General features: G+C 42.6%; 1 protein-coding gene across 1 annotated transcript; it reads right to left on the minus strand.

Annotated features, from left to right (window-relative positions):
- Positions 1-2,320: 2,320 nt before the first annotated feature.
- On the minus strand, positions 2,321-47,301 carry LPL (lipoprotein lipase). Its single transcript, XM_030194501.1, has 10 exons — positions 47,023-47,301; positions 36,000-36,175; positions 28,807-28,986; positions 25,580-25,691; positions 20,104-20,337; positions 17,619-17,861; positions 16,041-16,161; positions 15,147-15,329; positions 12,624-12,731; positions 2,321-4,048 (listed from the first exon to the last, which is right to left on the minus strand). Coding segments are annotated over exons 1-10 (1,440 nt in total). The 5' UTR covers positions 47,105-47,301; the 3' UTR covers positions 2,321-4,047.
- Between the last annotated feature and the right edge of the window lie 24,788 nt (positions 47,302-72,089).

The raw sequence follows: 72,089 nt of genomic DNA on the forward strand, positions 1-72,089 counted from the left end.
ACAAGGACTAGATTACTATAAGGTATAGATCAGTCAATTATATGCCGATTAGAAGTTTACTTAAAGTCCACTTCAACTAATATGAAAATAATTTTTTTATACAGTTGTATTCTTGTAATAATATTAATTGTCTTGTAATTGTTTCTTTTTAATTTGATATGGAAGCCGCATTGAACCTGAGCTCCTGAGCTTTCTTGGGAAAATGCGGGGCAGAAATGTCATAATAAATAAATAAATAAAATATTTATCAACTTGGCAATCAAATTCATTTAAATTTTATTAGAATTTCTATAAAAAATTAAGGCACAATTTTAATAGCTCAGTCTACTAAGTTATAACATAAAATCACCTGAATGAAAGTTTTGACCATAATTGCAGCAGGAAATTGACAATTTTATAATGCATAAGGCCTAAATGTACTTCCATAGCTTATAGGGGATAGACAAATGCCAGTCCTCATAAACACCAATCTGCTCAGATTTTCAGATACGAGATAGACTTCCATCCATTTGAAGCTGTATGCATGCAAATCTACTTCATTCATATTCAATTTGAATATTCTGAAAACCCAAACTGAGTGGTGTCCATGAGAACCCTGCCCTTCAACACCCATATATTCCTATAGGTGTCTCTAGCATTAGCGCATGGTAAAAACGTTAGCGTGCCACTTGCGCATATTAGTAAACAGGGCCCCTAATTTCCTACCCACAGATGGAAATATCAGTATCTCACTCAGACCCTCAGCTTTCAATCCAAATATCGATTTAAATATCAAGCAAATAATTTTAAAATTGATACATGTCCATATCAGCAACCAATGTTAGGCTTGAAAAACAGAATCCACACTTTCAATCCATCCAATACCACTAATTAGCTTAATGGCCGTATTCTGCATTCATTGTTGACTCTTCAACTGATAAGATGAAATCTGAGAGTAGAGTGAATTACAGTAATCCAACCATGACAGCAGGACTGCCTGAGCCACAATCCAAAAATCTTCTTTCACTAAGAAAGATCTTATGGCCCGTAACAGGCGAAGCCTGAAAAGAAAATCTTTTACTAAGAGTATTAATCTGTTTTTCAAATGATAACATATAATCTAAAATTGTGCCTAACACTCAGGAATGATCTTCAGATTTTAATATTTCCTCTGACAACAATGTAACTATTGTATTTGAAATTTTAGTTATATCACCAAACCACAGAATTTTTGTTTTCTGCTTATTCAACTTTAACAGATGATCCATCGCTCAATTATCTATCAAAGAAACATAATGTTTGATAGAATTTAAAGTACTACCAAAGTTTTCCTGGGCAGAACCTAAAAGAAATATATCATCTGCATAAGATAATATTAAAATTTCATCATTGGAAAAACAGTCACCCAAAGAACTCATCAAACATATAAATTGCGAGTGACCGTACTCACCCGCAAATGCGCAGTAGAGACTTTCCCTCTCTGTCCCGCCCCCGCGTCAATACATGATGATGGAGGCGGGACAGAGAGGGAAACTGCGCGAAGGGGAAGGAGGGAGGGAACCACCGAGGTCGCTACCGCTCCCCCCCCCCAACCGGAGTCACCGCCGCCACCCCCCCTCCACCCGGCCTGAGCCCTCTCTTCGCAATTCAACTTACAGCGCCGAAAACGCAGCAGGCAGATCAGCTGAGCTGCCATCGGCCTTCCTTCCCTGCCTCTGTCCCGCCCTCGCCGATGTTACATCACATGAGGGCGGGATACAGGCAGAGAAGGAAGGCTAACGGCAGCTCAGCTGATCTGCCTGCTGCAGTTTCGGCGCTGTAAGTTGAATCGCGAAGAGAGGGCCCGGGCCGGCGACTCCGGGGGGGGGGGGGGGAATGGTAGTGGCGACCTCGGGGGGAGGGGCGGCGGTGACCTGGCGAGGAGGGTAGCTGGAAATCTCGCCCGTTTTAACGGGCATAACGGCTAGTATACACAATAAACAAAGAAGGAGACAGTTGAGAACCCTGCGGAACTCCACACCCAGGGTTCCAACTAGGAGATCTTCCATCTCTTCCCTTAACACTCAAAAACTGTTCAAACCAGTTAAACACATTACCTGAAATACCCAGCTCTTTTAACTTACAAATAATAATTGCATGATCGACTGCATGTTTTTATGCACAAATAATATATCTTATTTTTGTGGTAAAAACAAGAAGTAATGTTTCTGTACTATGCTGTTTCCTGGACTAGTATTCCATTTGCAGGAACCTTCAACATAAAAATTTCATGTAATATATAGATAATAGATCATATGCTCACCTCATGTACCATAGTGGTAATGAAAACAAAAAACGTATGTTCATTTTTTAAAAATGACACATTTATTTGTTTCTTCTTCTAAGCAGATTGCCCCCAAAAGTCAAACACTTTTTTTTTTCAATCCACAAAAGAGCATTTACAATGTGTCTTACAAATTTTCCAGCTTATCCAAGTGCTTATCAAGTATTTGATTTTTTTATTTTTTGTGATTTGCACTGTCTGTAACATAGTCATACTCCTTTATCAATAAATACTGAACTTTGATGAAACCTAGCTTGTATCAGTCAGACCAACTACCACATTCTCCTCTTCGGATCGACTTTGGAGATCAGATAAAACGTAACGTGAGCCGGCCTCAGAGTCTGGAAAGCAGTAGACAGAAGCTAGGGTAGATATGACTCATCCTAAAATGTCACACAAGAGATCAACGATTGGGCTGGGGTTCTGAGTTCTACTTTCACCAGAACTTTTGTTCACAACCAGTGGCAGAAACACTGTCATTCAGCTTATCTGTTTCATGCTTCTTGTGCAACTTTCTATCAGTGCATTGTGTTCCACTCATGGATTTTTTTCTGAAGGACAAGGGAATACAGAAGGCACTTCTAGAACAGGGCACCTAGATTCAGGTGTTTAGAGAGCATCTATCAGGAGTCTAGTCTATAAAGAAACGTCGACTCCTACTTTCATTTATAGAATACTAGCGTAATGAGTATATATGAGCATATGTGGTTATGTGAAAGCACTTACGCTAGCCGTACAGCTGGTGTAAATGCTCACATCTAGATGCTGGAGAAACATATGTAACTTATAGTATTCTATAAGTTAAATACATAAGTGTGAGGCCCGCCCACACGCCACCCAGAGTCCACCCATGTATACGCCTACCTGTCAATACTACGCACTATGTAACAGAACAGAGCATAAGTAGATTTTCAGCATTTACGCATGCATGTACACACCTATGTACATATATGCCAGCATTCTAGCTATTTACACACTTATTCACCTTTTAAATGGTGGCGCCTTATTTATACCTCCATTTTGCTAAAATAAAATGGGTTACTGTAGGCGACCACAGCTGCTAATTTAACAGAATGCAGGCTAACCTCTTTTCCCATCATCTAACATTAAATGAAGATGAATAATGACTCACTGGAGTGTTCTCATCTACAGACATGTAGAGGGCGAAGTACTCTCTTCTCCATTTCAGATTCTCCTGACCTTGGGTGAAAATCCACATAAAGTAACACTGGAAGGGGCTATGTGTGTTTAATACTTTACTCTTCTATTGTGATGAGAAGAATGAACTGATTGTGTTCCGTAACCAGAGATCAACTGTGCTTCCTGCTGTCCAGACTCTTTAAGTCTTCCAGTTTTTTCCAAGTCAAAACAGAGATCCAAATGATGTCTTTAAAAATACCCTAGGAACTAGCTATACAGTATATAATCCCAAGAAGCTTTCTTTTGATGTATTGCATTTTTACCACAGCTGGTCAGATGTTATGCCATTTTCTTAAATACTGTCTTTGCTTGCAATGCTAGCATACTTTTAATTATGTAATAAAAAATGTCCCAGGTTCTGAAACTGTACAGCAAAATATCTCCTAGAATGACTAATGGAAAATGGTTATCTATTAGAGTACAGAAGAGTTTAATATCTTTTTTGAATAGATTCAGTTCTTAGGGAAAATGTTGTTGTTTGTTCCTCCTAGAAAATGTCTTCAGTTCTTCTCCAGATTAATTTCAAATGTTTGATTCTTCTGCAATCTGGAAAAAAAAAGTTTTAAAAAATTAAGAAAAAAAAATCACAACTCAGTGCAGCTCCATTTCATGAAAAATCAGCAAACCACATTTGTACTGCTCATGGGACCAGTCTTACCAGGGATGACAAGGGCAGTCGCACAGGGCCTCGCACTCCCAGGGGCCCCTTGACAACCTCAGCATCTCCCTCCTGCTCCCTGCTTCAGCTGTCATTGCCATCTCCTGTTCTCAATCTAAACGCCTTTGTCAGTTCTCTCCTACTCCCTTTCAGCTCCCTGCGGCAGTGGGGTACCAAGGGGGGGCGGTGGGGGTGGTCTGCCCCAGGTGCACACCGCTGGGGGGGTTGCCGTGCGCCGGTCAGCATCCTTCGTTTCCATGCTCCCTCTGCCCCAGAACAGGAAGTAACCTGTTCCGGGGCAGAGGGAGCATGGAAACGAAGGAAGCTGACTGGCGCGCGGCACCCCCCCCAGCAGCGTGCACCCGGGGGGGGGGGTTCTTTCGCCGGGGTGGGGGGTGTCCTTTCACCGGGGGGGGGGGGCGTGCTGCACCGGGGGGGGGGGGGCGCTGCACCCGGGGGGCGGGGCGCATCGGCGATCCGCCCCAGGTGTCAGCCCCCCTAGGAACGCCACTGCCCTGCGGCAGTGCCTTCTTCAACCCAGGCCTCCAGCAGCGGCAGTGAGGTTAAACACACTTCCTTTGGTGGCCCGTAAGCTTTTTCTCTGCTGCAATTTCCTGTCCCACATAGGCAGGACGCTGCAACAGAGGGAGAGCTTCCGAGGCTGTTGAAGGCAGTGTGCTTACCTCATTGATGCTGCCAGTGGCCCAGAAAATTGAAGGCGGCAGCGGTACTGCGAGCCAGATCTAAAGGAGTGGATAGGAGAGTTGAAGGTGCTTAGATTGAGACGGCCGCTGAAGCCCATGAGGTTGGTCTCCCTTTCCCTCTCCTCTGCGTACCCCTCATCCCCTTACCCAAACAAAGCAAGCAAATCTATGAGCTGTTCTTTATTGTTGGTAGCATTGTTATTGGACATCACTTATATTTTCAAAGATGCTGGCTTGTATAGCATATGGATGTGCACAGAGGAAGTATTGGTTTCATCTAATTAGTTCTAAATCGTAATCATTGTGTCATTTGGAGGGGCTGGTTTATAGGGACTCACTCTATTCTGATGTTTTCACCTTGTAAAGGACCACCAAAAGAGACATTATGAGTATCAGGTGCTTAACAATCAGACTTACTATTTATAAGTACAGTTTAGAAAAATCATTAATTAGGTTGAGACCTGGGAGCATTTAACATTTTTTTTCCTGTGCCTACATCAAAAGAAAAAGATGGCATATGTGAGCTTGCTCCTTTTGCTTTGTGGAATGCAGTGGTATATTATAAAAATGCACTTGCCTTTTTTTTTTAATACTACTATTTCACAGAGAAGATATTGAATAATGAGGGAAGGGTTTCCTTCGTGCAGAACTGTCCAGAGTCACTCTAAATGTGCGAACATAGTCCAGTTCAGCACACTATTAGCGGCCAAGTTCATACAACGTTGTGTTCAGTGAAAAATAAATCTGTTGGCTCAGGCTGCTTGCTATGTGAATATCCAATCACTGTTTCATTATTGCTACCAAATATTACATATTAAGGGCATTTGTCTTAATTCATTTATCCATGGTTTTGCTTTTTAAACCCAAAGGTTTCCTAATATAGCATTGAGCTTATTTGAATTAAGTTTTGCTTGATTTGTCTTTATTTGAAATAAAAAATGTTAAAACACACCTTGTCAACAAGGAACAAGGCTAGGTGAGGTGGGGGAAGAGGAGAGGATGGGGCTAGGTGGGGAAGGTGGTGGGGCTAGGTGGCGGCAGGGGCCCCACCGAACTGATCTGCATAGAGCCCCGCAACTGCTAAGACCAGCCAGTCTGCAAATACACATAGTTAAGAACATAAGAATAGCCATACTGGGTCAGACCAATGGTCTATCTAGCCCAGTATCCTGTTTCCAACAGCGGCCAATCAAGGTCACAAAAACCTGGCAGAAACCCAAATAGTAGCAACATTCCAGAACTTCAAAGAGTAACAAGATTCTGGAGTCATAACGAATAGCAAGATTCCATCAGAATCTCAAAGAGTAGCAAGATTCTGGAACCCCACAGAATAGCACCATTCCATGCTACCAGTCCCAAGGCAAGTAGTGGCTTCCCCATGTCCATCTCAATAACAGTGAAACCTGATTAATAGCAATAAAGTTCTTTTGGGGAGTACAGGAGGAGCCTAATGGGTATGGCAGTGGGCTGAGAGCCAGAGAAGCCTGAGTTCAGATCCCACTGTCACTCTTTGTGACCTTGGGCAAAACACTTAACCCTCTATTGCCTGAGGTACAAACAGGGGTTGATAGACGGTGGCCCTCAGCATTTTGCTGATCACCGGCAGCATTATTCCTGGATATTCAATGCCATGCCATGTCTGGGCTTCAGCACTGAATATGACACTTAGTAGGGGTAAACATGGGGGTGGGGCAGGACAGTGTTTTCCAAATCCCACATGCTACAGTGCCAATGATGGAGTTTGTCTGTGTCTCCTCACTGCCAATATGACTTACTTACTTTTCCCCCTCCCTCCTTCAAAGCAAGCAGGCAAACTACTCTCATGGTACTGCTCTATCATAGGAATTTAAGCCATAATACTCAAAAGCAAATATCTGGATAATGACAGAAGTTATACAGATATTTGCTCTAGACAACACTGTCCATGGATTTCCAGCAGCATTCCATGGGTAACGCAGCTGGAAATCCTTCCAGACCACTTTGGCACTATCCATGCAGGGCATTATTCTATCAAGAAAACAAAAACCACAAACAGGGAATGCAAAATCAATAAAATAAGAAAAATCTCATATGCAAGGAAAAGAGTAGAAAACACTTCAAAAATAAAGACAATTTATGAAGATAATGGTCACTCTCAGTTATCTAAGCCATGGCGCACCCCTCACCTAAGGCGTCTAAGGCAAACAAGGACTATGAGCCTACCATGTGGGGCTCTCATTTGATGCGAAGATACATGCCTGAGTGAACCAAAATCTTTGTGTGAGTGCAGTAAGTGCAAAACTAAATAATCACAGTGTGTATACATCCACTAATAATAATAAAGTCTGGTGTCCCCAATAGAACAAAAAGACTCTGTTATAAGGAATCTATGTCTATTACCAAGTCATCTGCTAAAGAATCACAATCTTTCAAAAGTGGTACCTAATTGAATGCCAAAAATTAGTTGAAAAAATAGCGGATAGCAAAGGCTGTCCAACTGCCAGCTCTACAAAGCTCCGTTTTGAAATCTTCATCAGGATCCCCGGTATTAAAGAGCTGGAGGCAAACTGAAACAGGACTCAAGCACCTTTCAAGATGGTGTTCCCCTGACTTGGTCGTCATCTTGAAAGGTGCTTGACTCTTGTTTCAGTTTTCTTATAATGGAGTCTTTTTGGTCTATTGGGGGAAACCAGACTTTATTGTTACTAGTGGACGTATACCAGTGCTTTTTTTGTGCCGGTACACGCCGGTACGGCGTACTGGCCCCTTTTTTTCCTAGGGCCAGCTCGCCGTTAGCTCCCCAGCTTTGCTTTCTGTTCCTGCCACTCGCGACGTGTTTAAATCTTTTTTTGTTTTTACCTGAAGCCGCAGCGCCGGCGTTAGTGAAAGGACCAGGCTCGCCTCCTCCAGCCTTCCCTTTGTTGCCTCTCAGTGTCCCACCTTCCTCTGACATAGTTTCCTGTTTCCGAGAGGGCGGGACACAGAGGTGTTAATCTGATCGTGAGCCCTTGTGCCCAGGCCGAGGCTTAGGAAGGACCTTGGCCAAGGCCTAGGGTAGGCCAAACAGGCACTATGCACAATACCATGGGCCTCAAAGCCCTGCACACTCAGGAAAATCAACAAGCACCACCAGAAAAGGCACTCAGGCAGGCTGCAAGGCCGATCGGGAACCCACTCGTACAGAGTCCAAGCGTACGGGCCGGGCCGCAAGGCCGAACTAGAACTGAATCATACACCTGTCTCAGTAGAATCATAACAAGAGGGAACGAAGGGAAGGCTGGAGGAGGCGAGCCTGGTCCTTTCACTAATGTTGGCACTGCGACTTAAGGTAAAAAATTTTTTTTAAAAGATTTAAACGCGTCGCAGGGTGGCAGGAACACAAAGCAGGGCTGTTGGGGAGATAAGGGTGGGCAGGTGGGGCTGGGGCGAGTTACTGGACATGGAGGGGAAGTTAGGGGGCAGAGGAGAATTGCTGGACATGGATGGGAGGGGAGGGCAGGAGAGGAGAAATCACTGGACATTGAGGGCAGGGATGAGAGGAGAATCGCTGGACATGGTTGGGAGGGGAGGATAGGGGCAAAGGAGAATCACTGGACACAGATGGGAGGGGAGGGCAGAGGAGAATCTGGACAAAGATGGGAAGGGAGGGCAGGGGAGAGAGCAGAATTGCTGGACATGGATGGATGGCGGGAAGGGTAAGAAAAATACTAGATATGGATGGAGGAGAGGGAAGACAAGAAGGAGATGCTCATGGATGGAGGGGAGAGAGGAGAAATCCTGGCCATGGATGGAGTGGAAGGAAGACAGGAAGGAGATGCACATGGATGGAGGGAAGAAAGGAAAAATGCTTGACATGGATGGAAAGAGGAAGGAGATGCATACTGACAAGATGAGGGAAGGGGAAAGAGGAGAAAAACTGCACATGGATGAATAAAATAGGCAAAAGCTGGATCCACTCTATACCTCCTCCAGTCAAGTCAGCAGAGGACCCAGCTTTTAACTATGGATGTAGGGCAAGAAATGAAGAAGAAAGGAGGAAAGTAAAGGAATAAATGGAAAGGAAGCCCTGGAAATGGAGTTAAGGGAACAGATAGAGAGCAACAGAATCAGAGACTGGGACCAACATGATCAGAAAAACAAAGTCATCAGACAAAGGTAGAAAAAAATTTTATTTTCATTTTAGTGTTTGGAAGATGCCCAATTTGGGAATTTATATCTGTTGTCTTATTTTGCACTGGGTATACTAGAGCTGTAACAGCTTATAGAAATTATTTATAATGAAAAAATCACAAGTTTTTTTTTTCTCCTATACCGGTATAGTATTTTCAATGATACAGCTTATATGCACCATGTCTGGTATAAGGGGTGTGGCTACTGTGGGTGTGGCTACCTTAGGGGTGGAGCCATAGATGGTGTATACACTTTGTGATTATTTAGTTTTGCACTTACTGCACTCACACAGAGATTTTGGTTCACTCAAGGATGTATCTGGGCATCAAATGAGAGCCCCACATGGTAGGCTCATAGTCCTTGTTTGCCTTAGAAGCCTTAGGTGAGGGGTGTGCCATGGCTTAGATAACTGAGAGTGACCATTATCTTCATAAATTGTCTTTATTTTTGAAGTAAGTCTTCTTAACACTTCAAAAATAAAGACAATTTATGTAGACAATGGTCACTCAGTTATTTTTCTTCTACTATTTTTCCTGTATATGGGAAATTATTCTATAGCATAGGCATAAATATTTACATCTACAAATACTCATCAAGAGCCCTTAGAGGGTCTAATAGTTGCTCTATAACAAATCTCACTGCCTTAGTACATTACAACCCAAAGGATTAAACCAATTCTTTTAATTTAAGATTCTGACATTTCAGATTTTTTTTTTTTTGCTACATTTGTACCCTGCACTTTCCCACTCATGGCAGGCTCAATGTGGCTTACATGGGGCAATAGAGGGTTAAGTGACTCGCCCAGAGTCACAAGGAGCTGCCTGTACCTGAAGTGGGAATTGAACTCAGTTCCCCAGGACCAAAGTCCACCACCCTAACCAATAGGCCACTCCTCCACTCCAGATTTTGCTAGCTTAAGTTGATTTGTATGTCATATACAGCTGAGGTTTGAATCAGTTTGTGCTCGTGCGTCTGACGTCTGACGCACGCACACAAACAGATTCCAGCTTGATCACGTCCCCTGGGGTTTCAGCGTAATGCGTCCAGTGACGTCAGCTGGGGCTTCGGAGCCCAAAGTTACGGACACAGACAGCCAGGCTCAGAACGTTGGAGGTGAGTATTATTATATAGGATATCTTTTGTGATGTATTGTGCTTGTGTAGTTTCTACCTGGATCTTACTAGAGGAGTGTGCCATTTTGGTGTAGCAACTTCATGCTTCTGACCTGCAATGACAATTTTTGACTTCTATATTACAATAAATCTGCAGACTTTTCCGTGCGCAGGGCTCAGATGCTCAGAACCTGTTTCCATCAGTCTCCTCAGTGTGCTTAATGGAAACTTGAGCTTGGACTTTCAATGTGGCTGGCTCAGAGCTATGAAATTCATTACTGGATGAATTGAGAAAGGAAACTAAAGCCACCTTTTTCAGTCAACTGTTCAGAAATAAGAGTTTTTTTGGACTGAAATATTGTCTGTAGCTAGTTGTTAGAATGGAGTCAACAATCACACAGGAACTAGATGATTTTTTATTGCCAGCGTCAATTTTATTTGAAGAACCCGACACAGCTGTGTTTCAGCATAAAAATGCTTGTAGAAGGGGTCAAAAGAATACCTTATTGTCATATGAGAGCAGAGTCAATTACTGGTTCTGAATGTTTATTACACTCCTGGAAGAGCGATATAAAGGTAGCAATACAAGTGGAGACGCATACTACACCTCTCAAATGGAACGCCTCGCTCACAGCTATACAAAATCTTCCAGGAGTGTAATAAACATTCAGAACCAGTAATTGTTTTACTCTACTAGTGGTTCCATCTTTGGTTTGTTGCATTTGTGGAGGATTTTTTTTTCCTTCTCTTATTTTGTGTTTAGTTGTCAGAATGTTCATGTCGCTCTCCTTAAACAGTTTGGATTCTAGCCTCATAATTTTATAAATGGCACATGCAGTTAGGCATGCTACTGCATGCCCAGTTATAGAATAGTTCCTGTTATGTATGTAACTTAATTAGCAAATTGGACTAAATCAATTCTTACGTGGTGCTAAGTATCAATGACTGGCTTTAACAAGCTCTAATTGGCACTAATTTGAAGTTATGCCAGTTCTTTTTAACATTTTTGTAAGCAACATTGCTGAAGGGCTTTCTGGTAAGGTTTGCCTCTTTGCGGATGACACCAAAATCTGCAATAGGGTAGACACCCCTGATGGTGTGAATAACACTAGGAAGGACTTAGATAAGCTAGAGGAATGGTCTGGAATCTGGCAGGTAAGATTTAATGCTAAAAAATGCAGGGCCGTGCATTTGGGCTGCAAAAACCTATGGGAATGGTACAATTTAGGAGGTGAAGAACTTTTGTGCATGAAAGAGGAGCGGGACTTGGGTGTGATCGTATGTGATGATTTTAAGGTAGCCAAACAGGTGGAAAAGGCAATGATGAAAACTAGAAGGATGCTTGGGTGCATAAAGAGAGGAATGGCCAGTAGGGAAAAGGAGGTGATGATGCACCTGTATAAGACTCTGGTGGGACCTCATTTGGAATACTGTGTACAATTCTGGAGACCACACCTTCAAAAAGATATAAACAGGATGGAGTCGGTCCAGAGGTTGGCTACCAAAATGGTAAGTGGCCTTCGTCATAAAGCATATGTGATAGACTTAAAAATCTCAATATGTATACTTTCAAAGAAATGCGGAAGAGGAAAGATATGATTTAGACATTTAAATACCTACATGGTAGAAATGCACAGGAGGTGAGTCTCTCTCAATTGAAAGGAGGCTCTGTAATGAAGGGGCATATAATGAAGATGAAAGCGGACACACTCAGAAGTAACCAGAGGAAATATTTCTTCACGGAAAGGGTAGTAAATTTGTGGAATGCTCTTTTGGTGGAGATGGTGGAGACGAAAACAGTATCTGAATTCAAGAGACCTTAGAACAAGTACATAGGATCTCTAAGGGACTGATAGGGAGAGTAGTAGAAGGCTTGGATGGGCAGACTGAATAGGTCATATGCAGGCTTATTTTCAAAGCACTTTGGGAGGCTAAGTTCCATAGGTTTCTATGGAACTTTGGGAGGCTAAGTGCTTTGAAAATATGCCTCATGGTCTTTATCGGCCTTCATTTTTCTTTGTTTCTGTGCAACTGACTTACAACCGTATTCTGAAAGCTTAGTGCCTAATTTCTATGGCACACAGCTGCAGGAGGAATGTGGAGATGGGAGGGGCATGGATGAGGCAGGAGCATGCCTAGCAATTACGCACTAAGGGGTTCTTTTACTAAAGGTTAGCTCGAGTTTTCTGCAGCAGGGCCCATTTTATTCCTATGGGCCCTGCTGCAGATAACTCGAGCTAATCTTTAGAAAAAGACCCCCTTAGCTTACAAAATACTGTATGTAACTCAAGTAACTGCCAGCATTTCTGCACAAGCGTTTACAGCAAACATTGACATAGTATAAGTGCTTGCACCTAAATTTACTTGCAAAAATGCCGACTTTCATGGTAATTACGTGGGGAATTGTCAGTATAGAATTTGTGCTTAGTATCCAGCACGGAGTCTTGTGTTTTAATCTCTAGTCAAGTCAAATGTCTGTACTGTTGTAGTGTTCTTACCAATCATGGTTCTTGCTGTGAATAGGTTCAAAGCATTTTACAAACAGCGCTGGTCCTTTCCCTCGTTGTAGATATGAATGGGCAGCATCCTTAGAGCAGAGCACTATCCTACAAAAGATTTTAAAAAATAGTATATGTGTTAATATCTCACAGCAGACATCTGTTACAAAACACACTACATGGCTTTAGCTTTTGGATCTATTGGAATTTCAACAATTTATGCTAAGAATGCACACACACGTACACTTGACAACTCAATCAGAGCAGCAATTATAATCAAAAACAAAACTAGAAATATCAACAGAAACAAAAAGCACTTCTAGCATTACACCCTCAAAGGAAAGGGGAGGAAGCAGGAGGAAAGAAATGAACAATTAAATCACAAAAAAACAAAAAAAAAATTAACCCAGGCTGATGTCAAGCCATAATTCAATAGAAATATAAACACTGAGAAGTAGATAGTCAGCCAATGGTGGTCAGCGGGTTTTTTTGGCCACTGCCAGCATTATCCCCAGATATGCAATGCTGGACCATGTCCAGGTATCGGCACTGAATATCTGGGTTTATGCAGCTGTCTACCTCTTATCTACTTAAGTGCAGCACAGTAGAGTAGCCGACTTTTTACAACACTAGACTAACCATCCAAAGGTGCCCAGTTCAAATTCCACTGCTACTCCTTGTGATTTTGGGCAAGTCACTCAGGGCCCTGTTTATTAAGGTGCGCTAGCGTTTTTAACACATGCTAAAAATTAGTCTATGCTAACCATGTAGGCACCCACAGGAATAATATGGGCATCTACATGGTTAATGCGTGCTAACAATGCTAACACAGGCCTCTACCGTGGCTTAGTAGACAGGGCCCTTAATCCTCCATTTCCTCAGGTACAAAAATTAGATTGTGAGCCCTCCAGAGACAGGGAAATATGTACTGTACCTGAATATAATTCACCTCGAGGTACTACTGAAAGGTGTAAGCAAAATCCAAATTAAAAAAATAAGATATTCACCTCTTAACTGGCTAAGGTGAACTGCATTTTATGCAGTCCGATTTATCCAGTTAACTTAGGTGGTTAAGTCCTGACTCCGCCCCTGCACCACCCGCAAAATAGCTGGTTTTCAGATTGGTGGTTACTTCTGAAATTCAGTGGCACGAACCAGTTAAGTTGAATATTCGTGGATTGCCCCGCACATGCGATTCAACTAGCCAGGTGCCTCTCCTGGCCGGTTAAATCACTTTGAATATCAATCCCTGAAGGGTCAATATACAAAATCATTAGACTGGGCAGTAGAGGCTCCTGCCTGGTTAAATCACAGTGAGTGGGGCCATCCCCAGATTTACAGCAGCACTTAACCACACAGTGCTACTGAAAATCCGGTGTGATGGGGGCAGAGTCAAGGCGAAGCCAGGAGTCATGTGGGCACTGGTGATAATTCAGTGTCTGAGCTAACATAGCTAAGCAGGCATACAGGTTCCCTGTGTGGAAGGAGGTTAAAATCAGGGCAAAACTTGGAAGACCTTCTCACTTTGAGCAGGCCATAGAGGGCTGCAGGTACAATACTGGCTGCCTTGTTGGGCAGACTGGATTAGCTGCCGTCATTTACTATAATACTATGTAGTACTGTACAAACTTTGCCTGTCAGTTTTGCGGATACGACACTGGATATCGGCCATGCTCAAATAAATTCCAGGTGCTGCTGAAGAACCAGTTAGTGAGTGCTAGTCCTTTGAATTTTGACTGTGTACAATCAAATGGAGACTGTTTATGCAACACACAAGAAAGTGGGAAGCGAAGGAAGGCTGGGCAAACTACAGGATCAACAAATGAAACGTATTGCTGCGATATATAAAAAGTGTATATAAAAGTGGCTCTGTGTGAAGGAGATTCAGACATACGCTGCATCAAGTGCTTAGCTCTTTATCAGAGCAATTTTGCACAATATTGCAATAGCTTTTTGTATTGTGCATCATTCATGTATGCATGGTGCTTTTAAAGACCATTGAACGATTTTCAACATTGATGCATAATCTACCCCCCCTCCCTCTTTTTTTTGCATGATATTACCAGACTCCTGAGGCAGGCACATCCATGCCGAAACGCGGTGCCATGTCGAGTCTTGAGCATTGAATTTGAGCTTTATGCGTTTTTATATATCGCAGCAATAAATTTAATTTGTTGATCCCGTTGTTTGTCCAGCCTTCCTTCACTTCCCACTTTCTTGTGTGCTGCTATTTTCCCATGGGACTTTTGTGTTCCATTACTTTTTGGTTGACTGTTTATGCAAGCCACATTATTTCAATATTATAGTGAGGGGAATTTACTGAAATTAAAAGTTGAAAGCCCTGCTTCAGCATCCCTGTACTGTCAGAGGCAGCCTTATGAAGAAAGCCTTGTACCTCTCTGTGACATTAATTCAACTGAGCAAAGCAATCATTGTTTACTCCAGTTGCCATCCTAAGACAGCTACTGCCAGAATCATGGTGAAAAGGACAAGTGCTAGGAACACCAAGGTAAAAACTATTACTTTTTCTGTGACTCTCCCGATTTCACTCTGATCTTCCGGATTTCAAAAGCATAGGTGTTCCACCAGTTCGACCAACTGAAGAACGAATCTTTCTCCCAGGTCACTTTCAGCATAAGCAAATCTCCAACATCTACCTCGGTGTATACGAGGAAAGAATACGTCGTGTTTGTAGAAACTTCAGGCCTGTGTAAGACAAAAAACAATCTAGTTAAGCGTTCTCTTTATCTGTGGATAATTTTATTTATTTTTAATGGCAGATGGCAGGATCATCCACAGATTTTCACTGATGTGAATGGGGCATCAATCTATCTTTCTTTCACTTTAGATTAGTTGCCACATGTCTGCCTGCTTGTGTCTCAGCAATACTGATGCAGCAGAGCAGGCCAGGGAAGCTTTTTCGTTTTATTTTTGTACAAATAGTTAAGTTCTGGAACTCTTTGCCGGAGGATGTGGTAACAGCATTTAGCCTATCTGGGTTTTAAAAAGGTTTGTACAGGTTCCTGGAGGAAAAGTCCATAGTTTGCTATTGAGACAGACATGGGGAAGCAACTACTTGCCCAGGATTGGTAACATGGAATGTTGCTGCTATTTGGGTTTCTGTCAGGTACTTGTGACCTGGATTGGCCACTGTTGGAAGCAGGATACTGGGCTAGATTGACCATTGGTCTGACCCAGTATGGCTTTTCTTATGTTCCCTTGCAAAAATAATAGCACATAAGTGTTCAGACATCAATAATTCAGTAATGCTGCTTTTGTACTACACTGTACTGTCAAAACTAGATATAAGCATATGAGAAAACAAAACAGCTTTCTGATCTACCCCTCATTCATTCTTTAATAATAAGGGAAATACACAGCTCTTTATCAGACGGGCCAATGTCTTAAAATACTTACAAGGTAATCGCAATGTTTTCACTTTCACCTTCAGTACCATAGAGAGACACTAAGAAGGGTTGATTTGTAAGTGTCCAGTTCTTTTTTCCAAACAAATGTACTTTGACCTGGTAATGGAAGACTGAAATAAAGAAGAGCATGATTTAGTCAACTAAAAAAACAACAACAAAACTTTGTAAATTATTGAATCTGGGAAACTGGCCTTCACACATAGGCCTATACTACTACTACTACTATTTAGCATTTCTATAGCGCTACAAGGCATACGCAGCGCTGCACAAACATAGAAGAAAGACAGTCCCTGCTCAAAGAGCTTACAATCTAATAGACAAAAAATAAATACTGCTACTCAATGAAATGCTTTTCAGACTCCTCAGGACTTTCCATCCTGACTAATCAGGGAATTTTTTGCTAACATACATAATAATGGTTAGATATATAAACAAAACAAAAACACGCTTCTTAATGGTGCAGCCATTGAGTGACAAGTAGGAATGCATATCGCGGCTTTTATTAATAATGCCAATCAACCAACTCGAACAAACAGAAAGAACTGAAAACACACATTTATCATTGTTATTTGTATCACTATCCAAACAATAGCACAGACTAAAAGCCTGGACTGGAACACTCATCCATGTATATCACGAAAAAAACCACCAGTCAGCCTCAAATTTCATCAGGTGCCGTTGTACTATTAGGCACATTTAATTATATTATAACAACTCAAAAAGAGATTTAAAAATGTAACAACCCAGAGGCGTAAACATGTTTCCTTTTCTCCATATTCTTTTTAGTTCAATGTTTTTATTGAAAAATTCTAAACCATACAACCCCCAACCCACAGGGCACCATTCTCAAATAGTTGAGTTCCCAACACAGTTAAACAGTAGCATTAACAAGCTGACAAAAAGCATCCAGTGGTGCCTGTACCCTTTTAAACTGAAAGCACAGCCTAGTTATGTATTCTACTTTGAACTATGAATCACACTGGCCACTATGCAATTTCAATGTGAAATGCCGTTAAGCATTTTAAACATGAAGAATATGAATAATTCTGCATCCCTTTTGTTATCAAATAACTGTGGGCCACAGTTGAACGGGTAGACATGAAGCGTGTGTTTACGCTTTCCAAAAATACTAGGCTAAAAAATAGCAAATTTAAAACGATTTGGAGAAAATGTTTCTTCACTCAATGTATAATTAAACTCTGGAATTCGTTGCCAGAGAATGTGGTAAAGGCGATTAGCTTAGCAAAGTTTTAAAAAGGTTTGGGTGACTTCCTAAAGGAAAAGTCCATAGACCATTATTAAATTGGATTTGGGGAAAATCCACTATTTCTGGGATAAGCAGTATACAATGTTTTGTACTTTTTTGGGAACTTGCCAGGTATTTGTGACCTGGATTGGCCACTGTTGAAAACAGGATGCTGGGCTTGATGGACCTTTGGTCTGTCCCAGTATGGCAATACTTACAGTATGTACTTATGTAGATATAAACACAGTACACATGCCCAGTGCAACACTGTTGAAACTCAGGCTATGAAATTAAATTTTTTAAACCAGGCTTGCCGCTTACCTTTGTAAGGCATTTGAGCTCGTGTTTTCAAATACATTTTGGTGCTCCTCTTGCTTCTCACTTTATTGACCTTATACCCCAAGGTATTACAGCGGTTCTTCCTGCAACTCAGACATAGTCCCTTCTCGAAAGCTTCCTTGGAGTTGCAGCGATAAGTCATGCTCTGCTTCTCGTCATACAGCAGGGAGTCGATAAAGAGATGAATGGAACGTTCATGAGAGCACTTCACTAGCTGGTCCACATCTTCAAAAGAAAACCATAGTATTACAATAAAAGGTGATCCTCAGAAAGAGAAAAGTAGAATTCATTCAACTGTCTCTTCATATTGGTTCTACTGTGCTTCCCCACCCCAGCAAAAATCCTTACTGAACAGTGTCTATTTTGAAGACTTGTTAGCCAAAGGTTTAGGTCACAGGTCCTTCAGCTATTTACTAATGGGATCCAAAAACATGAGAAATTAACACACAATGTTTTGATGTTCAGATGTTATCTAGATGGTGTTTCCTTACAGTATTCCCTACCACATAGAGGTTATCCATCATAGTGACTGTGGCTGAAAGGAGACTCTGGCTTACTCTATCCATTCTTCCAGCTGTTGAGTCATGACACGCAGCACAAGAGGTCATTGGGCCCCCACCCCCACTTTTTTCCAGCACCCCTCCTGCACACTACAGCCCCCCAGACCTACCTTGAAGGGCCCTACTGGGCTCTTTGGGGGGCAGGAAAAAACTCCACTCTTTCCTGCACATTGCCACTGCTGCTCTACCCAGTGCCGTGGGTCTTAGCAGTCTCGGCAGCCATTTTGAACATGCAGCAGTGCCGGACAGAACAGTGCAGTGGGCAGGAAAGAGTGGGTTTCTTTTCTGCTCCTGAAGAGGCACTAGATCATCAAGGCTCTTCAAAGTAGGCCCAGGGAGGGGTGCTGTAGTTGTGTGGTGGGGGGAGAGTCACTGGGCCCCACACACCCCCCTGGGCCCTCGGACACTGCCTAGTTTCCTGTATGGTCAGTCCATCCCCTGCTACAGCCCCTTCAAGACCGTGAACAATGGAAATAGTCAGCAGAAATGTCATGTTCTAGTGTGCCAGTAGTGAGTTCTTTGGCTGCAGCCTCTGGCCCAAGCTCTGAGCAAAATCCTCCCTCCGCAGCTTTTGGTTTCAATCCAGTGAAACATGTGGTACTTAAGTTGGATGACCTATGGTACTTAATTGTGTCTTTGGGCCAAATGCAGCCCAAGTTAAGAAACTGGAAACAACTGTGAAAAGTCATGAAACAAGTTTAATCAATATTAATTCTCAGCTGCAGAAGTTGGAATAAGGGTTTAGTAGAATAGATACTTTAAATTCCGCCGTAGCAAGAGATAGTAGCACTTCACTTTTGAAATGTAAAAATCTGGAGAATTCTGTAAGGTGCTGGAACTTCTACCTTATTAATTTTAAAACTGGGTGTCACTACAAGATATGTATAAGAGGTCCATGATGGAACATTTGCGAGTTCCTTCACAGACATTACCATCTATTAGCAGAATATATTATCTTCTCTCATATAAGAAAAAGACTGTCACTGAAGGCTAAGATGTTTTGTCAACAATTTCTCAGGATAGTCTGGATTTAACTGGCTTTTTGGAATCCTCCAGAGAAGAGCTAGTTTTGCCGGCTATACTTGTGACATTAGATCCTGATAGGAACTGGCTCTTATGACTTTATTTTCAATATAAAAAAATTCCTCATTTCTCTCTCTTATTGTGAGAATGTTTCCTGATATAGCGAAAGTGACTCCAAAGACTCATAAGCAGTTTTTGCTAATGTATTCTAGCGTCACTGAAATAGGGGCTTTCTTGTTTGCTTAAATTTCCGTGTAAGTGTATGATTAAATATCGAGATAAGACGTATACTTTCTTTGAATCTTCTCAGTTGTGTCTTTGAATAACAAAGTTGTTGAAGCTGGTAACCCAGTACAGCCAAAGGCCGAGGGTGAAGTGTGAGAAGTAACCCGCCTGCTTTGCCCACAGAAAGATTTTGTTTGCCAGCCCTTTAGGAACTGTTTATTTGTTAGTTTCTGTTAACTTTTCTTTTAACTGTTATGGTTCTTGGAACTCCTCTGATTGTGGATTATGGAATGTTGGTGGCGGTTAATTAATTTGTTTCCTGGAATTTTATTTTTTCCTCTTTTATTATGATTACTGTTCTCACAACTGTTTGTTGTAGGAGATTGTTCCTGAATTATCTTTAAAATACAATAAAATACAATTTTTAAAAACTGTAAACCATTTGGGACAACAGAAAGGTGGTATATCAAAACCATGAACCCTCCCCCCCAGGTGTCCAGTCACAGAATTGCCCCCTACACGTGTAAATTTATCCGCAGATGGGAGGACAATTATGTAAAACACCATTTCTATGTATAAAGCACTGCCTAGTAACTTTTAAAATTACGTTTTTAAGTATCACATGTGCTTTTCCCATCAAGTACTTAAATAGTCCTTACCTCCCAGGCCCTTTTCAGCTATCAGGAGGAGAGCTTCCCCCAGATTGCAGCCCGGCTGGAAGCTGCCTCCATTGGGGTAGATATCAATATGTCCCACAGGCTTCTGAATTCCAATACTGCGGTCTGGGGAGCCCCTGGTGTAAGTGTGCAGCACGTCAACGAAATTCGCATCGTCGGGGGAAAGACGACTGGGAGCATCTGCATATTCAAAATTTGGTCCAGCTGGATCCAGCCCTTAATTGAAAACAATAAATGTTTTGAATGTTTCTCTTCTTTTAATCCATCTTTACATATCCCCCACCCTGCAAATGGCACTGCCAGGCAACTCAACTAGTAAGGTTAACTGGCACTTAACTGGCTATCTGGCAATACTCAGCAGGAGATCAACAGTTATCTCCTGCTGAATATTGCCGGTTAGCAATTAGTGGATAACCGGTTATATCATGCGACAAAACAGTCTATCTGCTAATATTCAGCACATCTCCGGCTAAGTTTGGTGGCCAAATTAGGCTGCTAAAATAGCAGGAAAATCTTTGCCCGGTTTAAACTTAACCAACCAGAACTGAATATAGACCTGGCCAGTTAAATTTAAACTGGCCAAAAATAAAATGGATATTCAATGCTGGTCACCGGAAATGGCCCGGCATTGAATATTTGGACTGACCACAGACTGTGGGAGTTCGCCGGGCTCCCTCCCATTGTCTAAATATCGGGCCCATGGATAACTTCCATTCACCAGATCCAACCCAGATATTCAGCAGCATTTATCTGCCCCAGCACTTACTGGCAGACCACTGCAATGCTATCCAGTTAGTGCTGGGGCGGTCCAGGGACAGAGTCATGGTGAAACCAGGAGTTATCCAGGCACCGCTAATATTCAGCAGCTGTACCTGGATAGATACCCAGTTAACTTTGGACAGAAAAAAACCTGTCCCAAGTGAACGAAGTAGCTAACTGGGTATTACATCTGAATATTGGTGGTACCCAGGTAACTCCTGGCAGCTGCCCCAGACTTGAATATTGCTAGCAGTAGCATATTTAAATTAGGTGCATCAGTGTCATATGCACCCCCTGTCAAACCCACCCACCCCACCACCACCACTCCCCTCACCTTAAAATCCTCTCAGCTTTAGTCTCCACTCAGGCAGCGGCACTTATAGGCTGTCTGCTACCTGCTCTGGGAATTCCTTCCTGAACCATCCTGCCCTTAGCAAAACAGGAAGCTGCATAGGAAGGGACGGGACGGTTCATGGAGGATGTCCCGGAGCAGGCCACAGCAGCCTATGAGTAGTGCTGCTGCTGCTGCCCGGGTGAAGACTAAAGCAGATAGGATTTTAAGGTATGGGGTGTGGCAAGGGTGGGAGGGTGGGACATGGAGCAGCATGGGGGTGGGGGGAGACATACTCCCTGTAAAAAGTTCCTGGTTATGCCAGGGGCGTGCCAGTTGCCACCTAGGGCGTGTTGACACTACACGCCCCCAGCACATCACCCCCCCAAGACGTGCCACCCCCCACCAAAGCGCTTCACCGGACCTTTCCTCCAAGCAAGGGATGCATGGAGCAGGCGAGTGGCTGTCGACTCTGCCGGTCCCCTGCCCCGAACAAGAAGTAATATTAGAGGGGGCTGGGGACCAGCAGAGCCAACAGCCACACACATGCTCTGCATACCCCCTTGCTGCCTTCACCCAGGGCAGATCGTTCCCCCACTACCTCACCCTTGGTATGCTACTGGGCTATGATACTGACTGCTGGTACCCAAAAGGGGCCAGAACTGAATATCCAGTTTTAATTTTAAAAACTACCCGCCACTGCCAGAAAATTGATTAGATAGTCTTTGCAGCATAACTTAAGACAGCCAATTGGACAAGAGACCCAGATACAAGTCTCCTGCTCTGCACTATGCAGTGTGGCAGGCTGGGGCCAGCCCAAGATAAAGCGCTTTGGCATATGAGGGGCCCTTTTACTAAGCCACGTAGGTGCCTATGCGCACCCAAGATGTGCCAATTTGGAACTACTGCCCGGCCACCGCATGGCCCAGGCGGTAATTTCATTTTTTATACGTGCCCACTACGCGCGCCAGAAAATTTCCCGCTCACGGCGCTAACCGTGCAGTAATTGGCATTGTACATGCGCTGACAATTACTGCCTGGTTAACGTGTGAGACCTTACCGCTAAGTCAATGGGTGGTGGTAATGTCTCAGGCCCAAAATGGGCGAGCACCAATTTTCATTTTGCCGCATGTCCATTTTCGGCCCAAAAAAGGGCTGGTTTTGCAGGTGCGCTGAAAAATGAACCTGTGCACATCCAATACACACGTCTATACCAGCGCAGGCCACTTTTCGGCTCACCTTAGTAAAAGGACCCCTGACTTTTTAAAAATACATCACCTCTGTATATACATTTCAATATGAACACTAAGGGGTCGATATTCAGCCGACGGCAGTGCACTGTATTTTAGCCATTGCTGACATTATTCCTGCATATTCAATGCCAGGTTATGTCTAGGTACAGACATTGAAGATCTGGGTTTATGTGGCTAGCTATTTTTTGTGCTACATGCAGGCTTATTTTCGAAAGAGAAGGGCGCCCATCTTTCGACACAAATCGCAAGATAGGCGTCCTTCTCCAAGGGTCGCCCAAATCGGCATAATCGAAAGCCAATTTTGGGCGTCCTCAACTGCTTTCCATCGCAGGAATTACCAAAGTTCACGGGGGCATGTCGGAAGCATAGCGAAGGCGGGACTGGGGCATGCTTAATACATGGGCGTCCTCGGCTGATAATGGAAAAAAGAAGAGCGTCCCTGACAAACACTTTGCCGACTTTACTTGGTCCATTTTTTCTTGCGATCAAGCCTCAAAAAGGTGCCCGAACTGACCAGATGACCACCGGAGGGAATCGGGGATGATCTCCCCTTACTCCCCCAGTGGTCACTAACCCCCTCTCACCCTCAAAAAAAAAAAACTTTTAAAATATTTTTTGTCAGCCTCTATGCCAGCCTCTAATCAAGTTAGGAGTGCCAAATTTGCAGGTCCTACGTGCATGGATAGTCATTTGGGCACTGGCACTGAATATCAGTGATGCCTGGAAAACATCCAGCTCCACCTATATGGAACGCCCCAGCAGGAAGTGCATAGTGCCGCAGTGGTCAGACATGAAATCAGCACAGCACTATCCTGCCGCTGAATTTCATTTAGTGACCCGGTCAGCAGAAATTAAGCCATGCAAGGGATGCTCCTGCCCAACTAACTCCCACTGAATATTGACCCCTAAATTATTAACAGGAGGGGGGGGGGGGGAAAGAGGATGGAATTCAGCATCAGAACTCAGCATGACGCAACTCATCAGGAAGCTGAGGCTATTTTTAAATGATGCTGTATTATTTCTTATTTTGATTACTGCAATGCCCTATATGCAGGTTTACCTAAAAAGTTGTTGAGCAAGCTTTAGGTAGCACAGAGTACCATAACAATACTAAGGAGAAGAGGAGTGGCCTAGTGGTTAGAGCACTGGTCTTGATATCCAGAGTTGTCTGCTGCTCCCTGTGAACTTGGGCAAGTCACTTAACCCTCCATTGCCTCAGATACAAACTTAGATTGTACTACTAAAAAAGGTGTGAGCAAAATCCAAATTAATAATAAAGAAGAGAGTCAGTGCACCCCAATTGTTGTGTCATTTACATGGGTTACCAAAACATGAATATAATCTGTTTAAGATTTTATTATTAACTTTTAGGGATTTTCCATTGGCAGGTGTCCCCGTTACTCTGGTCTTCCATTCAACAACATGTTCCAAGATGGTTGTTACATTCTGCACAAAAATGTTTATTGCAAGTGCCAGACAAGCTACTTTTAAAGGGGGAAAAAGGTAGGTGGGCTTTTAGACAGATGGTAGTAGTAGAATGGAATAAATTGCCAGAAGATATGAAATACACAGGGGGGCATTTTCAAAAGAACACCTAAGTCAGAATTGGGATGTCTTGCTCATAACATCCCAAAAAAAGTCAATCTCTCAGCCATTTTCAAACAGGAAAAATAAAGGGATCTCCTGTTTGAAAATACGTCAGAAGGATGTTCTTGCACTGAAAACGTCCCAAAAAACCCTGCTATTTCCAAAATGACATGTTCAAAATGTGAACGCCAAAAAAGCGAACACAAAAATGTCTGTCTGGCATCATTTATACAAAAATGGTCACACAGACATCCCTGCACAGCAGAGAAGCATCCTAGTGGTCAGTGCAGCGCACTTTAAACAACGAGACCCAAGTACAAATCCCACCTTAATTCCTTTATATGTTACTGTGAGCCCTCCAGGAACAGATAAAAACCTACTGTATCTAAAGGTCCACCACTACAATAGCCATCATGCTTGCAGGTGTCTGATAAATTCAGGTATGGTAGGTATTTCTAGTGTCAGGAGGACTCATACATTTGTACAGAAATGAAAGAGTTAAAGTGGGAGTTATACCTGGGTCCTGTTGTTCAAAGTCCACTGAGCTGACCACTAGGCTACTCCTTACACTTGCTTGCTGCTCTATTAGGAACAGTGGCATTCCTAGGGGGGCTGATACCCGGGGCGCACCCTGGGTGCAGTGCGCCCCCCCTCCAGCGAAAAAATCCCCCCCCCGATGCATGCCGCTGGGGGGGGGGTGGTGCCGCGCGCCTGTCAGCTTCGTTCCTTTCCATGCTCCCTCTGCCCCGGAACAGGAAGTAACCTGTTCCGGGGCAGAGGGAGCACAGAATGAACGTAGAGGACAGGCGCGCGGCACCCCCCCCCCCCCCCCAGCGGCGTGCACCCAGGGCGGACCGCACCCACTGCCCCCCCCCCCCCCCGGTACGCCACTGATTAGGAATGACCATAATACCTGAAGCTGTCATAAAGCCTGATCACTTTCACTCCTTAGAGGGTGGGACAGGGTCAGTAATCACTGGGAGATTAATGAGGGGGGTCATGTCTTCATCCCTCTAGTGATCAGCTGGCTCAATCAGGGCACCTTTTTGGATGTGATTAAAACAGGTCTATATAAAAAGGTCCATTTGTTTTGCATTAGATGTTTCTTCCCATTCCATAATCATTGAAAGATGTCCTAATTGTGGGCTCTCCATAGTCCCACCCAAAACATGGCTCCAAAATGCCCCCTTGCTATTCAGATGAACTGTAGTGTAAAACATCCAAATTCTGCCTTTCAAAAATCGTGATCAGGACGTTTTCAGCACATGCCATTTTGAGACGTCCATCTGCTTCAAAAATGAGTTCCACGATGTCCACTTCTGGTTTTAGAAAGGCCTTGAAGTCTTTAGAGGTGATTTGACGGTTAAAGTTTTCTGTTGTTTGTTTTAATGTATTGTACGTTATTTTTTTGTGATTTTCTAAACCATCTTGAATGGCTTTTGCCAAGAAGAAGGTATAGAAAGAATGAAAAAATACATAAATAATAAACATACCCCCATCATATACAAATAAAATACATTTTTCTTACCAGTAATTCTGTTAACCTTTTTCTTTGTCAGACTTCCAGCAATGCCAGCAGCATGAGCACCAAGACTATAGCCCAACAGATGCATGTTGTCAACAGGATAGTTCAGTTCTTCCTGTGAAAAGACAGCACTTTTATCAGCTCTCTGTTACCAATTACAATATGTTAGTTGTAGAGTATCCATTCTTGTAGTCACGGGGGGGGGGGGGGGGGGGGGGGGGTCTTTTACTAAGGTACGTTAGTATTTTTAGTTCACACTAAAAATTATCTGGCACTAAATGCTGAGATGTCCATTATATTCCTATGGGCATCTCAGCATTTAATCGCCAGCTGATTTTTAGCGTAAGCTAAAAACGCTAGTATACCTTAGTAGAAGACCTCTAGGATTCTTTTAAAGCTTCTAAATTTTAATATACATTATGAAGCATATTTTCAAAGCACTTAGACTTACAAAGTTGCATTGTAAACTATGGAACTTAAGTGCCTTGAAAATGAGCTCCTAAATTAGAATTACAAAGATACATGGTAACTAATGGAACTTTGTAAGTCTAAGCAGGGCCACCATGAGACTGAGCCAGGCCCAGGGCAGGGCCACTGCTGCTGCTGCCCCCAACCCCCACCCCCACCCCCGACCACTGCATAGCCAGACTACAAAAGTCAGGGTGGGCTGGAGCCCAAAGGGGGGCCCATATTTGCCACACTTCCGTGCCCCCCCCCATCACAAATCCATATACCAAGCTCCGCCAGCACAAGCCCTCCTTCAGCACTGTTCTCCGCTGCATTGCCTGCCCTACTGCTTGCGTGACATGAGGGGAAAAGCATGCCGCAGGCACAGCAGTTGAGAACAGCGCTGGAGAAAGGCTTCTGCTGGCGGAGCTTGGGGACCCCCATCAGCCAAACCAGAGTTCCTGAAGCCCTGTGTCTGCTCCTCCCCAACCTCTAAGGGGGGGGCCTGATGCCAGAGTTTTCTCTCTCCTGCTCCTGTCGGAACACAATCACCTGGGTCCCATCAGGAACAGGAGAGAGACAGACCCCGGTGCCGCCCCCCCCCCCTTTGAAGCAGGGACCAGGGGAATCTTGCCCCCCCCCCCCTCTCGGCAGCCCTGAGTCTAAGTATTTTGAAAATTAGCCCCATATCATTCTAGATCACAAACATGGCTAAGGTTGATATGTCAAACGTGTTAAGTAGATTCGCTATCATTTTATATTCTTTTAGAGCACCATAGAATATCTGCAGTGTAATACAGATGGTAATTTTGTAACGTGTCTACCCATATTGAGAGAGCAAGAAGGCACCTATGTGTAGCTGATTTTATACAGATACATAAGTGACTTATACAATTGCACCTGAAAAGATGCTGAAGTCATGACTTACATGAAGCTGCAGAAAGAGCATGTCAGTCACATAAAATATGTGCAAATCTGTCATCCTGCACACTTAAGAGTGGGATAATTTTATAAGTGGCATTTTACATGCATATACTGTCATAGTTTGAATGGAAATGTTTGGATCATTATTAAAGATACTATTTAAAAAATGCCTTTATAAAAACTTACTCTCTTAGAGGCAGATATTCAGTGGGATTTATCTAGGTAGGACTGGCTCCTACTTAAATAAGTCCTGCTGACCAGGTCAGTCCTGGATTTTCAGTTGTACGTACTGAGCGCTGCAGAAAACCTGGGCAGACTGCCTTGGAACTACCCATGCAGAGCCGAGCTGGTCCAGGGGTGAAGTCTGGGGCGAGCCAGGAGTTTTCTGTTAGCAGCAACATTCAAGCTCCGATGATCAATTCCCCATGCTATTCCGAAACAGCGCCCTAAAAACAGCGCCACAACAGCAAGGGGAATTAACTCTCCAATGATCAGTGCTAATAACATGCAAATTTAAGCGCGTTGTTAGCATTGATCATCTGGGGAAAGTGGGTGAGGAATCCTCTCGCACTTTAGTTTGACAGGTTCGGAGACACAGGAGATAGAGGTCCATGGAACCGCAGGAACCCCGCCAACTGCAGAGGCCCTGGTGGCCTATTGCCCCAAGACACCCCACCAGACAGCGAGATGGGGGACTAACCCCCCAAAAAATATCCCTGGTGGCCCAGTGGGCTGCAAACACAAACCTCCCCCCAATACTGGTGCTCTAGCAGCCCCTTTCCCCCATACCTCTGTGTGATGAAGGATGGAGTAGCACTCACTCCTCTTCTAGCACCGCCTCCAAGATGGAAACTTCCTGCCCTGCCCAGAGCATACTGGGATGCACTGGGCGGGACTTCCCTAACATATAAGGGACAAAGTTTTGACAGCCCGGACCTGTCAAACAAAACTTCTGACAGCCCGGATTATGCTCAGGCACAATCCTCCTGCACTTTCCCTGGATGATCAACACTAATAACACGCTTGAATTTGCATGTTATTAGCTATTGATTGTTGGGGAGTTAATTCCCCGCACTCTTCCAGCGCTATTTTTAGGGTGCTGTTTTGGAACAGCACGGGGAATTGATCAACGGGGCTTGACAGAAGGGATTTAAAAAATAATCACAGAATACTAAACGAAAAGGGCCATATCTTGCCCGTGGCAAGAAGTAAATATGGCAGTATGAAAAGCACCTTATACCATGTTCTGCTGATTTCATAACACTGAATTGTAAACTCTAACAGGTCAATTATTCAGTCCACACTGGTCAGCGGTTTTTTTTTTTTAAACACCTGCTACTGTAGGCTTTTTCTACTTAGATCTTCAGCGCCAGATCATACCCGTATACCAATGCTGAATATCTGGGTTTAATGCAAGCACTGGCACTTATCTGGGTATCAGTGACATTCAGACCCAGATAAGATTAGTAAGGGGTAGAAATGTGTGTCTCTCTTTAAAAGAGGATTGTCACCCGATTCATTGAACCCATGAAAAATACACAAGTTCTCAAGTTAATTCAACAAACCCTTTTTAAAGGATAAACTGAATTTTTTACATTGGCTTCTGAAAAAAAAAAATCAAAAGAAAACACTAGCTCTTGGTGGATCTACTTTATAGTTTTCACTTTTATTTTGAATTTTCCCCAGATTTGCCCAGTGGACCTCAGACAAAAACTCGTTTTCCATCAAACTTGTGCCAAGCTAAAATTTATCTGGTTCACGTTTGGTGACTAGATTGTTTGCACATCCCTAGTTATACAGTGAAAGTAAAGCAAGTCTAATACTATGACTTCAAACGTGCCAGGCTTGTGACCGCTTACCTCCATCCAATCTATAAAAGTGGCAACATCCCTTCCCACCAGCTGGGTGTAATCTGCAGAAACCGGATAGTGCTGCTGCGCGCGTGATAACCAGTCGACGACGACGACATTGGAATCTGGTTCTCTCTTATATAGGGCATCCACCAGTTTGGGGACCCAGCTTTCATACATGCCAGTCAACTAAAAGTTACAACAGCAAAAGTAAATCACATTTCTTAAGACCACTTTCATGACACACAGGGCAGGATTACATAGAAACACAGAAAACAAATATACCCCTGGATTCTATATATGTAAAGCGTTTGTTTACACTTTCAAACAACAACAAAACCAGGGGACACAAGATGACGCTAGAATATGGTAGATTTAAAACAAATAGGAGAAAGTTTTTCTTTACTCAGCGTGTAGTTAGACTCTGGAACTCGTTGCCAGAGAATGTAGTGACAGCAGCTGGCCTTACAGAGTTTAAGGGGGGTTTGGACAGATTCCTGAATGAAAAATCCATTGAACATTATTTAAAAAAAATTGGGGGGGGGGGGGGGGGTTGCCGGGTTCTTGAAGCCTGGATTGGCCGCTGTCGGAGACAGGATGCTGGGCTTGATGGACCCTTGGTCTTTTCCCAGTATGGCGGTGCTTATGTACTTATGTATATAGTGCGGCCAAAATTGCGCGTGGTAATCTGGTCGTATTCTGGTTTTGCACGCACAATTTAACTACTTATCATGCCAGTCAGCAATGATAATTGCTACTTAACAAGCAATTATTGATACTGATTGGCATTAATTAGAATTTACGCGCACAACTTGCTAGGCGTGTTCTGTAAAATGGTGCACGCAAATTCTAATGCAAGTTGTCAAAAAGGGGACATGGCCATAGGTGTGGGTGTTCCACAAATCTAAGCACATGATTATACAATACACCTGCTCTGCGCTTAACTTAGGTGCTCGGTATTTACAACAATTTTTACTTGGCGTAAATAGATGAACCAAGAGTTAGGTGCAGACATGGCCATTAGGCATATTCTATAAACTGTGCCTAAAATCTAGGTGCGATTGACAGAATACGCCTAGGCAGAAGTATTTTTGGCACCGATTTTTCAGGTGCCGTATAGAGAATCTGGTCCATAAAGACCAAATGGCCTGTCCAGTCTGCCCATCCATACCAACTACTATCCCTTCCTCTCTCTTAGAGATCCAATGTGCTTGTCTCATGTTTTTTTGAATTTGAATACAGTGCAGTCTTTGTCTCCACCACCCCCACCAGGAGACTGTTCCACACATCCACCCCCTTTCAGCAAATTAGGCCTCTGTCATGGACCCAAAGCAAAGACATACCAAGCCTTCCACATGCCAGGCTTTCGGCAGACCTAAACAAACCATATAAACTATCCATCAATAGATAAGTCTGTGCCACTATAAGGATAATTCTCAGTCCCCCACCTTCACTCTGTCCTCCCTCTGCCCCTTGATGAATTTTCACCCCAGAACTATCTGTTTATGCTTTAAAATCAACAGACAGCAGACATACATGTTTACCGGCTGGCATTTGAAAATTAACCCCATACCCCATGCCATCTGCGTGCTACAATTATAGAGTACCAGCACTTACGCATGAGAATGTTACAGTTGCAAGCTCAAGTACTAAGCAGTAATCTATAACCTGAGCACACAAGTCCCCTTAGTGCATACGTTCAAGGTGGCATGCATGGTATGGACAGGCAAATATGAGTGGAGTACAGAATGTGAACAGGAAGGTGCAATTCCATTTTGACCCTTGAAAAGAAACAGCAAGATTTTAATTTGGCTACAAGTAATTACTGGCAACCAATACAATGCAAAGATAGATAGGGTCAAACCATGCACTTCCTGTCAGCATGTGCATTGCAGCATTTACTGACTATAATGCTCTAGGCAGTGCACAAGGTAACCTATTGGAAGAAGTCAACTGTTCGAAGATTCGTTACTCGCACCACTGTTTTGAAAATCTGTGGAACTAAAAATTGGCTTTAGTTTGTGTAACCTTCATCGCTGTCTCTATAACACTTTTCTGATCAGTGATTTCATTGCCAATTTAGAATCAAAAATAATTTTCAGATATCTAACTTCACTGCAAATTGGTAGAGCGTAGGAAGTAACCCACTTTGGTTATACTACAGATCCATGACCCTTTACCCTAACAACTAGATTACTTTTAGGTACGTTAAAAGTAAGTAGTTTGCCCACAACCATTTAGAAATATCTGTAATGCAGTCAACAATAATTTTCAGCTAAACAGATATATGCAGAAGAAGAGATCATAATATAATTTGCATATATTATATGTAGCTGGCAGATGGGGCACGATCCTATTAACCTTTCAACCACGAAAATTTCTGAAATAATCTTAAAAATGGAAAATAATGATGCAAACCACATCCCCACTAATAATATTATTCCTCCCACACAATATTTAAATGCATTCTACTCCACTACTGATCATTTGTATTAAGTGATACTCATCAACAAACCAAAATTCTGTAACCGTCTCTATTGTAATATGTAAGCCACATTGAACCTACCAAAGGGTGGGAAAATGTGGGATGCAAATGCAATAAATAAATAAACAATCCTATGGGACACCTGTAATCAGGAGTTTCCAACCCGAAACTTACTCACTACTACTACTACTACTTATCATTTCTATAGTGCTACTACACGTACGCAGCGCTGTACACTTGAACATGAAGAGACAGTCCCTGCTCGACAGAGCTTACAATCTAATTAGGACAGACAGACAGACAGAACAAACAAGAGATAAGGGAATATTAAAGTGAGGATGATAAAATAAGGGTTCTGAACAAGTGAACAAGAGTTAGGAGTTAAAAGCAGCATCAAAAAGGTGGGCTTTTAGCCCTGACTTGCTGGAATCAATTACTTTAAGAAGAACTGAATCCAAGTAAGGACTGGTTGACCTAGCTCAATGTTGTGCAATGCATAGAGCAATACACATGATTAATAGTACTGAAAGCAGATGAAAAGCCTAGCCATATTCTCAAGATACTTTATGAATATAACCTTGTTTGGGATAGAAATGCCTTTGAGTAACATATCAGCAGTGATGACCAAAAAGAAGACTAAAGAGAGGGTCATCTTAATATACTGAGGACCCAAGGGAAATTTGAAAAGTTTTTTATTAAGTGTGGTCCCTAATTTCAGTATCCCCAATTCAGCCTTCCCTGTGTGCTGAACGGAGGACAGCTGGCCTGAACATTCCTCATCACACAGGGAGACTTTGTGAATTTGATTTCACAGTTGGTTTCAGCTGCTAGTCCAGTCAAGAATATATGACAGTGCCCCTAATGTTATGTTTTTCCTTCTGTTATCCAGGAAGGATGAGATCTTTCCACTGCACAATGAATTCCTTCCATCTCAAGCAATGGCAAAATTCCTGAACATATTATAAAGGGTATGCACAATTTAAGATTCCAAGTGCATCACATTAGTAGTCTCTACATTGCTATAGTGTTTATTACAGCTTTGAAAGGAACAGTATCTTGATCCTGTTTTAAAACTAGGAGGAAGAAAAAGAAACAGTTGCCCGTTTAGATAACCGACTAGTGAGGTTACTCATGTAGGATAAGAGTTCCCTATTAAAAGAAGAGTTTTATTTCAATAAACTCACTGTTTTATATTATAATCATAAAGGTGCTATGTGATAATTCCGTAGCCCTCTTTCAACACCTGGACTAGGAAAGGGGTCACATGGGGAAGCTGCTTCCCCATCATGCAACCCATGGGACTCTCCAGCTTCAAGACTCCTAGGGCACGTGACATTCTCCTAAGTTTTAAAAACAGACACCTCCACCTCTGGTGTGTTGTTCCACAAATACAAGGGTTGGCTGATAAACTTGCCGAATGGCAATAAGTGGACACAACAGATTTTCTTCTGATGATATTCCTATCATAAATGATTCATAAACACGCAGGGGTCTCCCTAAACCAGGGGCGTAGTCAGACAACAGATTTTGGGTGGGCCTAGGCAAGAATTGGGTGGGCACCAAGTGTTCTAACCCCCCCCCCCCCCCCCCCGAAAAAATATATCTCAGCTGGTGGGAAAACGCTTCTTTCCACCTTGGCAGCAGGCATGCACTGAAAACTGAGCATGCGCAGGTGCCGTTGTCATGGAGAGTAGCGTTTTCGTTACCATCAGGGGAAAATCTTCAGCTGGCGGAGCTTGGGATTCCCTCCAGTTACCACTAACCATATGCTACTGTTGGGTGGGCCTGAGCCATAAATGGGTGGACCCTGGCCCACCCAAGCCCACCTGTGGCTACGCCACTGCCCTAAACTCTAAAGGCCTGATATTCAAAGCTACAGAAGGCTTACATTGCTTCCCACTGGAGTAGCCTAGTGGTTAGTGAAATGAACTTTGATCCTAGGGAACTGGGTTTGATTCCCACTGCAGCTCCCTGTGACTCTGAGCAAGTCACTTAATCCTCCATTGCCCCAGGTACAAATAAGTACCTGTATATTCTATGTAAACCACTTTGAATGTAGTTGCCACAGAAAAGCAGTGTAGCAAGTCCCATTTCCCTTCCCTTACGTAGGGATATTCTACTGCACTTAACTAGCACTAAATATCAGGCCAGAACCTGCATAATTTTTTTTTTTCCAAAAGAGTCCCTGAGCTCCTTTCTTTCCCCAACCCCACCCACAACAATGCCCCCTTTTTCCCGCTCCCTTACCCAAGCCTGTGGCAAGAACTTCCAGAAGATCCCCTTGCTGTCTAGGTAGGCCCCTCTCCTCCTGGGCCTACCTGTATCCCTGGTGGTCCTGCAGGGTCATTGGGGACAGGCGTGCAGCCCCCTCACTCCTGTCCCTTGCGGCAGCTGTCCAAAATGGCTGCCATGACCTCTCATAGCAGCTTGTGGTACTACATAAAGTACTAAAAGCTGCTGCAAAAGATTGCAGTAGCCATTTTGGACAGGCACCACAAAGGCAGGAGCAAGAGGGCAGTGCTCTAGCCCCCCCCCCCCCCCCCCCCAACAACCTCACTGGACCACCAGGGGATACAGGTAAGCCTGGGGAGAGGGCCTATCTGCATGGCTGGGGGTCAGGGGGTCTTCCAGGGTGGGTTCTGGCCAGCAGAGACACCAAGACAGGCATTTTTGATATGACATCCAAGTCGGACTTAGAACATAACATAATATAAGAACATCAGTGTTGCCATACTGTGAAAGACCGAAGGTACATCAAGCCCAATATCCTGTTTCCAACAGTGGCCAATCCAGGTCACAAATACCTGGAAAGATCCCAAAACAGTACAATACATTTTAAGCTGCTTATCCTAGAAATAAACAGTGGATTTTCCCCAAGTCCATCTTAATAATGACTTATGGATTTTTCTTTTAGGAAGCTAGCCAAACCTTTTTTAAACCCCACTGAGCTAACTGCTTTTACTATATTCTCCAGCAACGAATTCCAAAGTTTAATTACTCGTTGAGTGAAGAAATATTTTCTCTGATTTGTTTTAAATTTACTACTTTGTAGCTTCACTGTGTGCCGCCTAGTCCTATAATTTTGGAAAGCGTAAGCAAGCAATTCACATCTACCCATTCCACTCCACTCATGAATTTTTAAATCTCTATCATATCTCCCCTCAGCTATCTTTTCTCCAAGCTTAAGAGCCCTTGCCACTTCAGCCTTTTCTCATAGGGAAGTTGTCCTATCCCCTTTATCATTTTCGTTGTCCTTCTCTGTACCTTTTCTAATTCCACTGTATCTTTTTTGAGATGCGGAGACCAGAATTGCACACAGTAATCGAGGTTTGGTCACACCATGGAGCAATACAAAGGCATTATAACGTCCTCATTTTTGTTTTCCATTCCTTTCCTAATAATACCTAACATTCTATTTGCTTTCTTAGCTGCCGCCACACACATAGCAGAGGCTTTCAACGTATCATCAGTGATGACACCTTAATCCCTTTCCTGGTTGGTGACTCCTAATGTGGAACCTTGCATCACATAACTATAGTTTGGGTTCTTCTTTCCCACATGCATCACTTTATACTTGCTCACATTAAATGTCATCAGCAAATTTAATTACCTCACCAGTTACTCCCATCTCTAGATCAATTATAAACATGTTAAAAAGCAGCAGTTCCAGCACAGACCCCTGATGGGGGAAAGAGGAACCCAAACTAAAGCTATATGATGCAAGGTTCTACATTAGGAGTCACCACCCAAGAAAAGGATCTAGGTGTCACTGTTGATGATACATTGAAACACTCTGCTCAGTGTGCAGTGGTGGCTAAGAAAGCAAATAGAATGTTAGGAATTATTAGGAAAGTAATGGAAATAAAATGAGAATGTTATAATGCCTTTATATTTTTCCATGATGCAATCTCACTTTGATTACTGTGTGCAATTCTTGTCACTGCATCTCAAAAAAGATATAGCAGACTCTGAAAATGTACAGAGAAGGACGACGAAAATGATAAAGGGGATGGGACAACTTCCTTTTGAGGAAAGGCTACAGTGGCTAGGGCTCTTAAGTTTGGAGAAAAGATGGTTGAGGGGAGATATGATGTCTATAAAATAATGAGTGAAGTGGAATGGGTAGATGTAAATTGCTTGTTTATTCTTTCCAAAAATACTAGGACTAGGGGGCATGCAATGAAGCTACAAAGTAGTAAATTTAAAACAAACAGGAGAAAATATTTCTTCATTCAACATGTAATTAAACTCTGGGATTCGTTACCAGTGAACGTGGTAAAAGCAGTTAGTTTAGCAGGGTTTAAAAAAGGTTTGGATAATATCGTGAAAGAAAAGTTCATAAGCCATTATTAAGATGGACTTGGGGAAAATCCACTGCTTAATTCTAGGATAAGCAGCATAAAAGCTGTTTTACAGTTCTGGGATCTTGCCTGGTACTTGTGACCTGGACTGGCCACTGTTGGAAACAGGATATTGGGCTTGATGGACTTTTGGTCTGTCCCAGTATGGCAACACTTAAATTATTATGTTCCCTCCTTGCCCCCTCCCCCATGCAGCAGGGCTGACGAGAAGGGTGGCAAGGGGGGTTAAAAAAACAATGAACTCTCCAATGAATACAGAATTGTCTTTCTGCTAATCAATATGATTCTCCTAGGTATGTCAAATATTTTGTGATATCTGAGAAGCTGCCTGAGTCCTTTAGCGATGCTGCTCTTACCGTCCATCCATGGATCACTACAAATGTTTTGCTTGTGTGGTTGAAGTTGCAGTTGGAGACTGTTTCTGCTTGACCAGGGAGAAGATAGCAGGTGTCATCATCTGGTACCTCAGCTGTCCTCAAAGCAAACTTGCTCTCAATTTGACTGTAGTCATTGACTTTTTCTGTTGGGCTGCCTGCAACAAAGAAAGCCACTGGTGAGGTTTATGTGAGCTGGATTTACATGAGACGAATGGCAAAAAAGACAGGAACACAAAACCAAGTTAATTGAAATAATTGTTTTTTGTTACATTTGTAGCCTGCATTTTCCCACGCATGGCAGGCTCAATGCAGCTTACATGGGACAACGGAGGGTTAAGTGACTTGCCCAGAGTCACAAGTTGCTGCCTGTGCCTGCAGTGGGAATTGAACTCAGTTCCTCAGAACCACCACCCTAACCACTAGGTGGCTCCTCCACTCACCTCTGGGCTTTGTTTCAATTAACTTGGTTTTATATATTTATATATTTTATCTGCTTTAGTATTTTCTAATTACCATAGTAAGCAGATTTTTGCCTATTTTGTTCTTTTTTACAATCCATGATTCACACACTTTAATCAAGATAAAAGAACCCGGGAACGGAGAAACACGACTTGATGCGGTACAAACCACCATGGAATCACACAATTACGGGAAAATATACAGATGCAGCCATTTTGCTGCTGCGCCAAACGTAGCTGCAGCATGTGGTAAACCCATGCACTACAAACAGCACTGCCCATTTTTGAGCACAGCTTAGTAAAAAGTTCCCCTTACTTGGGATTTATTAACTACCTTTACAATGAGATTTGTCCAAAGTGGTGTACAGTAGATACAGTTTAACATTACATTTACAATTTTGTTAACAGTATAACAATAGTAAAATGACCAAATAGCAGTTTACTCGATGTGTAAATTGTGTTACATAAGTACATAAGCACTGCCACACTGGGAAAAGACCAAGGGTCCATAAAGCCCAGCATCCTGTCTCCGACAGCGGCCAATCCAGGCTTCAAGAACCCGGCAACCCCCCCCCCCCCCCAAAAAAAAAAATTAATAATGTTCAATGGACTTTTCCCTCAGGAATCTGTCCAGGATGGTGTGGGGGGCGTGTCTTAAGATGGCGGCATGCTGAGTTCTGTGAGCGTGTCTCTGCTATGGTTTTCTGAATTTACTCCTTTTTTCTTCGTGACAAGATGCCCCATACCAAACGTAAGGGGATTGTAAGAGCAGCAGCCTCGACTGCTCTGACATCTTCCCCGGTACAGCAAACTATGGAGAGATACGCTACAAAACCACCTACCCTAAATACCGAGAGGGGCCCCGCTGTCTCGGTGGGTGAAGAATCCCTGGGAGACTTGGGGCTGGAAATTTCACTCTCCCCTCCGGATCTCAATCCCCCGCCGCTCCCCGAAGCATGTCTATCCCGACGCGATCGACCTGACCCGGAAGTGGTTGAAGGTATGACGGCGATTCGAGGAAAGGGAGAAGCAGTGCATGAGGGAGGCCCGATTCTGAGTGAGTCAACGGCTGAGCGTTTTGCTCCGACAAAAAAAAATAGCGGCTGTGTCACTGGAGAGCATTTGGAGTGCTCTCCAGCGGGTAGAAGCGACGGTTGCCAATTCAGCGAAAGAAATAAAAGAATTAGTAAGTACAGTCGAAAATCTTTCCATATCATTTAATGCTGCAAAACAAGAAACATTAGAGCAAATGGGTGCTCTTAAGCAAGATGTTGTTAAATTGAAGGATATTTCAGCCTCAATTGTAAAAGATAATTTATCTACACAGCGCAGATTAGAACAATTAGAGAACTTTAACCGTAGGCTGAATTTAAGACTCTTGAATTTTCCGAAGGAACTGGGAATTAATCCTCAAGATGCCTTTAAAGCATATTTGTTGGAAGTTTTAAAATTTTCCCCGGAAACTATACCACCATTGAATAAGGTTTATTATATTCCAACAAAAAAAATCACCTGAAATCTCTGCTGAAGCTATCCCAGATGAAAACCAAGAAGAACCTTTGAATGTATCTGAACTTTTAGATTTAACATTGAATGTGAACTCTGAAAGAACTACCTTAATAGCATCTTTTATTTTCCAACAAGATGTCGATGCGGTAATGCGTATTTACTTTAAAAAAATGCAAACTTTGTTTAGAGGTAAAAAAGTCTGGATTTATCCTGATATTACTAAACAGACCCAGGAAAGGAGGAAATTGTTTTTACTTATGCGAACAGATGTAATATCTTTAGGTGCCTCCTTTTACCTTAATTACCCATGTAAATGTGTTATTAAGTATATGAGTTTAAAATATATCTTCTACCAGCCAGAACAGCTGAAAGCATTTATAAATATGAAAAAAATTGGTCAACCGCCGATCTAGATGAGATAATATGAAATAATTGGATAGGTTGCATGCTAAGCATATTACCACTTTTGAGCTTTTCCTCTTTTCTTTTAGTAGTTTTTCTAAATTAGACTAGCCCCCTGCTTTAGTGGTCTAAAGAAGAGTAAAAGATATAATTTCCTTGAATTTTTTTTTTGTATGTTTATGGAGAATTTATCTCTGTATAAAATATACATGTCTGTATTTCCTGTTCAAATGTAACAGATTGTTTAATTTGATTTAAAACGAATAAATAAATAAATAAAAAAAGGAATCTGTCCAAACCCCCTTTAAATTCTGTAAGGCCAGCTGCTGTCACTACATTCTCCGGCAACGAGTTCCAGAGTCTAACTAAACGCTGAGTAAAGAAAAACTTCCCCTATTTGTTTTAAATCTACCATATTCTAGCTTCATTATGTGTCCCCTGGTTTTGTTGTTGTTTGAAAGTGTAAACAAACGCTTTACATCTGTCCGTACTACTCCGCTCATTATCTTGTAGGCTTCTATCATATCACCCCTCAGCCGCCTTTTCTCCAAGCTGAAAAGCCCTAACCTTCTCAGCCTTTCCTCATAGGGAAGTCGTTCCACCCCCTTTATCATTTTCTTCGCCCTTCTCTGCACCTTCTCTAATTCCTTTATATCTTTTTTGAGATGCGGCGACCAGAACTGGACACAATACTCGAGGTGCGGTCGCACCATGGAGCGATACAACGGCATTATAACATCTTCGTGTTTGTTTTCCATCCCTTTCCTAATAATACTCAACATTCTGTGCGCTTTCTAAGCCACCGCAGCACACTGAGCAGACGTTTTTAACGTCTTATCAACGATGACTCCCAGATCCCTTTCTAGGTCGGTAACTCCTAACGCGGAACCTTGCATGACATAGCCGTAATTCGGGTTCCTCTTAACCACATGCATCACTTTGCACTTGTCAACATTGAACTTGCATGCCCAATCCCCCATTGCATTGCATTGCAAATGATCCTATATAATTGGGGAAATTACCAACTTGTTAAATAAGGATTGGTGGTGGCAGAATATAAGTTCAGTCTATAAATATGAGTTCATGGCTGCCAAAAAACAAATAGGCATATCAAGATTAGAGCGATTTGGCAGCCAGTTCAGGAGTATATGGATGCTAAAGCCTTTACACAGTGAGAGTTTTGCAGATGATACAGATCTCATGATGTGTATCAGATTGTTCATGTTGAATGTCACCTCTGTACCACTATAATAGGTGTGTTGAGTATTGCATTATTTTTGTTGTTGTTGTTGTTGTTGTTCTGATTTTTGTTTTTTTTTATTATTAACTTTTCTTTATTAATTTCAAATTAAACAAAGATAAACCTCTTTGAATAGATACATCCAATTCAAACAACAGAATTAAAAGGAAATAATCTATACATTGATCTTATATTGGAAATGGATTTTATAGTCCACTAGAATGGTGGTATAAGGAAATCAAGGTGGTTTGAAAAACCAAAGGAAGTTGGCATAAGCAAAGTAATTAAATGAAAACAAGCATTAGTTTCTAAATTTTAAATTTTTTTCAGGACACAAGGTTTGGAGTGGAACCTGGTTCCTCTTCATATCAAGGAAGGACCGCAATTGGTCAGGTTCGAAGAATATATATTTTTTCTCCTTGAATATCAGCATACATTTGCATGGGAATCGTAGCTGGAAGACCGCCCCTATATTGAGGAATTCTTGTCTCATGTCCAAAAATTTTTTCCTTCTCTGTTGTGTCCATCGTGCAATGTCTGGAAATATAGAGACTTTACTTCCCTTGAAATCTGGATGAATGTCTTTAAAATAAAGTCTCATTAAAGATTCTTTATCTTGCAAAAAAACAAAAGTAACAATTAAGGTTGTTCTAGTCTCTGTATTACCCATCGATTGCTCTAGAAAATTTGTTAAGTCCAAGATTTCAGATGGATTAATCTGTTTAAGAGTATCCTGTTTTGGGGTGGTCTTCATTTCCAGGTAATAAATTTTTTGAAGTGGGGGTAATGATTGATCAGTATATTTGTATACCTCTTTTAAAAACTTCACAAACATGTCCTTAGGAGTGACAAATTTGGATCTTGGAAAATGTAATAGTCTTAAATTCAGGTTTCTTGACAAGTTTTCAAGGTTCTCAAGCTTCCTATGAGTTAGAATTCGATCCCCTGAAATTAATGCTTGTTGTTGAGACATTTTCCCCATTTGTCCTTCCAAGTCAGCTTGTTTTTTCAATAACCCCTCAGTCTGAGATTTTAGTGAATTTATCTGTGCAGAATTATTCAAGGAGACGGTAATAAATGAGGTACAGACCTTGTGAAGTGATTCCAGGGCCATCCAAATCGTCTCCAGCGATACCTCCTGGGGTTTAATCAGAGGCTGCATCGCCAGAACACAAGAAGTTACTTCTTCTTGTGTAGTTGATATCGGCGAGTCCTCTAAGATTTCCCCCGACGATGTTCCAGTCATTCGCTGGGCTCCTTTTGCCAGCCCCAAGCTTACATCGGGCATCGCTACTGCTACCGGAGCGCGCCACTCCTTCGAATCTGCGCTTCTGTCCGCGATCGGCACAGCGCTTCCGGGTGCACGTGGTGGCGTTGGGGTCAACGGTCCCAGCGGGCTAAGCGAGAAATCGCTCTCCAGAGCGGGGCTCTTCCCAGCCCCGCTAATGGAAAGTCCGCGTTCGGAGTAGAAACCCAAGATGCAGGCAAAGACTGCTGTCCCGGCAAGGAGGTGCCCTGCTTCGGGAGAAGTGGTCCCTTCGGCTTGCCCTTCCTTTTCGGCATTTTTCATCGAAGAAAAGGTAAATTATGAAGATTTATCGGGAGCGTCTTAGTCATGCATCCTGTTTGGTCGCCATCTTGATGTTGTTCTGGTTTTATAGAGTATGTAAGCTAAAAGAAAGAATCACATAGAAAAGTCTCCATGGCAGAGAAATTAAGTGAGCAGCAAAAATGGCCTTGGGAGTCCTTAGTAAAAGGGGGCCTGCGCTAGCATCAGAGCGTGTCTTTGGCAGGCGCTAAGGCCCCCTTTTACCGCAGTGGGTAAAAGGCTGTACATTTTGGGGAAAATGAAATGGCCATGTGGTAAGTGAACCACTTACCACATGGCCATTTTGATGGGGAGCCCTTACCACCACCTATTGAGATGCTGGTAAGGGCTCCCACGCTAACCCAGTGGTAACCAGGCAGCACACGGCACTGCTTGATTACTGCCAGTTAAGTTCTGGCGCTACAAAAATAGCGCATATTTTTGTAGCACCGGAAATGGTGAACACTAGGTGTGGGAACTACCGCCAAGGTCCTGCGATAGCCCGGCAGTAACTCCAAATTGGCACGTGGTAAGCCCGCGGTGGGTTACTGCTGCTTTGTAAAAGGGCCCCTTGGTTGGATAAGATCAATGAAAACTGGGTGGGGAGTGAAATGACTGAACCTGAGATTTGATCAAGCACTTTTCAGCTGGTTCCCACATTAGAAAAGTTATACGGTCATTTATTAACCGCATTTATGAAGGTGCCTACTTTCCTTTATAGAATAGGTGTCAATCAGGCACCCACAGGGCACCTTGTTACAGAGTTGCCCTTAGAACCACAAATGCAGGGGTAAATCAAAATTTAAAATACCAGAACCATACACTATCAGGTTCATTTTCAAAAGAGATAGATGTCGAAAAAGTGACATAAGTCTCATTTGGATGTTTATCTCACAGAAATGTCCAAATCAGTATTATCAAAACCTCTTTTTGGACGTCTTTCTCTGAAGACCATCAGAAGGACGTCCAAATCTCAAGTGGCCATGCCAGGGGCATGTTCAAGGCGGGATTTGCCCCTGGCACGCCGACTTCAGATTTGGATGTTCAAGGCAGGACTTAGTGTTCCTAGGACATGGACATCTTTCATCAATAATGGAACAAAGCAAAGACGTCCAAAACTAAAATTTAGGTGTTTTCAGCTAGACCTGTTTTTATTAAAAACAGCTGCAGTTGGAATTGAACCCACTTCCCCAGGATCAAAGTCTGTTACACTAACCACTAGGCTACTCTTCTACTCCACACAAGAGGTGCCCCAGATGACCACTGGAGGAACTTGGGGATCACCTCCCCTTACTCCCCCAAGTCACAAAACATTTTTCCAAACAGCACTTTCAAAAGGAAAAGATAGACTTTTTTTGTAGAAAATGGCCTTTCCTGTTCTGATTTTGGACGTTTTACAAAAAAAAAAAAATATATATATATATATATATATGGTAAATAGTGATTTAACATGGGTAAAATATGTTGCCTTCCCTCAATATAGCTAAAAGCTGCATGTAGAAATGTGTCCACGGTGTATTTAGATTGGGGGGAAAAGCAGCAAGCATACATTGTATTTTCAACAGTATGAAGGTCATTTACTAACAGTATATTATTGCATGTAAACTACCACTGGGACCATTGCATGAAATATGCCCTGCAGTAAATAACACATTGCAACTCCATTAGCATGCTCCAGTTTACTTGTCTGATAGCTGACAAGTTACCCAGTTCCAGGAGGAAGACCTTGTTGTGGCCAATCCTGATTTTGAAAGTTTATCCCAAAACAGTGTGGGATTTGTAGTCCCCGATTCTACTCATCAAAATCAGTACTGTTGGGACCATGATCTTTTCAGCAGTGCATCCTTTTACATATTCATTCATTTTCTTTAAAAAGAAAACAAAACTCTCCCAAGCACTGCTCTTCTAAAGGCAGAAAATTCCCACGCAGCAATTACTTTCCAGCCTTTGTAGTACTGGAAGTGTTAATAGCGCCAGCACCCTGCAGTACTGCCGATGTTTTCAGTCACCAGAGCCTGAATACTGCAATAAAAGCAAGTACAGCCTATCTGGCTCATTTTCCCCTCACTCACATGTCACTCACAATCAAAGCCCCGCCCACATTCCCTCCACACAGGCACAATAAATCTATCACAGAAAGTCAAGTCCAAGATTCTAACCAATACGATCTTCCCTGCTCCCTTACAACACACATACGCATGCTCAAAATAAGAGGCAGGCAAATGACCATGAAAAGATCATACCATAACAAAAACACCATAGCATGCTGAATAGTTATTTAGACAAAAGAGCTTGTAGTGAAAAGCAGGCTGTAAAGTCTGCTGAACTAAAACTGATTTATCTCCATACGGTAATAAATAGAAATAAAACAAAGAAAATAAGTTGATACCTTTTATTAATCGGACTTTACTCTCCTCCATACAAAATGTCTGTTAGAAATATGAGACAAACGTTGCATTCAAGCATATATGCTGAGGCTGTACTTTTTGTTTTGTATATTAGCAGTACTTTAGCTTTCATTTTAAGGTAAGTTTCTCAAACTCTCCCCAGTGTTACCAGAACATTTCAGCTTTAGATTCTAATTCATTCATTCTTTCTCTCTCGTCCCCTTGGCTGCCCCCACCACCTCGATGTAAAAAAAAAAAAAAAAGTCTCACGGCTGATGGTGGCTCCTGTGAACCCAGACATTTTCTGGCACAACTAGCAGGAAGTCTCACTTACTCTTATGGAAAATAGGAAAATGCACACTTTCAGGAACTACTTACAAAATACATTTATACTACAGAAGAAACTTTTTGCATAAACATGTATTTAAAAAGAAAGAAAGAAAGAAAGAAAGAAAGAAAGAAAGAAAGAAAGAAAGAAAGAAGGCTTCCTTATGACAAAACCTATAACTTTTTTATTCTTCACAGAGTCCTGAAGACATATTCCTACTCTTTTCTTTTTTTACTTCTGAACAGTCAGACCTAATTGATCTCTCCCCTAAATAAAGTCATAAGTGAAACATGTTGACAGTGACAGCTGCCATAATAACTGCATATGCTCTTCTGAGTGCACCAAAATATTGCTTGAACTATTATTTTGCTGAGAAGACACAGGGTTCTAAGGAAAAAAGGTGTATTCTTTTCCACAGTTAACACTTTCCTATGGGATTGTACTTCTTTGTTGCAATGAAACAAGTTTATTTATTTTTTTTATCACTTGTGCTTAGCGGTGATTTTCTACCAGGTTAGGCCGGGTCACTAACCTGGAATGTTTTGGAACTTGCGCCCTTTTCTCCAGTGAAAGGAGGACTTTTTTTTTTTTTTTAAAGAAATGTTTATGTTTTAGAAAATTACCCTGCTTTTGCCTGTAATTATATCTTAACCTATATTTATTTTATTTATTTAGATTTTGCTCACACCTTTTTCAGTAGTAGCCCAAGGTGAGTTACATTCAGGTACACTGGGTATATATCAGTTTAGCACATGAACAATATTCTGGTTCTCAGTGTCTTATAGATCATTTAAAGTTCCTCAGAATAATGTGACCAGATAGCTCCACATTAAGATGGGCAGGCTGAATGATCCATCCAGCTTTTATCCCATTGCATCTGTAGTTTTACAATTTCCATTAATCTAAGAACAGCGGAACTGTCAATGCATAGATGCCACAGAATAAAAGAAAGCTATCTGGCCACCTTACATTACAAAGGTAACACACAGTGATAATCCAAAATGTATTACACAAATGGATAATAATTACTGGCCAAATGCATCAAAATAACAAACAGTAAATGAACCCTTTTCATCTACAGAACTGTCATCTGTTTTTCAATAGTAGCTTAGATTGGATTCCTTGGACAAGTCACTTAACCTTCATGGTCTAAGGAATTTGTGAGCCCCCCAGCCCTGCCACTAGGTAGACTAGGGGCCCGATGCTCAAACCTCCAGCACTAAAGGCAAGAGCACACATCATAGTGCAAGGACAGTGCTGAAAACTAGCCCCCAATGCCCAAAGCAAATGGGATACCATGTTTATGTGCACTAGTAAAGTGAGACAAGGGGGAGGAATGCGACTGATGCATGCACAACACAAGAGCTGCACTTACTGTGAAACTCCTCTGTGCATGCGCCAGGCAAAACAGGAAGTGCAAGACCACATCAGCACCCTTCCCCCATACCACAAAATATAACCCCCCCCCTTTTTTTTTTTTTGCTGTTTAAATCCCCTAAGAGGCTCCCACCCAAAGTGCAGGAAAACAGGCACCAATGACCGCTCTCAACCCCGGCTTTGCTCGCACTCATAAACATGTTTTTCTCACTATCTGCACGGGCTTCTTTCTCCTTCCAAATAAAGAGAAAGGGAATGGGACTTAATATACCATCTGTGGGTTTTGGGGTTGTTGGGTTTTTTTTGCAACTACATTCAAAGCAGTTTACATAGTACATGAGGGTACTTATTTGTACCTGGGACAATGGAGGGTTAAGTGAGTTGTCCAAAGTCACAAGGAGATACAGTGAGAATCGAACCCAGTTTCCCAGGATCAAAATCTACTGCACTAACCACTAGGTTACTCATCCATAAAGCCAAAAACCAACAATTTACCGTGAAAAATGCGGAATAAATCATCTCCTCAAAACCCAAATGCCATCCCTGACCTAGCAGTGTGTTTTCAGCTTTAAGACCAGCATTAATTTTTGCACTGTCTTCTGAGCATTGGAGTGAATATATAATCACTTGATTTGAATCCATTTCAATGCATTTAAATATAATGTGTACTGATCTTCAGTGCACACAAGCTGTCAGTCACTAGAGCATTCAAACACACTGTCAATTGTTTCTTTCCTTCCCTACTTTCTAGGAGGCTGAGGAAAAGGGAACCGGCCAGGTATAGAAACATTCTGCAAGGTGGTAGATTTCCAAAAGCAAAGGCTGTGGGGAAATTAACTAATTTCCACCTTTTGTTTTGCTTATTTCCAAATATAGGAGCTAGCTCTGTGGATGCCAGTGGGTCCTGAGCATCCCCAATATTAACGAAACGCCTTCATTGTTTGTATCCAAAGAATAAATGTGTATTGCTATTAGCATCCCCAATTTTTAACATGTTAGCACCTTTATTTCCAAACACACAGTTTACAGAACCGCCTGATCGAGGCAAGAAAAGGGAAGGGGAAAAAAAGATAGGGCTGGTGTGTGTAGAAAGAGGCCATCAAAAACCCAAACAGCAGTCGCCGGAGGCAGAGCGCGCAAGACACTTGGGCAAGCTCAGGACAAACTTAAACTTTCCAAGGGAAGAACGGGTGGGAGGGAGCTGGGAGCGTACAGCGCAGCCAATGAGGCGATCACACACCGAACTTTAGCCAATGAGAGGGAGGGAAGCGGCTGCCGGGCGGGAAAGAAACCAGGGGTGACCTTGGCTCAAGTTCCATTCATTCTTACGCTCACGTGATCTCCCGCGTGGAGGTTACTCTCGGTCATCTCCTCCCCGGCACAGCAGCGCAGCGTTGTTGCCCGGGAGAAGCAGCAGAAAGGATTTACAAACTAAAAGGCACTCAAGCAGAAAGAACATGAAAACTTCCCAGAGACTTAATGTAACTCATTCAATTCGAAAAGGAAAGAAATGGGGAAAAACATGTAGAAATGTAATATGATTGCCAGAAGGAGAGGGGGGGGGGGGTGTAACAATTTATATCTAAATTAGGCGATCCTCAATTAATAAACTAGGCTCATTTTGTGCATTCATATTTTCCTGTCGTACTAGTCCTTTAGGAATAAACACAATGGCATTTGCTCCTCAGTTCGGACACAGACACACGGACTTACTTGAAGTAGGTGGTTCAGTGGTTGCGAGAGCTTGGTTGAAGGCAATGAAACAGTACATCCAGCACACACACACAGCAAGCATTGCTCCTCTAACTCCTTTACAAGAATGCCCCTGATCGGTTACAAAGACACACACGTTGTTTTCTACTGCAGTGAAGCAGAGATAGATGGCTTTATGCAGTTTTCTGAAATTAAAGTGCTGAAAAGTTAAAGTGCAGAACTTTTTCCTCCACAGGAGAAATCTGGATCTGCCACTGTCCCGGCTGCTCTCCTTATGTGTTCAAGTGAAATATGCAAATGCGAAGCCTGCCCACCTATCGACCATAAAAAAAATCATACTTTAGTAAGGGAAGGGGTGGACCCTAAAGCACACTTCTGACAATTGGGGGGGGGGGGGGGGGGGGATTTTCGATTTAGGTAGAGAGTTGAAGGGGAGTTACTGTCAGGTAGTGTCCTCAGATAATTCACAATCTTAATAGGGTATTTCGCTCAAGATTAACCATGCTATCTGCCACAGGATTACCCATTGCATTTTCTCATGAGCCTTGCTACAGATATATATGAGACGCCCTGTTCCAAGACCACGAAGGGCTGCTGAATGGAGTAGGATTTCGTATTTCCTCAGCTCGCCGAGTTAATCATTATGCAGATGGAAGAGAGAGATTGCTACGACTAAGAAAGTCTGAGCGATCTCTTCCAGAAGAAACGAAATTTTAAAAGAAAAAGACCATACCTGTTTCTTATCATTAAATATTTACAAAACACCCCTTGTATTCAACCCTACCACCCCTTTCGAAGATATAGCATAAACCTCTCCTTCATCCTCTCAATGCACTATTGTGCAGATCAGAAGAGTCAAATCTGCACTCTTTTACTTTCCCTGTGTGCACCAATAACTTGTCTGCCTCACCAGTGCCAGCTTTTGTCCTGGCTGCTAGTGGTAATTTGAACTCCCTGGAAGAGGAAGAATTTACTACAGAAATATTTGCGCTCCTGGAAAGAAGGGGATACAGTATATCAGCATAGGAACAAATAACCGAAAATAATTCAACTTTAGCCGAAAGCCTGTCTTCTTTAGAGCTGTCAGAGAGGCTCTGTAACCTAAACCCATCAGACTAGGTTGGCTGTGGGGAAAGGTGGGAGAGGGGTACGCGGTGGGTGTGTGAGCGCCAGCAGCTTTCCTATTGGCTGCGTTCACTGTTCCCCGATGCGGTGCTGCAGCTCTTCAGCTGCTGTTGCTAGTGCACTTGCTTTAACTTTCCTAGAGGTTGTGTTATAGCAGCAACAAGGGAACGGATCCTGTCAGTGCAGCAACTCCACTGCACGTGAAGAGGTGTTTTGGCATAAATACAAGGGCACATAAAAAAAAATACAATTCTGTCAGATAGGCATGGTACAAAGGACGGGATCATCTGGAAATGTGCAAACATTAGAGGAAGGGAGGGGAGGCTGGGGAGCAGCTATCTAAAATATTTGTTCTAAAAAAATAGAGCTTCTCAAAGTGAGTGGGGACCCCAAAGGGGGTCACAAAGGCGCCTTTGGGGTCATCACCTGAGTGGGTTCTCCATAGGTGCAAAGAATATGCATCTTTTTTTGACCTATGGAATTTTTTTTCAACTTCAGGCTGAAAGAGAGGAAGGGTTCATTTCAAACTCCTGGGAAATGCAAAGGTGTAAAGATTTTATGTCCAAGCAGTCATCCAATAGTTAAAGGAACAGGCTGAAAAATCACTGAAAAGGGGTTCAAATCCCACTACAGCTGCTTCTAACCTTGACAAGTCACTTAACCTTCCATTACCTCAGCTAGAAACTTGGGGGCTCTTTTGCTAAAGGGTGTTTAGCCCTTAATGTGGCATTAACAGGGGGAAACAGGCTACAGCAAAACACATTAAAACATTTTGTGGTATTGTGCCTGTTTTCACGCATTAACTAATTTTCTAAAATGTTTTTTGAGGGGGCATGGCCTGGGCAGAGAATGAGCATCCAGCTAGTGTGCTATCATTAGCATGCCCTAACTGGATAACATAGGGTTAATGCTGAAATGTTTAGCACCTCCTAAAAAGGATGTGATAAGTGCTTCTGTGTTAATTTTTTTGCAGGTATCATGTGCTAATGCCAGTTAAATCTAGGTTTAGCATGCAGGAAAGTTCCATGTTATAACACAGTAAACCCTGGCTTCTATATATGGTGCATAGCCCCACCCAATGCATCCCAAGATGCACCAGGGAGGGGCTGGGTGCCACCTTTTTGCAAAGGGTGGGCCCAGAGGGAGGACATGTTGCTTCTGCCCTCCTGCCTCCATTGTTTTAAGGTATGGGAAGAGGAGGGGAGGGGGATCACTAGACCATCAGGGAGATTCTTGCTTGGGGGGGGGGGGCAGGGACTTGTTGTATAGGGGTGTGGGAGGAGGGTCGGGGCCATGAGGGTTGGGATCTGCTGGAGAAGTTTTTAGGTCTTGAGGGGGTCAGGTCGGGTCAGCGGGGTCCTGAGTGCCTACTATGGGGAGCACTCTGCTTGCACTATAAAGTTCAAGCAGGCTGCTCCCCATAACGACAGGTCCAAACCTGCCATAAAATTTTACACAGTAAAGGTAGGTGCTCAGGTCTGTGCATTGCTTGGAATTCTCCTTGCAATGCCTTTGCATAGGGTTGTTAGTAGCTGCTAACAGCAAACATTAGGACCACAGAAAACCCCTTTGTGCTTTACTGGCTAATTGATGTTTGCTTTAGACTGGCTACAACCAGTCTTATTCCTGGAAGCCAATAAGTTGCAAGATCCGAGACAACATGGTTTCACCAAAGGGAAATCGTGCCAAATGAATCTCATTGAGTTCTTTGATTGGGTGACAGGAGAATTGAATCAGGGACGAGCTATGGACGTAATCTACTTAGATTTCAGCAAAGCTTTTGACACAATTCTCCACAGGAGGCTCTTAAATAAACTGGATGGGCTGAAGATAGGACCTGAAGTGGTGAACTGGATTAGGAACTGGTTGACAGACAGACGCCAGAGGGTGGTGGTGAATGGAATTCGCTCGGAGGAGGGAAAGGTGAGTAGTGGAGTGCCTCAGGGATCGGTGCTGGGGCCGATTCTGTTCAATATATTTGTGAGTGACATTGCCGAAGGGTTAGAAGGTAAAGTTTGCCTATTTGCAGATGATACTAAGATCTGTAACAGAGTGGGCACCCGGGAGGGAGTGGAAAACATGAAAAAGGATCTGAGGAAGCTAGAAGAATGGTCTAAGGTTTGGCAATTAAAATTCAATGCGAAGAAATGCAAAGTGATGCACTTAGGGAATAGAAATCCACGGGAGACGTATGTGTTAGGCGGGGAGAGTCTGATAGGTATGGGCGGAGAGAGGGATCTTGGGGTAATAGTATCTGAGGATTTGAAGGCCGACGAAACAGTGTGACAAGGTGGTGGCCATAGCTAGAAGGTTGTTAGGCTGTATAGAGAGAGGTGTGACCAGCAGAAGAAAGGGGGTGTTGATGCCCCTGCATAAGTCATTGGTGAGGCCCCACCTGGAGTATTGTGTTCAGTTTTGGAGGCCGTATCTTGTTAAGGATGTAAAAAGAATTGAAGTGGTGCAAAGAAAAGCTACGAGAATGGTATGGGATTTGCGTTACAAGACGTATGAGGAGAAACTTGCTGAACTAAACATGTATACTCTGGAGGAAAGGAGAAACAGGGGTGATATGATACAGACGTTCAAATATTTGAAAGGTATTAATTCGCAAATGAACCTTTTTTGGAGACAGGAAGGCGGTAGAACTAGAGAACATGAAATGAGATTGAAGGGGGCAGACTCAAGAAAAATGTCAGGAAGTATTTTTTCACAGAGAGAGTAGTGGATGCTTGGAATGCCCTCCCGGGGGAGGTGGTGGAAATGAAAACGGTAACGGAATTCAAACATGTGTGGGATAAGCATAAAGGAATCCTGTGCAGAAGGAATGGATCCTCAGGAGCTTAGTCAAGATCGGGAGGCGGGGCTGGTGGTTGGGAGGCAGGGATAGTGCTGGGCAGACTTATACGGTCTGTGCCAGAGCCGGTGGTTGGGAGGCGGGGCTGGTGGTTGGGAGGCGGGGATAGTGCTGGGCAGACTTATACGGTCTGTGCCTTGAAGAGCACAGGTACAAATCAAAGTAGGGTATACACAAAAAGTAGCACATATGAGTTATCTGGTTGGGCAGACTGGATGGACCGTGCAGATCTTTTTCTGCCATCATCTACTATGTTACTATGTTACAACCAGTCTAAAGCAAGCCTTGTCAGCATGGTAAGCTTTGTGCATCGGGCCTTGAGTCTTTGTCTGGCACAGACCCCCAGCTGGTATGCTCCCTGGTCAGCTGTGTGTGCAAGGGGGAAGGGGGAGCTCCTCATCCTCTGGGTTTGGTGGCTGCTGCTTTGGTTTCTGTCCCTCCTCTGGCAGGGCCTGTCTTCTTTGGAGAGCCAGTTTGTCTAGCATGCAGCAGGCCATGAAAAGTTTGGCAACTTTTTCAGGGCTGTAGAGGAGCTCCCCTCTGGAATAGTCCAGACATCAGAAGCGATTTTTGAGCTGGCCAAAGGTCTGTTCTATGGTGGTGTGGGTGCTCTTATGCCTCTTGTTGTACTACTCCTCCACTTCATTTTAGAGGTGGACTATGGGAGTCCTGAGCCAGATTCACTGGGGGTAGAGTCTGTCACCTGTGAGGGGAAGCAGAATCACAGACATGGGTGTATATTGGCTGGTATGGTGACCTTGTGGAGGTGGAGTAATGGTTGTGGGTTCTGGGGCATCTAGAGGGAGGGAGATGTGTTGAAGGTTAAAAGGGGAGGAGGTTTGGGAATTCCTGTACTGCTTACCTAGGAGCCAGCTGCTGGTGATCTTCCCTTGGTCAAATCTGCGGTAGATTCCTGAATGCTGGAAGATGTAGGCATCGTGGGTGGAGCCTGGGTAGCAGGCACACACCTCCACCTCTTCCTGGGCATCACACATGACCTGCATGTTCATGGAGTAATATGATTTTCTATTCCTCTAGGTGTCCTTGTGTGCCCGGGGTGGTCTGAGTGCTACATCTTTGCAGTCGATGACACCTATGACCAAAGGGAAGCAGTCTATGGAATTGAATTGAGTCACTTTGTTTTGGAGTACTGGGGCAGTAGTGGGGAAGGTAGTATAGTCTGAGGTGTGGGTGAGGAAGGCATCAAGGAACTGGGCAAGGCATTTGGAGACAGTGGACTGGGTGAGGCCTGTTTTGACTGCTAGCATGGACTGAAAAGTGCCGGTGGCCAAGAAAACAAGGGAGGCAGTTACCTTCAGGTGGACTGTCACATGATTATTCCTGCATGTCCTGGGCTGGAGGAGAGGTTTTAGCTGGTCGCAGAGGTGCTGTCTGGCAGCTTTGTCAAAGTGGAACCTAGTAAGGCATTCCTGGCCAGTGAAGTCCAGGAAGCAAGTGCAGGGCCTGAAGACTCTCTGATAGGGATATCTCCTCTGAGGTCTCCACTACAATCTCTCATCCATGTCCAGTAAGGTATGAGAAACCAAAGCATTCAGTACATCCATGATTGACCACAGGTGCAACCCACTGACCCCAGAAACACCACTGTGCATGCCTCCACCTACAGCAACTTCTGAGATCCAGCACCAGCATACAGTTGTGAGATACACACCAGCTGCCCAAAACACTCACTCTCCCACCACCAACAAACAATCTTGGCACAAACAGCTGCAGCACTAAGCACTCACTTTTCCACCACACAGTCATCACACACACAGCCGCAACACAGAGCAGTGTCAAGCTGAGGGATGGACAAACAATGAAAGACAGGACAAGCAGGTAGGGAGGTTTTAAAGTTTGGTGAGAGAAGGTGAGGAGATACAGAGGAAAGGATGGGTGTGGGTGTGGCTTGGGGACTAGCAGGTATGGGCATGGAGTTGAGGAGGTGAGACACAGAGGAGGCAAGGTATTTTTATTATTTTATTTGTTACATTATTTGTATCCCACATTTTCCCACCTATTTGCAGGCTCAATGTGGCTTACATGGTACCGGAGAGGCGATTGCGGACTCCGGTGTAAACAAATACATAGTGAAGTTGTGGTAAGATAAAGTTCATGTGGTATAGCCACATAAGGGAATCGTAGCTGGAAGGGTTGAGTTATGTCTATTTTTTGTTGTTGTTGTTGCAGAGATCAGGCATTTATGTTGGATTGGTGGGGTATGCCTTTTTAAACAGGTAAGTTTTTAGTGATCTCCGGAAGTGTAGATGGTCGTACGTGGTTTTCAAGGCTTTTGGTAGTACATTCCACAGTTGTGTGCTTATGTTGAAAAACAGGATGCATAAGTTTATTTGAGTCCTTTGCAGCTTGGGTAGTGCAGGTTTAGGTATGTTCGTGATGATTCAAATGTGTTTCTAGTTGGTAGGTCGATCAAGTCTGTCATGTATCCTGGGGCTTCACCATAGATTATTTTGTGAACCATAGTGCAGATTTTGAAAGCAATGCGTTCTTTGATTGGGAGCCAGTGTAATTTTTCGCGAAGGGGTTTTGCACTATCAAATCGCGTTTTCCCGAAGATGAGCCTGGCTTCCGTGTTTTGAGCTATCTGAAGTTTCTTTAAGATTTGTTCTTTGCATCCCGCATAAATTCCATTGCAGTAGTCTAAATGACTTAGTACCATTGATTGTATTAGGTTGCGAAATGAGTCTAAAGAGAGGTTTAGCCTTATTGAAAGCCGGTCTAATTCTGGATATTTTTCTTTCCACCCCCAGGCTCCAATCACTATCCCAAATAGATATTGTCACCAATTTATCTGTTGTGTCATTGCTGCTTTGGAAGTGTTCAAAGTGATCATGTTGTGCAATTAGCTTGAGTAAGAAGATATTCTCAAGTAAGGTTAATCAGTCTAACAATTCAAAAAAGATTTTAAAAAATAAAAAAAAAACATTTTTGAGACCAGTAAAAAAAAGTTGAAAAATATATTTATGTGTAATAACAATGAGGCCAGCAAGAAGTTAAATAAAGTTACAAAGGCTAGTTGGGGGTTTCCAGGACCAGTGATTAAATTGTCGCTAAAAGTAGTTATTTTAAGCCACATGGAAAATAGTGGCACAAAAACTCTTTGTGCTTTCTGAGTTGCCTTTCCTCCTGATATGTGGACAGTTATGTCTATTGAAGTTGCATTCAGTTAATGTGCATCCCTTTTCCACAACTGGAGTTTCAGTGACAGATACTTTGTGTGGAATTTTTCTCTGTCATTTTTTATGTTAAGTTTGCTTCTATTTATGCAGTGTCTGGTTACAAAGTGAAACCAGATGCTGTACTGTCCAGTCAAGCCTTGGTCTTGTTGACCAAGCAGGAAAAGGAACAAGAAGTACCTGATCTTATCTTTCTGTCTCTCACCTCTGCTGTGCCATTGTTTTAGTTGCTTGAGCTGCTCATCCACTTGAGTTGCCGATTCCGTGTGTTTCCAGCAGGATTGGGCTGGTTCCCATTGCCCCCCACGGGTCACAGGCTATTGAGCACATTTCTATTGGTGACTTCTATTGGGCCAATATTGGACCAATAGAAGCCCTGAGAAGGCGTGCGCAGGCTTCCTTTAAACATGCCTGCGTGCCATGCTCCAGTCTCTCTCATCCCCCCACCCCCTGGCACTGTGAGTAAGAGGCAGGGAGGGAAGAAGATTGGACAGGAAGCATCTGAGCCCAGAAATTCAGTCTGTCCATGCCCCCCCCCCCCCCCCCCGTCAGCTGACGGCGCTTTTTCTTGCACTGACTGTATGCCTGCATGCGTGGCGTGCCCGAATCTTTCTTTTCATGTGGGCTTGGAGGCCAGACCTCCGCTTTCATCACTCACACCATCTGTGAGCACCGTGACCTCCTCGTGACAGGCAGCATCAATTTCGCAGCAGCAGCATCGTCACTGAGAACTTAAGTAAGATAGACTTTTAATTTAACTAGGGGAGGGGGCATGTCAGTCCAGTCGGTGCCAGTGTTGATGTTAAAAAAAAATATTCATTTTGCCTCATAAATATTCATTTTCACCTAATTAATATACATATTAATATTGGACTATTTTGGGGCTACTTTGGGCCACGAATTGGGCTGGAAAATTTTTTGCCACCTGGCAACACTATGCAGTGCATTGAGGCCCTGATACAGAAAGACTTGCAAGCACATAGCTTCTACCATAAGTATAATACCTCAGCATGCAAAAAGCAAACTACAAGCAAATTTTATGTCCGGCAAACCTGCAGCAAATGTAGGGAGGAGTATGTTGGATGCATGTGCACGAGGTTTCATGGTAAGTGCGGCTTCTTGTGTGCATATACAAACCAAAACTGAAAATGTCAGTACACTTCGGCACTTGTTCTTCTGCACTGAAATCTGAGCCTTTCATATTTAGACGCAGAAGAACAGGCACCGGTGTGTACTTTCACGCGTCAGAATTGGTCACCGTACTTCAGTGGTGTTCCTAGGTCAGCTGTGGATCACCACTGTACCCCCCCCCCCCCCCCCCCAGTGAATCATGACAACCTCTCCCCTCAGCACATCACCTCAACCTTCCCAAGAGCATCGCTCTTACCTCCTGGGGGTGCAGGGATTTATTTTATTTATTTTTGTTACATTTGTACCCCGCGCTTTCCCACTCATGGCAGGCTCAATGCGGCTTACATATTATATACAGGTACTTATTTGTACCTGGGGCAATGGAGGGTTAAGTGACTTGCCCAGAGACACAAGGAGCTGCCTGTGCCTGAAGTCAGTCATGCGGTTGTTGGCGCCGCCAATTCCCTGCTCCTGAACAGGAAGTAACATCGAACAGAGCATGAAACCGGCGCAGCTGACAGCCACATGGCTGCTCCCTGCACCCTCTTGCAGCATGCACCCGGGGAGGACCGCCTCCACCGCCCCACCCTTGGTACGCCACTGCCGTACTTTCTGCATTGCACAGAATATCTTAATTAGTCTGTTGACATAAATTTTAATACAACCCGCACTTTGTCTTCCCGTCTCAGCTAGCACCCATGTACAGTTTCTCTGTGCATCACTTGGCAGGAACCCCATGAAGTTATCATTTACATGTGTGTTTCAGCAAAAGCATTGCAGCAGATCCATAGCTGGTGTAAGTGCTTGTGCCTATATTATAAGTGTGTATAAGCTAGTCAAACATATAAATGGCGAGTGGCGTACTCACTCGCAAATGCGCAGTAGAGACCCTCTCTGCCCCGCCCCCGTGTCAATACGTGATGATGGGGGTGGAACAGAGAGGGTCTCTATTGCGCATTTGCGAGGGACGAAACAGCCGTCGCTAACGCTCCCCCACTCTCCACCCGGCCGGGCCCTCGCTCCGCTATTCAAACAGTGAGGGAACGCAGCACACAGCTCTGCTGAGCTGCCGTCCTTCCTTCTTCTTCTCTGCCTGTGTCCCGCCCTCAACGACGTTACATCACACGAGGGCGGGACACAGGCAGAGAAGAAGAAGGAAGGCCGACGGCAGCTCAGCAGAGCTGTGTGCTGCGTTCCCTCACTGTTTCAATAGCGGAGCGAGGGCCCGGGCCGGATGGAGGGGTGGCGGCGACTCGGGGGGGGGGGCCGAGCTCGGCGGCAGGGGGCCTTGCAGCGGCGACGGGAAGGGGCTTTCAATCCCCCCTTTCTATACTAGCCCGTTTTTACAGGCTCAACGGCTAGTATCCTATAAAGGAAAGCACCTATAGATACCACATAAGTACTCCCTAGCCTCCTAAATATAGTGGCAGTGTTATAGAATTACTTTGCCTCTGGGGGCTTGTTGTCTAGGCATTTCCTTGCTAAATAATAGATCAAAGATCATTTTTTCCTTCTTTCATTATTCATAGCTCTAGGATTATTTACATTTTCTTCTCTCAAATGTTGTACTTTTTGGATGTAATTTATAAAGTCATTTTTTGAATGGCCTCTTACAGAATACCAGCCAGAATAAAAGTACAGAGCATGACATGATGGCACATCCTTTGCAGATATTTATTTATTTGGATTTTGCTCACACCTTTTTCAGTAGTAGCTCAAGGTGAGTTACATTCAGGTACTTTGGATATTTCTCTGTCCCAGGAGGTGCTCACAATCTAAGTTTGTACTTGAGGCAATGGAGGGTTAAGTGACTTGCCCAAGATCACAAAGGGCAGCAGTGGGATTTGAACCGGCCACCTCTGGATTACCTAACCATTAGGCCACTCCACAGATAGGCATGTAGAGGAGCAGAGCTTGGTTGGAGCATGGATGTGATTTCACACATATATGCAGTGGTTCCCAAACCTGGTCCTGGAGGCACCCCAGCCAGTTAGGTTTTCTGTATGTCAACAATGAATACTCATGAGAGAGATCTGCGTGCAGTAGAGGCAGTGTGTGCAAATCTCTCTCATGAATATTCATTGCGGGTATCCTGAAAATCTGAATGGCAGGGGTGCCTCCAGGACCAGGTTTGGGAACCACTGGATTAAGGTATTTCATAACATACACACATACGTACGAATTATAGGCATGGAGATTTACGCCAGATCTAGGGCAGGTGCAAATGTCCACACCTGTAAGGCAGGTGCGATTTCTGCCACCTCTATGCTAGTATGTTATAAAGAATAATAGGCACTGCTCCCCAACTACTACACACTAACTACCCCTCCTCAACTCACGTTCAGATGAAGGTTGGATTTAATCAGACCTGGTTTCCCCGTCTCCAGTCCCACAACTTTTTCAAAGCATTCTGGAAATTCTTTAAAAGATAAGAGAAGAAACCAGAGCTGGCCTGACTGTATATCATGACTTCAGGATAAGAGATCAACCTTAATTAGCATGGCTTTGTTTTGAAAAGCCAATGCACAACTAAATACTCTTACAAGGAATGTTTATCATTTCTACAGCGCTATGGGGGGGGGGGGGGGGTGCACAGAGCTGTATAGATTCTATTGCCACAGATCTGCAACATTCAATAACAAGGTATTTCCAGTCTAGTTATCATATAGAAATATTGACAAATACGTGCTAATGTGTTCTACACTAGCTATAACACTACCGGTCTTCTTCAGTATGGACAGGAGCTCAGTGGATAAAAAGTAAAATGGCAATTAATTGCACTGGAGCAGAGGAGTAGCCTAGTGGTTAGTGCAGTGAACCTTGAGCCTCGGGAACTGAGTTCAATTCCCACTGCAGCTCCTTGTGACTCTGGGCAAGTCACTTAACCCTCCATTACTCCTGGTACAAAATAAGTACCTGAATATATGTAAACTGCTTTGAATGTAGTTGCAAAAACCTCAGACAGGAAGTATATCATCCCATTTCCCTTATATATTTTAATCATGAACAAAGAAGTCATAATTATTTAAAAGGCAGTTGTGCTGCTTGAGTCTAGTTTGTGGAGCAGCCTAGTGGATAGTGCAGTGGCTTTAGAATGAGGAGTAACTGGGTTCAATTCTCACTGTAGCACCTTGTGATTCATTTAACCCTCCATTGTCCCAAAATAAATGTCTGTATATAATATGTGAACTGCTTTGATTGTAATCACAGAAAGGTGGTCTGTTAAGTCCCATCCTGTTTATCTTTGTGCATGTTGCTGATTTGTGTGACCAGACCTTCCACCATCCTATAATGAACAGCAGTGACAAAGATGGAGATACAGTGAAGGTAATTCTGTAAGGAGCCATCTAGAACTATCCAGCTATGTACAGTCCTGTAAGTACATACATATCTTCAATGAGCACACTTTGAAAGTGGATGTTCACATGGGTGGAGCCTGGGCATAGCATGGGAAGGGCACACATTTATTTGCATAACTTGAGAATGCTATGTTATATACCTTTCTTCCCAATTTAGGTTCAAGCATTTATTCCAGCTCTACAGCTCAGTGTTGTTGCAAATAAACTTGATTAAGCACCTACTTTCCTTTATAGAATAGGAAGCCTAAATTTACATAAGTACATAAGTATTGCCATACTGGGACTGACCAAAGGTCCATCAAGCCCAGCATCCTGTTTCCAACAGTGGCCAATCCAGGTCACAAATACCTGGCAAGATCCCAAAAAAGTACAAAACATTTTATGCTGCTTATCCCAGAAATAAGCAGTGGGTTTCCCCCAAGTCCATTTTAATAATGGTCTATGGACTTTTCCTTTAGGAAGCCGTCCAAACCTTTTTTAAACCCTGCTAAGCTAACCACCTTTACCACATTCTCTGGCAACCAATTCCAGAGTTTAATTACACGTTGCGTGAAGAAAAATTTTTCTCCGATTCATTTTAAATTTACTACTTTGTAGCTTCATTGGATGCCCCCTAGTCCTAGTATTTTTGTAAAGAGTAAACAGACGCTTCATGTCTATCCTTTCCACTCCACTCATTATTTTATAGACATCTATCATATCTCCCCCCAGCCGTTTTTTTCTCCAAGCTGAAGAACCTTAGCCGTTATACCTTTCCTCATAGGGAAGTCATCCCATCCCCTTTATCATCTTTGTCACCCTTCTCTGTACCTTTTCTAATTCCACTATATCTTTTTTGAGATGCAGTGACCAGAATTGAACACATTATTCGAGGTGTGGTCGCACCATGGAGCGATACAAAGGCATTATAACTTCCTCATTTTTGTTTTCCATTCCTTTCCTAATCATACCTAACATTCCATTTACTTTCTTAGCCGCAGCAGCACACTGAGCAGAAGGTTTCAATGTATCATCAACGACGACACCTAAATCCCTTTCTTGGTCGGTGACTCCTAACGTGGAACCTTGCATTACATAGCTATAGTTCGGGTTCCTCATTCCCACATGCATCACTTGGCACTTGCTCACATTAAACGCCACCTGCCATTTAGATGCCCAGTCTCCCAGTCTCGTAAGGTCATCTTGTAATTTTTCACAATCCTCCCGCGATTTAACGACTTTGAATAACTTTGTGTCATCAGCAAACTTAATTACCTCACTAGTTACTCCCATCTCTAGGTCATTTATAAATATGTTAAAAAGCAGCAGTCCCAGCACAGACCCCCGGGGAACCCCACTATCCACCCTTCTCCATTGAGAATACTGACCATTTAACCCTACTCTCTGTTTTCTATCCTTTAACCAGTTTTTAATCCACAATTGAACACTACCTCCTATCCCATAACTCTCCAATTTCCTCTGGAATCTTTCATGAGGTACTTTGTCCAACGCCTTTTGAAAATCCAGATACACAATATCAACTGGCTCACCTTTATCCACATGTTTGTTCACCCCTTCAAAGAAATGTAATAGATTGGTGAGGCAAGATTTCCCTTCACTAAATCCATGTTGGCTTTGTCTCATTAATCCATACTTTTGAATATGCTCTGTAATTTTGTTCTTTATAATAGTCTCTACCATTTTGCCCGGCACCAACGTCAGGCTCACCGGTCTATAATTTCCCAGATCTCCTCTGGAACTTTTTAAAAAAATCGGTGTTACATTGGCCACCCTCCAATCTTCCGGTACCATGCTCGATTTTAAAGATAAATTACATATTACTAACAATAGTTCCGCAAGTTCATTTTTCAATTCTATCAATACTCTGGGATGGATATCGTCCAGTCTAAGAGATTTGCTACTCTTCAATTTGTCAAGTTCCACCATTACATCCTCTTGGTTTATAGAGATTTCATTCAGTTTCTCCGACTCATCAGCTTTGAATACCATTTCTGGCACCGGTATCTCTCCCAAATCTTCCTCGGTGAAGTCCGAAGCAAAGAATAAATGTAATCTCTCCGCTATGGCTTTGTCTTCCCTGATTGCCCCTTTTACCCCTCAGTCATCTAGCGCTCCAACTGATTCTTTTGCCAGCTACTCTGGAGCTCTGCCTGTCTCTTGGGCCCTGCACGTGGAATGGGTAGCATTTCATAAAATGCTACCCTAGAGGATCTGGATTTGAGCTTTCTACCTAAGAGCCTAAATTTGGCTTCCAGAACCTCTTGCCCACATTTTCCTATGTCATTGGTACCCACATGTACCCAAGACAGCCGGCTCCTCCCCAGTACTATCTAAAATCCTATCTAGGTGACGCGTGAGGTCCGCCACCTTCGCACCAGGCAGTCAAGTCACCAGGCGATCCTCACGTCCACCAGCCACCCAGCTATCTATATGCCTAATGATCGCATCACCAGCTACAACAGCTGTCCTAACCTTTCCCTCCCGGGCAGCACTTGGAGACATATCCTCGGTGTGAGAGGATAGTACATCCCAGGCTAAATCTTTTGACCCTCACATTTCCTAAGAAATCAAGACCAGCTTAAATATCATGGGCTCTTGGGCAAACGCATTTCAACTAAAACACAACAAAGAAAAAAAACACATTGTCTTGTCATCTCATCCTACTTCACCAGGGTGATGCTGTCCTTCTAGGAGACCTCCCTCCTCCAAGGTAGCACAGGGGCTACCAGACTGGAGGTGGGACCTCTCTACAACATCCCTGTAGGTCTTCTCTATGTACCTCTCTGTCTCCCTCAGCTCCACCAAGTCTGCTACTCTAGCCTCAAGGAGCTCTTTCCATTGGGCACACACATATGACATCTCACCAACTGGGAGATAATCATACATGTGACACTCAATGCAAAAGATGGGATAGCACCCCACTCACTGCTGGACTGCTGACTCCATCTTAGTGTTTTTGAGTTTTTCAATAATTTAAAACTTGCAATAATATTAAGGATATTAGCCTAATATAAAAGTGTCTTTTAGTTCATATAGTATATTGAACGGGTAGCATATAGTATATTGAACGAGTAGCAAGGTGCCACGTTAGGAGTCACGGACCAAGAAAGGGATCTAGGAGTTGTCGTTGATGATACGTTGAAACCTTCTGCTCAGTGTGCTGCTGCAGCTAAGAAAGCAAATAGAATGTTAGGTATTATTAGGAAAGGAATGGAAAACAAAAATGAGGATGTTATAATGCCTTTGTATCGCTCCATGGTGCGACCGCACCTTGAATATTGTGTTCAATTCTGGTCGACGTATCTCAGAAAAGATATAGTGGAATTAGAAAAGGTGCAGAGAAGGGCGACAAAAATGATAAAGGGGATGGGACAACTTCCCTATGAGGAAAGGCTAAAGCGGCTAGGGCTCTTCAGCTTGGAGAAAAGGCTGCTGAGGGGAGATATGATAGAGGTCTATAAAATAATGAGTGGAGTTGAATGGGTAGATGTGAAGCGTCTGTTCACACTTTCCAAAAATACTAGGACTAGGGGGCATGCGATAAAGCTACAATGTAGTAAATTTAAAATGAATCTGAGAAACGTTTTCTTCACTCAACGTGTAATTAAACTCTGGAATTCGTTGCCAGAGAATGTGGTAAAGGCAGTTAGCTTAGCGGAGTTTTAAAAAAGTTTGGACGGCTTCCTAAAGGAAAAGTCCATAGACCGTTATTAAATGGACTTGGAGAAAATCTACTATTACTGGGATAAGCAGTATAAAATGTTTTGTACTTTTTTGGGATCTTGCCAGGTATTTGTGACCTGGATTGGCCACTGTTGGAAACAGGATGCTGGGCTTGATGGACCTTTGGTCTTTCCCAGTATGGCATACTTATGTACTAGTGTTTACTTCTTAGATGGTAATGAAATGTATTTAAAACTTTGTAAGAGCACTCCTTGCTTGTTACTCTAATTACAATAACTAACTATAAATGAAGAGTTGTCCTAGGGGTGGCCTTGAAAACTAAACTAGATCCTGCAGTGCCTGCTAGATTCTGTTAATGCTGTGGTACAAAGTTTTTAAAACTAAGTGGAAAAGACTATGGAGATTAGATGATAAAATTTGCTTTTTATATTTTTATTTTGCCTAACACTAACCTGCAATTCCTTCTATAAACCCCAATCTTTAAGTTCCCAAAGCACAAAGCAAAATAGCGTTCACTTACCAGAGAAATGTACTCTTCTCTTGGAACTTCTCGGAAAGAAAGTTCAGTGGGGCCTTTCCTCTTTATATAGTTTTGAATCTAAGGGGCCTTTTTTAAACAGACTCCTTGAAGCTGACTCAACAACCTATGCAAGTATTCTACTTCCCTATACCTTAATTAACACTTAGTTGAGGTCGCTGTTAACAATGCTGATTGGTTTGTTAAGCCAATTACGTTAATCACGTTGTTATAGAATACACTCGGATTTTGGCGCAGAATGCTAGGCACGCTATATAGAATCCGGGAGATAATGGGAACCAATTAATGAGCCAAACTATAATTTCTGGATTTTTTTTAGGTGTTTTAAACACTAGAGAGGTAACGTCCATTGCCCCCCTCAATCATTCCTCCATAGCCTAAGCCCAAAATGAGCAATTAGCTGATATTTGCCCCAGAGCTGGTGTAAATGATGACATTTAGATTTTTAAAGTATGTGTGCAAAATTGTAAATAAATACATACTTTTGAGGCCAGCCCAAACCATACCCCAAAACATTATTTTTCACAACTGTGTATACTGCGGATACACACATGTAAGAGCAACTTTTCTAAAATATCCACTTGCACACTTACGGGGCAATTCTGGAAACTAGTTACTATTTACACCTGTGTAACATGTAAATGTGTAGGATACTAGCATTTGCACACATATGTGCATACTCATGCACATAAATCCAGCATGCTGGCTAAGAGTTATGCTCCAAATTCCCATTTAACTTACAGAGGGGCTCTTTTACTAAAAGGCTGGTGCATGGCTACAGGCTTGCCATGCGCCAATCTGGAACTACCGCAGGATCCCGGCAGTAGTTCCCACCCCCAGCAAGCGCCATTAATATTTTCTATTTTTGTAGTGCTGGTGCTTACCCGATAGTAATTGGGCAGCACCACATGCTGCCTGGTTACCACCATTTTAATTGCAGGAGTCCTTACTGCCGCCTCAATGAGTGGTGGTAAGTGCTCCCTTCCGAAATGGCCACGCGGCAAGTGGTTCACTTACCACACAGCCATTTCTTTTTAAGAAAAAGACTGCCTTTTACCCACTGCAGTAAAAGGGGGCCTCATCGTGAGTCAAAAACATGCACTGATGCTACTGTATGCCCCCTTTTATCACAGCTTAGTAAAAGGATCCCATACTGAGTATTTGCAAGGGCAGCGTAAGGAAGGGTGGAGCATGGACAGGTCATAGGTGGGGCTCCCACATAATGCCAAATTTAAAGAATCATTGATCATTGTGCATTTTGTAAAACATGTCTTTCCAATGTACAGGCTTTCAACTGTTTGTGGAATGTTCCAAAAAGAGTTATGGTCCTTACTTGAATCCATAACTCGTTCCAATATTTTGTGGATAGGTAAGGTAAAGTCAATGCATGTAATGAATGAATGAATCTGATGCCTTTGGGGGAAGGGAATGACAGATCCAAGAAATTGCCGGCCAGTCTCCTATTCCTAGGTTTAGGTAATAACATCCACTGATTTAAGTATGCTGCTGAATTTCCATACAGTGTTAGATAAATCATTATACAGTTTGAAGATCCCTTTTTTCCTCCACCAGCAGCCAAAGCAATGCTATATACAGTGTGCTAACTCTTTCGAATTTTGACTTGGTGAAGATTAGTCTTGCCGCTACATTTTGCACTGATTGCTGTCTTTTTCTAACTGATGTGGAGCAGCCAATGTATAGCACATTGCAATAGTCAATCTGTGCTAGAATGAGGGATTGTACCAGCAGTGACCCAAACCACCAAAAATTACAATAGTCAGCACTCTCAGCAGGTCCTTCTAACAGGAATATAAACCTTTGTGTCATTACGCTTGTAGTTAAGTGAGATTACTTTGCATCACTTCCTTTTGGAATTAAATAAACTTTTTCAGCATATGGCTCTTGACTCCCCTTTTTGTCTTGGTATTTTATCTTCACTATTCTGTTCCTCTTGGAACGTAAGTGCGTATATTCATTTATAGGATAAGCTCCTTGTGCACTCTCTCTGGACACCTTGTTCTGCATGCCCTGTTATAGAATTGCCCCCTAAGAACATGTATATATGCAACAGAGCATGAAACATGCATAAGCCATAAGATACACCAAGTTTAGCAATCATCATTTTACTTTCTCCCTACCTCCCTTCTTTATCCTAATTTTGAAAATGTTTCCTGTTTCATGACTGTGAGCTCCTGTTTTACCTTGTATTGTAAACCAATAAAACAAAGTAAACATAAGAACATGTATATATATATATTGCTATTGCTACACAATCTTTCAAAAATGACCTCTCGAATGAAGTAACATTTGCTAGTTTGTGTTTATACCTAAATTAATTGCTTTTAGATTAAAATTTTCTTATTCTCCTGTCATCCTATTTCTTTCAAAATCAATACTAAAGGGCTGGATTCACAGCCCACCCACCAAGAACAGACTCACAATACAATAAACTTTTTCCCACAACAAATCTGACCATTAAGAACAACATATGACTTACTTGGAATAGCTGGTTCAGTGGTTGCAAGAGCTCGGTTAAAGGCAATGAGACAGTATATCCACCACAAACAGAGTGTATGCATCACTCTCCTACTCTCTCTTGACAAGAGGACACCTACAGATTTTTTCGACTGTCTGGAAGGACAGAGAGGGCTTCACACAGTTTTCTTCAAAATTTCCTGAGGCAAAAGAGCTAGAGTTTAAGGCACAGGGGTTCACACTCAGAGGGGAATCTGCCACTGTTTTGTCCTTCTTCTTGTGCTCAAGTGAAATATGCAAATACAAAGCCTCCCCACCCATTGGCTAAAAAAAGATCATTCTTTTTAAGGAAAGGAGGTATTCCACTGTTAAGATCTGCTTACTGGGAATAGGCAGGCAAATATTTCTGATTTGGGTTTTTTGGAGGGGACGGAAGGTGTTTACACACACACACACACATATAGATATATACCGGCATAGGAGCCAACTTTTCAAAATTATTGGGGGTGCTAAGCCCAATGAAAATAACCCCTCCCTGGACACATACAAGGAATTTTCTCAATATTGGGGGTGCTCAAGCACCCACAGCATCCACAGAGTCAGCTCCAATGTATACCGGCCAATATTCAACTGGAGGCAGACAGTGGTTTTTTTGTCCGTTGCCAGTGCTAAAACTGGAAATTCAATGCCGGATCCTGTGCAGGCTTCCGTTTTTTTTTAAGCCAGCTAATGCATGACCGATTAAGTCAATATTCAGACTTAACTGGCCAAGGTCTAGCACATAAAGATAGGACAGCAATTTACGGAGACCTATTTATGTGCAAAATCTGGCTGGTAAGGTCTGAATATTGTGACTTAACCGGACACCGCCCCCGACATAGCCGGCTTCAAGTTCTGTGCTAACCGGTCATTTTCAGCAAGGATGACCAGTGAAGTGCTGCTGAAACTGACTGGATAGTCGTGACCAAGCAAGTTAACTGATCGGCGGCCATTTCCGGACAGTTAACTCACTTTGAGTATCGGCCAGATAGTGTGTGTGTGATTTTCTCTCTTTCTTTCTTTTTTGGCATTCTATTTCCCAATAGATTGCATTAAAATGTGCTGACAGTTGTACCCCTGCCGATTAAGCTTCTCTAAAAGTCTCCTAGGGCTTCCTCTCTATGCCTCCCAATCCCCTTTTATCACACCTGATCCCCCAGGTTCAAACAGAGCAGCAGGACTGATCCACAGTCATTCCTGTACCACTGGTGCTGTATTCTAAAATGGCTAATTTGGAGTATAACATCTACAGGTCAGCAGCAACCGGAAACTGGTCCTATCTTATTTGGAAAACACAATCAGAAAATGCACAAGTGCCGCCAATCTAATTTTACTTAATTAAATGGCTTCACAGTAATTGTAACAAACTACAAGCATATATTTAAATATATTTTTTCTTTTTTAGGGAGAAAAGACCTCAGAGGCTCCTCAGGTAGTCATAGCCATAACTGCAATTTTTCATTGGTTTAAAAACTCCCTTTTTTATTTGTGCAAACTCAATCATTTAAACTTAAAACAAAAAAGTAATGGTTAAAATGCCATATTAAAGCACTTATCTTATAAGCCCTATCTCATTTGGACCAGGGGAACAGGTGCAATGAAGGGATAGGGCTGAAACAAGCAAGGGGTGGGTAGTATGGAGGACAAATCTGGGAAGGAGGATTAACATTTGCAGTAAGGAAAAAAATGAATACAATTCCATTCTTTTTGTTATTGTATTAATGTTGTAGACATTTCCTATGTAATTTTAAATAAAAGTACATCCCTACTCAGCTTTGTGGGAGGTAAATGAAAGCTGATCTGGTATGTTTACATCACTCCCTCTTGAAAGCAAAACATAAAACCACTTTGAAATGTGTGACCTCCCTGGACGCTCGCCAATACCGGGACTTGTGGGGGAGAACAAGCGCCTCACTCATGATGTCTGAACAAGTACCCGACTAACTTGATCTCAGTGCTGATTCAAGCAGTAGAGGGGGGGGAGGGCGGGGGGGGGGGGGAGAGGGGGGTGTGGGGGGATGGGGGAGGGTAGAAGGTAGAGGGAGGGACTTTCTGCTAGGGGGGGTAGCAATGAAAGAATAAAACCATGGAGATCGCTAGATTGTTGTTAAAAGCTGTTAGATTATGTTGTGTTTTTGCATTGTTATTGCTTTTGATGACTGTACCAATAAAAAATATACAAAAAAACACTGGGTATTACCCTGTCCCTGGAGGGCTTGCAATCTAAGTTTGTACCTGAGGCAATGGAGGGTTAAGTGACTTGCCCAAGGAGCAGCAGAGGGATCTGAACCAGGCACCTCTGGATGGCAAGACCAGTGCTCTAACCACTAGGCTAGTCCTCCACAAAGCCAAAGAACTTTTGCTTCCTGGTTAATTGAGACATTACCTTTGGCTCACCTCAAACTTGTTTCTTTTTCTTTGAGGACTACAAGCTAAGACGGTCAAATCAAAAGGCATTGTTATCTCAAAGATCTAGGGTTTGGGTCTATAAGCCCTCTACCTTCCTCATTTTGAAAATTGGGAAGCAGCTGGCAAATCATTTAAATAAATAACCATCTGAAAAATCACAGTCATTCCTTTAACCCCAAAACAAAACAATCCTGTAGAACACAGCTTGACATCACACATACATACAGACAAACATAAATTTTAAACAATTCAAATTCTAGTGTCATTCTCAGTAACAGCAAAACAAACTCCCACTAGTATCAGGCACATTGGCAATACAAAGCCTTTCAAATATTGCACTTGGAACCTAGAGCAAACCTATCACAGCATTACCTCTCAACTTCCAGCACCAATAATTCTACCCTTGAAAAAGTGGCACTGCAAATATTACATCAGGCTGTACAATACCAAAACGCCTCCTACTGAAAAAAAAAAAGTCAGACCCCTATACAGAAACTTCACACTAGTGGAATCCCTCACCTAAGTCATACATCAAAACACAGATAGACTCTCACCAAATATGGAATACCTGACTACAAATTAGAAACATACAGACAAAACTTACAGGAAACCTTAACAAGTTAGATTCTATGAAGGCAATTTTATAAACCTTTTTCATGTGTAAAGCACATAAAAGGCCTCTAATAAAATGTAACACCTAAAAGTATGTGTGGCACTGGTTGGCACATACTTGTAGAAGAGGAACACTCAGAGGAGAAGTTTGGGCAGAGCATGAGTGAAATCATGATTTGCACACTAGTACATGATAACATAAACATTGTCATACTGAGTTAGACCAAAAGTCCATCAAGCCCAGAATCCTGTTTCCAACAGTGGCCAATCTAGGTCACAAGTACCTGGCAAGATCCCAAAGGAGTAAAACAGATTATATGTTGCTTATCCTAGAAATAAGCAGTGGATTTTCCCCAAGTCCATCTTAATAATGGATTATAGACTTTTCTGTTAGGAAATTATCAAAACCTTTTTTAAACTCTGCTAACTGTTTTTACCACATTTTCTTGCAATGAATTCCAGATTTTAATTACATGTTGAGTGAAAAAATATTTTCTACAGTTTGTTTCAAATTTACTACTTTGTAGCTTCATTGAATGCCCCCTAGTCCAAGTATTTTTGGAAAGACTAACATGTGATTTCCACGACCCGTTTCACTCCAATCAGTGTTTTTTTTATAGACCTCTATCATAGCTCCCCTCAGCCATCTCTTCTCCAAGCTGACGCCTTTCCTTTTTATTTTTTTATATTTATTGATTTTAACATTTACATTCACATATGTTTAGGAAATGTCTGTAAATCTACGACAAAGGCAATACACAAATTAACTCGAATTCTTTTTTAAATTTGTCCACAACACACTTGGATCCAAGTACAAGGCAAAAAGAATTTAACAGGCAAAAAATAACAATAATATCATTAGAGCAAGGAGGAGCAAGACAACGCTCGCAATCGAACTATAGCATTAAGTTATGGGCATATGCAAAGAGTCCCTAACACTTTCTTTAGAAATAATAAATTGCAACAATTTTTGGGAGTCAAAAAAAATGTAATTATTAGTTTCTAGAGACACAAAACATCTGCAAGGAAATTTTAATTTAAACAAAGCTCCTAAGTTAAGAACTCTTGATTTAAGCACCAGGAATTCTCCTCTTTTTTGTGTGTCTCTGGCCAAATCTGGAAAAACTTGAATTTTACTTCCCCAAAAAAGTGCATTAATATGACGAAAATAGGCTCAAAAATGTTATTTCTGTCCAGTTCCAACGCGAAAGACACCAAAGGTGTGGTTCTTTCAGTCACCACCTCTAGTGAACTTTCCAAGAATTCAGTCAAATTTAGTTCAGGAACAGGTTGAGGTTGCATATTAGGAGGTCTTGAAGAACCTGTTATATATTGAGTTCTTACTATGGGTGGAAAGCCCTCCATTGGTATTCCTAATATTTCTCGAAAATATTTTTTTAACATGCCCAAAGCAGGTATTAATGGAGATTTAGGAAAATTTATAAATCTTAGATTGTTCCTACGACCTTGATTTTCCAGGAATTCAAGTTTACGAACTTGAATAGCCTTCTCTTTTATAAACATTGTTGTAACATTCTGCATTTGGGCAACTTCCCCCTTCAAAACTGTTATTTGATTTGCTTGATCCTGAATGTTTTCGGACAGATTTTGAATAGTCCGTTTCAATCCCATAATTTCTCCTTTAAAGGAGTTTGAAATAGATGTGAAAGTGGAGTTCAAACCTTGTATAGCGTCCCACAACGAATCCATCATCACCACAGCTGGTCTCAACAAGCCTCTGTTCCCACTGAAAGGTAAACCCCAAGCAGAAGAGGAGAACAGCACTCCCAGTTGTCAATCCGCTCGAGGTTAAGGCGTCTCGGGGTCCTTCTCCCACAGCAAACGCTGGCTCATCAATCACCTCCACTTGCTGTAACTCCGTCGGTGCCAAATCTCTTCCGCGGGGGAGTTGTGCAAGAGGGAGGGGCTCAATGATACTCCCTCTGTGCTATGGTCCACGTCCAACAACACGGAACCTATCGAGGCGAGCCTCTGTTCCCCAAGTGCTCTCACCCCGAAATTTCCTAAAGTTGCTTGGCGCGTAGGAGGGATCGTTGCCGGGGTTGAGAAGGTAGGTCCCCTGGCTTTCCCTTTTCATTTCCCCATCATTTCATAGGGGGAAATCTCCTTAGCGTTTGGCTGCTTCAGATTTTCTCAGGAGCTCAGAACATACAACCTGCTCTAGACACCATCTTGGATCCACTCTTGCTCTGACGCCTTTCCTTATAGGGAAGTCAGCCCATCCCCTTCATCATTTTTTTCACCCTTCTCTGTACCTTTTCTAATTTTGCTATATCTTTTTCGAGATGCGGTGACCACAATTGCACACAGTATTGAAGGAATGGTTGCACCATGGAGCAATACAAAGGCATTATAACATTCTCATTTTTGTTTTTCATTCCTTTCCTAATAATTCCTAACATTCTTTTAGCTTTTTTAGCCATCGCTGCATACTGAGCAGAGGGTTTCAATGTATCATCAACAACACCACCTAAATCCTTTTCCTGGGCAGTGATTCCCAGTCACGTAGCTAGTTTAGAGTTCTTCTTCCCTACATGCATCACTTTACACTTGCTCACAATAATTGTCATCTGCCATTAGGCCAGCTCCTGAACAGGAATAAATGACTGCTCCCATAATCTAGACACAATTTCTGCAGAATTTGTGCTAGTAGTTTATAAACACACATAGATGCCTATGGGGGAAAATTATCAATGTGGGCTATCGTTAAGTCATGTTATTTTTCTGTTAACACCATTTATTAGTAATTAGGTCTCACTTCACAAAATTGGACCTGTGCTAAAATAACATATCTCAATGGTAGCCCAGGTTGATAATTACTCCCCTACACGTGTCTTTATTTAAAAAAAAAAAAAGTTCCTTTCTGCCTTGTAATAAAATAACCCTTTATATGCAGTGCAACTCTGGAGGAAGATAAAACAATATTTCCTTCTATACTGGGCAAAATACAAAAGTTCCATAAAACACAAGAAATAAAAGATCCCATGCAGGAAAAAAAAGATGTAGCAAACCAGAGCCAGGGAAGTCACAAAAAACAAAGGGGAAACTAACCATCAAAAATCAATTTTTAAAATTTTTTTAATGAACAGCACATGTCAGCAATTGCAACCAAAATTAGAAGCACGATTCCTTTTTTGAGCTTTATTGTATTTCAAAATATAATAGTTACACCAGTTGCCTTTACATAAGCAAGGGAAGAATACAAAGAAAATGAAAGTTAACCTGTAAAAGAAAGGACAAGTAAGGTATGTGGTATAGAAATGTTTACTTATTTATTTTATTTATTGGGATTTATGTACCACCTTTTTGAAGGAATTCACTCAAGGCAGTGTACAGTAAGAATAAATCAAACATAAGCAATAGGCAATTACAGCAGTAAATATATTCAAATAACAATACAAAGTATGGCATAATATACTACTTACAATGTCAACACAATACGTAATTTTAATTTATAGTGAAGGGTATAAGCAAAGATGAAACATATACATAGGTAAGAGAATAAGAAGAGTTAGAAAGTAAGGCGAGTAATTTAAAGAAAGTTGCACATGAGGTCAGAGAGATGGTTAACATATAGGTAGGTAAGAGAGTAAGAGGAGTTAGAAAATAAGGTGACTAATTTA

This window comes from Microcaecilia unicolor, chromosome 2 (genome assembly GCF_901765095.1).
Source record: "Microcaecilia unicolor chromosome 2, aMicUni1.1, whole genome shotgun sequence".
Classification (NCBI taxonomy): Eukaryota; Metazoa; Chordata; class Amphibia; order Gymnophiona; family Siphonopidae; genus Microcaecilia; species Microcaecilia unicolor.

Coding starts and splice junctions, on each gene's coding strand:
- LPL (XM_030194501.1), bottom strand. CDS start 47,104: ATGCTTGCTGTGTGTGTGTGCTGGATGTACTGTTTCATTGCCTTCAAC. Junction 28,987..35,999: donor TAGTGATCCATGGATGGACG/GTAAGAGCAGCA, acceptor TGTAACTTTTAG/TTGACTGGCATGTATGAAAG. Junction 12,732..15,146: donor TCGGGAGAGTCACAGAAAAA/GTAATAGTTTTT, acceptor AATCTTTTGTAG/GATAGTGCTCTGCTCTAAGG.